The sequence below is a fragment of the Symsagittifera roscoffensis genome, chromosome 4, assembly GCF_963678635.1.
Source record: "Symsagittifera roscoffensis chromosome 4, txSymRosc1.1, whole genome shotgun sequence".
Classification (NCBI taxonomy): domain Eukaryota; kingdom Metazoa; phylum Xenacoelomorpha; order Acoela; family Convolutidae; genus Symsagittifera; species Symsagittifera roscoffensis.
In genome coordinates, this window is record NC_087065.1 from 53,373,141 (window position 1) to 53,425,689 (window position 52,549).

General features: G+C 33.8%; 1 protein-coding gene across 3 annotated transcripts; it reads right to left on the reverse strand.

The window, feature by feature from the left end:
* Positions 1-4,493: 4,493 nt before the first annotated feature.
* On the reverse strand, positions 4,494-51,250 carry LOC134845316 (PDZ domain-containing RING finger protein 4-like). Of its 3 annotated transcripts, none has more exons than XM_063862290.1 (8): positions 49,452-51,250; positions 15,009-15,154; positions 10,414-10,704; positions 9,853-10,000; positions 7,334-7,420; positions 6,709-6,771; positions 6,379-6,480; positions 4,494-5,920 (listed from the first exon to the last, which is right to left on the reverse strand). In XM_063862290.1, exons 1-8 carry the CDS (start codon positions 49,737-49,739, stop codon positions 4,676-4,678), a joined length of 2,370 nt encoding a protein of 789 aa, XP_063718360.1. In that variant the 5' UTR covers positions 49,740-51,250; the 3' UTR covers positions 4,494-4,675. The 3 variants fall into 3 exon arrangements, with proteins under 3 accessions (XP_063718360.1, XP_063718361.1, XP_063718362.1); XM_063862291.1 differs by lacking the exon at positions 49,452-51,250 and adding an exon at positions 36,732-37,869 and having other exon boundaries at positions 4,497-5,920; XM_063862292.1 differs by lacking the exon at positions 49,452-51,250 and adding an exon at positions 25,803-27,664 and having other exon boundaries at positions 4,498-5,920.
* Between the last annotated feature and the right edge of the window lie 1,299 nt (positions 51,251-52,549).

Sequence of the window (52,549 nt, forward strand, 5' to 3'; positions counted from 1 at the left end):
TGTTTTTTCAGACCAAAAAATTTCGGCTAAAATTTTTTTTTTCACTATAACATGTCATTACTGCAGTATTTCATTCTCTATGTTTTTTTTTTGTTTTTTTTTTTGCTAAATTTTTGTTATTGTTCAACTTAAATTGGTGTGGCTGGAAAGTCAAACTGTCTTGCTTTACTTTCATTTTCAGTATCTGCGTGTCATCATCTCTCGGAAAAATTATTCAGACTCGTTTTCAGACTACTTTCTGGCATTATCATCACATAATTATGTTTGCAGCAAATTAGACATCAAGACTTAAAATAAAATTGTTCAGCATTCATTCAATGTTAATTAATGTTTTAAGGCTACTGGAGCAATTTTATTTCTCAAAAAATCAATTTTATTTCTCAAAAAATAACAAAATTGGATGAAGAATTGTCTGTTTTTGTTGTTCCAATCTTCAAAAAAAAGTGGCGGTGTGGTTTTTTATCCAGGAAAATTTCAACTACTTAGCTATCCATTTTTGAACAAATTTTTATAGCATCCGGAAGTTATTATAATCTAGAGCTCAAATTTAAAAAACAATTTACCTGTGATAACTTTTCCTAAAGTTATAAGGGTTTAAAGTTGCCAATATGGCCAATTTTTGTCATAAGCGCGCGATATATTTAGTGCTATTACTGCGTAAAGAGAGAGGCTTAATCTGTCTTAGAAATTGCTCCGAATTGGTTCAGCAGGGTATTTTCCATAGTTGCCAGATTACAAAGAACAAAATCAATTACTATAATCAGCTTAATATAGTTATCGATTTCGATACATACTATACTACACTAACAACATTCAGCTTAAAATTCATAGTTTGTCAATATATCCTTAACCAAAAACTATTTAAGGCCAGTTTTTGGACAGTCGGAACACTCAGGACGATGCCCTGATACGACATGTCTTGTTGTACATATGACCAGCATTTCAATTTTGCTGGTCAAAATTATTGTCTTCATTCTAAATTTTTTGCTGGAACCGCGTCAGCGAGATGAAATCAACTGTAGGGTTCGTTTTTTTTTAACTCAAGTTTTTGTTCTCGTTTAGCAAAGTGAGCCTGGAGTGATTGTATCACTGAATAAGTTCTGATCCATGCACCATATGGCCTGTGCGTCATGTAAACTAGGTCCACGGGATTGCTTTAAGCTCCTCTTTAGTTCCTTTCTACTCCTATTTACTTTTTTATAGATATAACAAAATATATAAAATATAAATTTGAAATTGACTAGATTAACAAAAAATACTAGCCACACAATTTTCATTGATTTTAATGTACGATAAATTCAAAATAATCACAAAAGTGTTTTTTAAAAAAATGTTTTTCCACTCCATTGTATTGTTTGATCTTTATGTATTCCATGAAACATCAAATCTTAAATATTTTGTTTGTTAGTTTTAGTTCTGGCGCTTTTTGTTCCAACTTTTGAGGAAAGTGATGGAGTATTCGTGCTCGGGGTGGTTTTTTTTTTCCATACAAACTTCGACTCTTTAGCTGGTCAATTTTGACGGAAATTTTTTAAATCAGCCAAAAACTATTATTGTCGTGAGCACAAATTAAAAAAAAAAATTTCACCTGTGATAATTTTTCAAACTTATGGGTCTTAAAGATTGCCGAAGTGGAATAATTAATGCGCAACTTTTTCGTGCTGTTAACTTGTAAGCGGAGATTAAATCCGTATTAGAAGCTGTTTCAAGTTGATTTGAGGCATGCTGTTTGATTTAATTATAACTTAGATCTAGGCAATATAAATTACTTTATAGAAACTGTCATCATTTTTATACAGAGAGAACACTACTCCTTAGACTTATAGGAGAAGTCGGAATATTCAGGTTTTTGCCCTGATACGAACAGTCTTGTTGTTTCGACTTTTGTACCGAAAAAACGGAATATTTGTGCTCGGTGTGGTTTTTTTCTTCAGACAAGTTGTGACTTTTTAACTAAGAAGTTTTGACTGAAATTTTTATGTCAGCCAAAAATACATTATTGACTCGAGCTAAATTTTAAAACTTTGCGACGCTAGGCATTTTTGGAAAGCCTTGGTAGGCATTTTTCAAAATTATTGACCTATGTAAAAGTTTCTACTGATCAGAACCGTTAAAAACTGGTTCCAGTTTCAAATATTGAAAATAAACAGAATGCGAATTAATATAATGAAACGGTAACCTCTCGACTAGCATAAAGCTCGACTAATTTAAAAGTTGTTAAATAACAAATCGTATCGGCTAGCAAAATTTAGATGGCTCTTTTTCTCAGAAATACAATACAACATTCCTTATTCATTCAATTAGAGTTTATTGAGAGTAGATTGAAAAAGAGAGTAGATTGAAAATTTCAGCACCCGTACCCAACAGAAGCTGTTTTTCAAGATAGAAATTTCATATAGATTATCTAGCCTAGTTTTCTCGTATTTTCCGTGCAGTAATGATCTATTTTTTTTCTAGTTTAGAAATAAACAGTTTCTGGAAAGAAATAACCAGAAATCAGTTCACTGCTAAACCGCAACGAGATAAACACGCTTCGAGTATACACAATAACAGTAGTAATACAATTTTAACTTACACATGTTGTAACAACTGTTATGCTGCTAAAACAATACTGCTAAAAAATCCATGCTTTATTTAAACATTTCAAGAAAATTAGATTAGATACAAAGTATTTCAGGTCAGAAATAAAGAATGGTAGCCAGCAAGCAAATGAAATTCCTTAACATTTAAACAGTCATTCAGGTCACCTTGTTGGTTGACTTGTAATGGCATGAGATGAACACTGATGTCGAACAAAATATGAATTGCCTGAAAAAGCTGTAATGTAAACGATTTATTTTGAGTATAATATTTTACATTTTAACAAAAATGAATTTTTTTTTTGGTTTTTAGGCTAGTCGATACTATTTTCAATTTGAAAACTTATTGCTGGCCGAGCTATATGCTAGTTGATACACCGCCAACGAAGCCTCTCTCCCAATGGCTGGAGAAGAATGCGATTTGCTTGTATCGGCGCACTGCAACGAAAACCACCAGGCGTTTTCACAATATTTGCCTATGGAATGACAACGATGCAACAATTACCACCACGAGTGCATTTTCTGCTAATTTTGCAATCAGTTATCATGGATTTGATTACCTTGGGTTCATCTGCTTTCCTGGAAAGTTTTGATATTCTGTAGGATTTCTGATTAATCAAAAATATAAAAATGTTTATCTAATTACATTTTTTTTTAATTTGCTTCTTCAATCATGAGAGATTCCTTCATCGACAGGCATTTAAAATATATCTGAAAAACTCTACCCATTTGATAAATTTTTCCGAGTAGATTTCGAAAACTTTCTTCTTTCGAAAACTCTGAAATGACGGCTGAAAGGGCTTTAGCATGATAAACACTAGGCCCCCTACAAACTTTTCTCGGGCAAATCCAAATCGGGAAGAAAAAAAACACCCTACGCCCTGCGATTGAAGCAAAAAATTGTGAACAATTGAACTCAAAGAAAGGCTTTATTAGTTAGTAAACAAGTAATTGGTTTTGTTTTTCAGTTGATAGAAACAATTGATTTGAGTACAAGTGATGTCAGATGCAGAGATGACCCAGAGAACAGTGAATTGGAGGTGGTGACTTGTGTGGATCCTGACTACTGCTACTTCACACAAGTGGAGGTCAACGGTGAGAGCAAAAAAAAAACAAAAGAGAGGTCAATCTGATCTAACAACAGTTTTCACTAAGAGTGAAAGTCTTAGGAAACCGTTTGATCCGCCTCATTTTTTACGAGCAAAGGTGAACAGCTTAGCAGCTTCTGCGCAACACCACTTTCCCCCTCGTTCAATTTTTAACTCATTTCAAAAAATGTCCTTAGTAGATACTGCCTGATTAGAAATTCTATCATAGTTTGATTCATTTTCAAACGATTTTCTCGAACTAAATTTTTTGTTTTAAAAAAGTGTTTTTTTTTATGTAGACGAGGTAGTGGCACTTGCACGTGGATGTTCCAATAACACTTCATTCACCCGTGGAACCCAATTTTCATTCATCCTCCCGGAACCTCTGGAGGATTTCGGCGCTGGCAACGGATGCAACCAGCTCATTGACACAACTGCCGGTGGATTTAGTCAGCCTTTCTACAGCTCTCTCGGAGTGTTGGTTGAAAGCATGCAAGTGTGTTATAACCTCTGCACGGAGGAGAAATGCAACGTCGTCAGTGGCTCAGAACTCTATTTTCTCAGACTCCAATTAATTTTAGTGTCTCAGTTTATTTTCGGAGTCACTTTTATTCTTATGCACATTTAATTTCTGGTTTTTAATTCCCAACTTCGACCTTTATAATAAACTCTTTTTTTTGAGTTTCTAATAAAATCTATTCCTACCAAAACAAACCTATTTTATAGAGGAGGTTTGAAAATACTCCAATTTACTTTCTGGTCGATTGAATCAATTTATTAAAAACATTCAAAAAAAAACTGGCTTGTTCGTAGAAGCATAAAAGAGCAAAACGTGGCCCGAGTACGGAGAAAAAAACATCGAAAACCTAAACTTGAAATTAAATTTTAAATGTACAATATTAAGCCCATTTTAAAAATGGTTAGTCAATCGAGTTTATCAACAAATTAAATTCAGAATTATCAGGAATTAAGTTCACAGTTCCTTCTTTTCAGTTCAAAAAAAATTGTTCACACAGTTGTGACGGATAGTAGCGGGTGTAAAGAGCCGTCTGACATTCTACCCCCGTGCGCCAGCAGTTCTTGGATGGTCCAAAAATTGTCCAGAATTTTCTCTTTCTTCTCTTTCAGTTCCTTCTTAGACATTGTCGAGAAGACCTTGTCGTTACCTGTGTTGCCATCGTTTCCGGAACCGCTACCATTGCTTCCCAGTTTCTTGGCGTTTTGGATGTCGCGGTATAATGCGCGACTTCGTTCCATCATATAACGACGTTGCTTATGCTCCTTAGCTACCAAAAACTGTCTTTTTCTTTCTTGCTTCGTCCAGAATTTCCCCATTTTCAATTCCGAAAGCGTCTCATCGTCAGTCGTAAGAATCAACGTTTCTTCTTTGATCTTTTGCGCTCGCTGCCGAATCTGCGACGCCGATCGTCTGTGTCGGCTGTGGGACGTCACAATTGAATCTCGGTTTTTAGGTGACCTTGAGTTTTCATCTTTTATGTCCGGCATCAACCCCATCGGAACACCGTAAACCGAGTCTTCATCCTTTAATTTAATTAACTTCAAGTAACTTCTGTACTGTTTACCGTGTTGTGCGATTGAACTTGCAATTGAGGGCGAATGGCTAAGTTTACTAAGCATTTTGGGACTATTGAGGTTCGAACTACAGTACCCAGAGCTGTCGAAGCGCTCGGTCGACACGAGCAAATTCTGTTTCGACTGCGATCTACGACAACTCTGCACCGGTACGTCTCCCAGTCCCATATTCCTCGTTTGTGGTTGCAATTTACCCGCACCCAATTTTTTGACCGGGCTTGAACCCTGCTGAGTTTCTTTACTGCCCACTTGGGTGCAAATATCTTCTTTTTGAGGTTTTGTAATTCTGGAAATTTCTGGATACTCATTTACTGCAGAGTTCAGCTTGTCAATATGAGATGAGTCTGTTTTATTTTGTGGTTTGGTTACTGCAGTTGAACTTTCGTTTTTGTTGGAGACTAGACCCTTCGTGGGACTAGGGTACCTTTCGGGTACTTCGGGAGGCGTGGGTGACGGGGCATTGGTTATGTTGTTGTTCTGGGGGTGCAGTATCTTGTGCAGGTGTTGTCCCGAGGGGGAGTTGGGCACTCTGGGGGAGGGGCAGGCGCTGCTGGCGTTGCGACTGTTGTTGTTGTCGGATGACTTGGCCTCCATGATAGGGAAGAGTGAACAGGAGACGGGACTCGAGGGGTCGTCCGTGAATAAAATCTCCTCATACATCTGAACAAACATCAATGATTTTTGTTTTTTAAATATTTGTTCCACGTTTCCGCAAAATGAAAAAGAGAAAAAAAGAAAAATTTTACAAAGAATCAAGGTTCTTCTACTCAAGTTGAAGTTTATTTAATTATTCATTACAGCAAAATTTTTCTCGTATCTCGTTTTGTTGTACTTTTGATGATGTCGCATGGTGTAATATAATAAAATAAATTCCTTTTCGTGTATTTATAAATCAGTAACAAGTATCAACCCAGTTAAGTAATCTCATGTGACCTCTAAAATATCATGTGACCTCTATAATATCATGTGACCTCTTTAATATCATGTGACCTCTATAATCTCATGTGACCTCTATAATATCATGTGACCTCTATAATCTCATGTGACCTCTATAATATCATGTGACCTCTATAGTATCATGTGACCTCTATGATATCATGAGACGTTTCCTTGCTGACCTGTTGTTTGGATCTGGCAACGGTGACTTTGATATCGGCTGTCTTCACTGAGTTGAAGAGGACCAATGCCTGCTCCTTAGTCTCAATCAAACTCTCGTTGATCTAGAAAAATTTTAAAAAAAACAATAATTTATATATCTGAATATCTAACAAAAGCTAGATGTTTATATTCATTCATATATTTCATATTTTTTAAAATTTAAGTTTTTCATGCATTAAAAAATGCAAAATTAATCTAAAATTGGTAGTTGTCGAAAAAATCCTGTAAAGGGGCGGATTTTTTTTTTCTAAAATACCATAGATGAGATAGTTATCACTTGTTTCATTTACCTGTAGAATCTGGTCTCCAATCTGGAGCGATCCAGTCCTGGCTGCCACTCCATTCGGTTCCAGCTGAAAACAGATCAAAAATCAGTTGAAACTAAATGTTAAGGTAAAATGCTGAACTACTCATTTCTATTTCTAAATATTCAAATTAATTTCCTCCGAAAAAGTCAGGAGTTACTGCTAAATAAGGTAACTATTCCTGTCTGGTGTATTCACACAAGACGTCGATGTCACTCTAAAAAATTGCAAAGGGCTTATTTTTTAAATTAGACAAGTCAGCGATAAATTGCTGGTCATCTGGGCCAAAAAAAATTTTTATCGAAAAGAGTTAAGCACCGTTTTATAATATAAAAAAAGTTTCTTGCTTTTTTTCACGATGCGTTGATCTAAACATTCCAGTGTTGCAATGTAGAAAAAGCAGACATTTGTCTTGAAACATAGCAAATTATATTAAAAATCTTGTTGCCAACCTTGTCATTTATAAACTTCTTGAATATTTCAGAAGAAAGTTGAATCTTCGTTCACACCTGAGTGCAAATTAATCATACCATCAAGCTTAACCCATTTTGATTTTCGTTCACACTCAGTCATTAATGTCAAACTGTCAATCAAAATGAAAAATACTCACTGCGGAAATGAACACGCCAAAAATGTCGTCGTTTCCATGGCACAAAGTCATTCCCAATTTGTTGCCTGTCTTGGGAATGATCACATCCTGAAAAAAAAACTGACAATAAAAAGGAAACCAGAGTCTTGATAATTAGGGAAAAAAGGACGGCTGAAGTAGTTAGGCATGAACAACACTGGTTTCAGCTTCTGACAGAATAATTTAGGAAACTTATACCCCCAGAAAAAAAAATTTCAGTCCAGTTTTTATCAGCCCAATTTTTATCAGCCCAATAGACACTATAATTTTTATTTTCTTTTATTACCGCAAAAGAAATAGGAATATATATTCTAGCAATAGCTCATTTAAGGGTCTAGATTTTTTTTGGTGAAAAATTTTCAAAAAGTGTCCTAAAAAGTCATTCAGAAGTGGGGCCAAAAAGTTCGGCAAACAGCTTCTTAAGAGTATTTTTTTAGCAGAGATCGAAAAATCCAGTTGACAAAGGAAAAGGAAAGATATTTTTCCGGCCTAGATCCGCTCCTTTTTTGCAGCCTTTTCTACAGGAGTTCTCGTTGCGCCGGTAACTTTTTTGTCTCGCCGGCAGGAAATGATTGTCAATATTTACGAATGCAACGCATTTAAACATTTTGTTCATCTTAGAAATGCTTGGAAGGATATGGAATTTAAGATTCCCTAAATCGAGTTTTCCCAAAAAATTCATTATCGTTTGATTATTCCTGAGAGTTGAACCTTTGATGTCTCGTAGAGTTAAATGAAAAAGAAAGCCCTGCTTAATAATCAAACAGAGTCCAAATTAATCAAACAGCTCAAAAAATAAGCAAAAGTATGTACGTGCTCACAACATTCACTTCATTTTTTGTACCAGTTTACTCAAAAGGGTTGAATATATAAGAATATATAGTCAGAATCTGTGAAAACAATTAGCTTGAATTTTCTCACAGACAGATGCAAATATATACTTCGTATACAAAAAAAAACAAAAATGGCCTAAGATATACCAAAAAATGAAGATGGTTTTAGGCAAACAAAGTTAACAGATTAAAATTTCAGACTTTACGGATAAAATTTAGAAAAAAAAGCAAATTTATTTGAAAAAAATAGACATTTTTTGGAACACAGTGCGCTCGCAAGCTCGCTTGGGCAAATTTTTTTTTCTACAAACACCACCATTTGCCTCGTAAGAAGCACTTTATGTTACTCTAGCATAGTAAGCAAAAAACTGATCACAAATCGTGAGGTTTTTTCTAAGTATTTGCATAATTCTTAAATAAGCTTGCTTGAATCGTCTCTCACATATCCGGTGTGAGCGTTAATCGAGGTACCCGAAGTTGCACGAAAGTAACCCCACCCTACTAACAAGTTATTTCTCACCACGAGAAAACTCGTAGCAAAAAATGTTGTCCGTCTTCGTTTGTTGTCAAGTTTAAGAAGGAATAAATTTACATAAAGCAAGAAAAAATTTAACATGACTGGAAAAGATGAAGCTTTGACTATGAAGCATTGTTTTTAATTCATCTCATCTACAGTGCTGATTTAAATTCCGCCCACCCTTCCAGAAATTCTTAGATCCACCCCTGATCTCACAAATAATTTCTTGACACTATTACAACATATATTTTCATTGACTTTGAAAAATGACGAAAAAGCAGTACTTGAATTTAAAAAAATTTAAGAAACACAAAAGAACAAACTGGAACCCTATTAGATATTAAAAAACATAACAGATGCATTAAAAAATATGCTGTTTTGTAAATTCATCAGCCGTTTTTTTTCCAATCAGCATTTGTCTCGGGATGGAATCATGAAATAATGCGAAGGTTTTCGCAAATTTAGAAATTTCAAAACGTGCTCCAGAAAGAAAAACATTATAATTTTTTCATCTACTACTTGCTGCCATTTGGGCTATTTGCACTGCAACTGAATGCTCCAGGAGCAGCAAAAATCTAACCTTAGATACTGATATCTAGTTTTTGCCGCTCAAGTAGCATTTAGTTGCAATGTAAAAAAACCTAAAATTCAAAAACACACGTTTCATTTCCATGCTCCACTTCTAGCTAATGGCTGGTCGGAAGAAGACTGCTGCTAAATTCGCAAAATTCTCTACTCTGTTTTTTTTTCGCAAAATATTTGTTACTGATCTAATAGGGCTGCATTTTGTTTGTTTTTCAAGATATCTGTTAGATATCGTATTGTAGTAACTAGTAAGTCTATCACAAAAATTTCTTTTTATCTGATATTTTAATAGATTTACAAAAAAATACAGGATGTGATCGTTTTAAATTTTTCCATAATACTTTGAAATCAAGTAAAGGTGTAATACAAACTTGGATCTGAAAAATTAGTGATTGAGTTCCCATCCGCCGTTTGAGAACTGAGTACCGTATTGGTTCATTTACACTTATAATATTTCGTATCTGCATTGCTCGAATCTGTTTTTCAGTTTCTGTTTTACTTAGAAAACCTGAGGATGGTGCGGTTTTGAAGTTTTTCATTAAAAAAAACACGGTGGTTTCGTGTACCTCGTATTCGACCAGATTGAAGGGAGCGGGCAGGGGCATGATGTGGTTGTAGAGGTCTTCGTAGATGGCTTCCTCGTCCGCCAACTCCAGCTCGTCCAATTCATCCAGGGTCCCATACACGTCCTCATGACTCATCAGGTCCTTATACCTGGAAATATCAAGTAGTGTTCTTTCCGTTAAATAATAGCGCTACGAAACTACTTTTCATTTGTTCGATTAGTTCAGGACGCTTAGAAAATTGATGCTTAAAAAGCAACTTTTTTGATTTTTGAACTTCTGCTGCTGTCAAAAAATGAATGCAGATTTTTGTAAATGTTCAAAATCAACATACATAATAAATCAAAACAGATGAAGATACTCGGTTTCGATGCATTTATTCGCGTAAACCTTGAGGAAATTTTCCGAATCAAAACGATTCAAACATCAAAGATATTTTCTATTATTGTCTCCTTTTTCCTACATTTAACGGCTTTAGCTAAAAAAAACATATGGTGCTTTTCATCAGTTTTTTGAGCAAAATACTGAAGTAAACACAAAAATATTTCCAGATCAAGAACCAACCCGACGTCTCCATAATTGGATTGCTTGTGACCCTGCAATACTGAAGCATCCCTTATCCATATTTCCGCTCCACTCCCCCCTCCCGAAACAACAACCCCGCCTTCCTCAAATTGTCCATCCTCGGTCTGAATCGACACCGACTTCTTATTCGCCACAAATCGTTTCTGACACTCGGTGCACACATTTTTCGGCGGAAAGTTTGCTTCAGTTGTCGGGTCGAGGGGTGAAAGAAGGTCGTTTTCCGAGTGTTGTTCGGAAGCACTGCTGTCATTATTGCATGCATTGAGGTGGCTGAAAATATACCTTCTGTAGATACAAACATGGCAGTTGGATAATCGACATCAAAAAGATCAGACAATCTCGCTATCTACCAACTTTAGGCCGCTAACTAATTTCGAGTTTTGTTTTTGATATCAATTTACGATGACCTGAATCAATTTTACTCTCCTAGATTTAACTCTGTTGAAAAAGTTTCCTTATCATAAAACTCCATAAATGGAGTGTGGAAAAAAGCTTGTCATACATTTTCCATACAATTTTCATAAATTGTTTTAATGACGATGATTAAAACATCATTTTCCTCAATTTGACAGCCCTGGTCATCAAAAATGTATTCTTATCATACATTTTTCACATAATACAATTGCTGATAAGCATTTTTCCTGTAAAAAACGAAACTTTGAAAAAAATATAAAAAAAAGACTTTTTAGTAATCAATTTAACATGTGTTTGTTTTTCGAGTGAGAGCTGAATTAACATTTCACGTCGAAAAAAAGCTTATCAATTATGAAAATTTCATCACAAGCATTCATCCCAAAAAAAAACGTAATCCAAAATTTAAAAAACTTTTAAATCTTGTTTCCAGTCGCAAATTTTTTTTCAAACTATTTTTCCCGATACAAAACTCTTGCAAATTTGTCAATCTTTGTCTTTAACGTAGTCCAAACTCCTTTTTTCGCCCAAAAAAATAAGAATGAACAAATGAACAATTTTTTCGAGAACTCCTTTGTGTAGATTTTACAATTTTGTTTTCAAATGATGAGATAAATTTAAATTTCTCAAAAAATGCCCATAATTTTCCGGAAAAATTTTTTCACAAAAATTGATTTCAGGATGAATATCAAAAGATTTGCTTTTCAATATAAATTTGAGTGAACTCAAAAATTTAACCTAAAAAAGTGAATATCCAAAACAGTTTTCTTAATAAATTATTCCAAACTAAATTATGGAATTTTTGTATGAGAAACATTGTGGTTACTGTGGGACAAAAAAAAACAAATAGCCAGCCTCAAAAATTTTTTACCATCGCAAAAACCCAACATCCAATGACATATAATGGAATAAATTTATCATGCCAAAATTTTACAATTCTTTTTTTTACTATACAAAAATAAAAAAATTGTCGATTTTCTTCTGGTGGACCCATTGATGATGCAATTAATCCTAGTGACTAAAAGTTTTCAAGTTTTCGACTTTCAAACAAATTCCGTCTTTTGGCTCTTTTTGAAAAATTTTCTCCTAAAAAATGTTTTTTTTTGCGCAACTTTTCTTAAGCTAAGTGTATTTTGGCGCCAAAGGCGTCATTAAAATATTTTTAGTTTGCTCGTTCAAAAAATTTTGTGACATGATACCACAGGAGAACGAGGATAGTCGATTGCTGTGCAAGTAGCACAGAATGATCTGAAAATATTAATATAATTTTTTTTTTTCAAATGAGTGTGTTTTCTGGTGAGTCTTGTGATAATAGAACTATACGAATGAATATTTTTTCATTTTTTGCGCTAAAAATTTTACAAATTTTTTAAAAATTTTTTATTTGCCAAAGATGGACTAATAAAGCTGATAAACATTTTTTTCTAAGGTTTTTATTTAAACCAAGTTAACTTTTTAGTTGGTTGATCGTTTTACTCTCAAGAAATTTGTCCAAAACGTGACTAAATTTTAAATCAGCCTTTTTCGACACTGGAAACCTTTTTGAAGAATTTTCTTATGGTGGACCACATTGATGATGCGATTAGCCCTAGTGAGCAAAATGTTCAAACTCTCAAATTTCAAAAACTGCCGTATTTCGGCTTTTTTTGAAAAATTTTCTCCTAAAAACTGTTTTCTTTATGCGCTCCCTCTTAGAATAAGAGCAATTTGGCGCCAAAGGCGTCATTAAAACATTTTTGGGTTAATCGTCTAAAAAAATTTGTGAAATGATACCATAGGAGAACAGGGATAGTCCACAAGTGACACAGAATGTTCTGACAATATTCTAAGAACTTTTTTTTTTTTTACAAATTAGTGTGTTTTCTGGTGCGTCTTGTGATGATAGAAGTATATGAACGGATATAAGTTTTTTTTTACCAAAGGTGCGCTAGATGAAGCTGATAGACTAGTTTTCTTTTTGATTAAATCAAGTTAATTTTTGGTTGCTCGATCAATTTACTCGCAAAAAAAATTTGTCTAACACGACTAAATTTTAAACCAGTTTTTCTCTTCACTGGTAACTTTTTTGATGAATGTTTTTAATTTCGTTCGAATCACGACAGAAAATGCTTCCTCATTATATATCACTGCAAGCCTTAATTTGACAAGCCTTATTAGGTAGATCGAATCACGACTGAAAAGGCTTCAAAATTATGCATCGCTGCAAGCCTTATTTTGACAATTTTTTTTTGCTCGAAATTAGACCAAAAATCAAAATTTTCAAACCGATTTTTTTGACAGAAATTTTAAAAAAAATTTTAGGTCGTTCGATTATAGACTAAAAGAGCTGTAATATTATTAATAATTTGATATATTCCGATGATTACTTGTGGTACTTAATTTTGCATAGAAAGTGGAAAACAAAAAAAAAACAAAAAACACTAAAACTCACCCGAATACAAAATTTCTCCCCATGTTCATTGGTCGAAACAAAAAGACAAAGTTGGTGGGGAGAACTCAAAATCAGAGAGAAAGCAGAAGAATCAAAAATTATTTTTGATATGTTCCATATAAGATTGGAGACTTTTCAATCACGACAGCTATTTAGTAGTTATAGTTCATCACGAAAGCTTAACAAAATAAAAACAAAATCAAAGCTAGCAGAGCTTTCAAAACCATAAAACTACGTCTGTTTTCCGAGAAAATCCCATCACTTTGCATAACACTGAATTTAACTGTTAATTAATTATTGCGCAGCTCCTCTTCATTTACCGCCTCATTTATAATGGTAGGCAAAATTTTGATTCTACCTTTTGATTCCACCTCCTGATTTAACTTTTCAATTAATCGTAACTGCACTGTAGTACAATTGTTGCAATAAAATGCCAAGTATCCCGGCCATGAAAAAATCTAGATCTACTTAACAATCTCCCCCTTTCACTAAAGGGGGGAGATAGTTAAGTAGATCCAAAAATCTCCCCAATTTTATGGCCATTTTGTCAAAAAATTTAAAACAAAAAATAGGGTAGTGTTATAGAATGAAGAAAAAAATTTAGAAAAAAAGAACAAAACCACTTTTCAGAAACTGCATTGTTCACAAAATCACTCAATGGGTTTTTAATTCTATAAATTAGTGTGAATTCATGTCTCCAAATAACTTCAACTAATTGTATTTGATCGGCAAGCCATCAATCATTCAGTTGCTTGACGGACCCAAAAACTTGCAAATCAATTAATTGACGCATTTAGTTACCCCTTAATTGACTTAATATGATTTTTCAGGAACACATCCGTGATGGTAGCTGGTTTGTAGTACAGCTGGTTTAATTACTACAGTGATGATTTAAATTATCCGGACAAAACGAACAAAACTTGAAACATCAAACGCATTTTTGTCAATTTGGGTAAAAATAAGACAAAAAAGGGAAAAACAAAAGTTGCTTAAAACTTCGCAAGAATTATCATGGTCAGGAGCGGACCCCCCCCCCCCCTCAGGGTTTCGACCCACAGCCGATTTTTTGGTCGAAGTTTCGCGATTTTTTGAACGAGATTTTTGAACGCGAAAACATGCAGTTTTTTGGTCCAAATTGTCCAAAAAGCGCTTAAAACGACTTTTTTAGCCTGTTTTTTTTTTCAAAATTTTGCCTACGGCGCACAAAATTTGGCCAAAATAGGGAAAAAAAAGTGCTTGGGGAGAGTTCGAAAAATCTCAATCAAACGTTTACCCTAAAAATGAATCGTTTTGGTTTTTTTACTTGAACAAGAATTACCTTAAAATAACTGAGTTAATTGATGAAAAATTTATATAAAAAGAATTCTCTCTCACACAGCCAAACAAAGTTCCAGAATGATAAAATTTTGGAGAATTTTGTCATTCTAGAACTTTGTTCAACGGTGTGAGAGACTTCTTTTGATATAAACTTTTCATTAATTACCTCGGTAGTTTTATCATAATTCTTGATTAACCAAAAAAAGCCAAAATGACCTATTTTTCATTGCGAATTTTCAAAAATAAATTGCACCCTTATAATACCTCTGCTGAAAGTAACTTCTGTTTTTTTAATTTTTTGTCTAATCTTGACCTAATTTGAGATAAACGCGCAGAAGTTTTCAGTGTTTTCGTTCTGTCCGGTCAATTTAAATCAGCACTGTACCATTCAAAACTATAATCCTTGTAATCGAACCTGTTCGTCTGTTGGCTGTTTGCTTGAGTGTCGCTGGGTGTGTTACTGCCCCTTCGTTTGACCTTGACCGAAATGGGTTCCTCTGCCTGCATGAAGATGTGACCTGCCCTCGCCTCGTCTAGCTTGCTCACATCTTGACCGTTGATCTTGAAGTAAAAAAGTCAGTGTTCAAAACATCAATTTAGAATAAAATCTTTTAGCTTGCACTCTCTCAAATGGTCATTTTACCTATTTTGTAAATTATAGCAAGAACTTTTTGCAAAAAATATATCAGAAATTTTAAAAAAAGATATCTGGAATTTTCTGCAGCAAGCTATTAGCGAAATATTTTGGGGGTGGGGAGTGCTAAGTAGAAGAAAATCTTGTTATAACAGTTAATACAAGCAGCAGCGGCCTTAGAGGGACTGCCCTTCTCAAAAATTCTACATCCTAACGCATATTCGACACCCAATTCGGCTCCTTTTTAAACAACTTTGCGGCATTCGTTCGAGGCTGAGCAAACCTTAAATTTTTAGCAAGTTTTTAAGAAATTTTTGGCAAATATTTGATGCGGTGCAAAAAGGTTGGCCTAAATTTGGCCTTCAAGAGTTCGGAAATGTGCAAAATCAACCTATCAAAAGGTCGAAAAAATTCGACCCTCTTGAGACAAACGTGAATCCGATCCTGAAATCAAGCTACGTTTAGGCCAATCTTTTGACTGCACGAGAACCTCGGTTTTCTTAATAATGTTATGACAAAACAGGACCAAACTGTTACCGATGCAAACTGAAATGTACAATTACCCAATCCTTATAATTTAAACCAAATAGTTTCAACAATCTGAAACTTTGAACGCCGTCGAACTAAATTTTGAGTGCCGTAGGACAAAATTTTTACCGATTTGGAAAAAATTATCGCCACTGTTGGTGACTGTGGCGAAGCCTCAAAATAACTACTCAAAAAAATGGTGGCTCATGGTTAATCTAAGTTTTTGAAAAACAAAATTATGGACCTATAGTTAATCTGGGAAAGGCTTTTTACTTTTTAGAAAATCAATAGGCTTAAGTCAAAATGAAAGAACCGATAAATTGATTTGTCGTCAAAACCGAGAGCTTAAAAAATTGTTATGCAGATAAAATACTGTCTAAAACTTTTTAAACCTATCTGACAAAAAACCGTATTGATTTTTTAATGTTTTCAGAACTTTCTTAGTTTTTATTTGGGTATGAAACTTGACTACAACATTTGTGTCATAGAAAAATGGTACTTGCCAATTTTTGTAATTCGCGCAAGGAAAAACAAAACATCTGCATATGTAATTGTTTTGACTAGACAACTCCCATTTCATAAACGCTATCGGTGGAATAAGTGGAATAAACGCTATCGCTCCACATTCAGGGATTCGACCCCTTACCGACCCAAAGGGTCCCCCTTTGTACTATTTTGAGATCCCGGGTTGACGTCCATAGAAGAAAAATGCTTATCATACAGTTTCATATATGAAATCTATGGAAAAAATGCTTGTCATACAATTATCATGTATGAAAATTATAAAATAGTCATTTCGTCATAGAAAAAACAAAATTTTCAAAAATCACAAAAAAACGTGTCCAGGTAACTTTAAATAGACTTAAATAAGTATATCTATGATAGAGGGCATATTGACAATCAAAAACATAAATTTAATTTCGGTCAGAAAAATGCTTATCATAAAAATTTCATATATGAAAATTGTATATTATGCATTTTTTCATAAACAAAAATAAAAATTTGAGGAAAAAATTTTGTAATCCCTTTTTTAGCTGCAAATTTGCATTTGTGCTAAAATATAAATTTTACGAAAAAAAAATTTGCATGCAAAATTTGACATTTTTGTAGTTATAATGTAGTCCAGGATAAGTTTCTCACCCAAAAAAACCCAAAAATTAAATGAAAATGTTTTTTTTTTGTAAACACGATTATAATCTTTTGTTTCATTTGCTAAGATAAAAATAAATTTGTAAAAAAAACAGGCCTTTTTTCTCAACCATCATAATTTTCAAGCTAAAAATTATCTAGCCATATTCAAAAAGTTACTTTTTTGGTATATATTTCCATGTGAAAATGTTAAAATTAACTTTTATGGCTAAAACCACCAAATGCAGTTTCTCTGCATGGTAACTGCCAGTTACACTCTGGGTTTTCTAATGACAAAAAATCCTTGGTTAGTGTTTCGGTTGAAACACAAAATTTCGAAACAAAAAGCTTTTGAATTTTCATTTATGGAAAAAATGCTTATCATTCAATTTCATAGTATGGACAAAATGCTTATCATACAGTTTCATATATGAAAAAAATGCTGATTTTGCTATTTTCATACATACACTTTTACTCTATGAAATTGTATGAAAGAGTATGATAAGCATTTTTTTCATATATGAAAATTGTATGACAAGCATTTTTGTCAACCCGGGATATACATTTTGGTGACGGACCCTAAAAAATTTCTAAAGGCGCCATTGGCGCCAAGATATAATAATATCAGGGGGGAGCGCGAGCCAAAAAACGCGATTTTTTTGGTCAAAATTTTCTAAAAAGGTCAACATTTTCTAAAAAGATGAAAAAAAAATGCATTTTTTCGCCTGTTTTTGGCCAAAATAGGGTCTTTTTAGTGCTTTGTGAGGGCTCGAAAAATCAATTTGATCGAATGAAAAAAGATCGAGAAAATTTTCGAAAATGTTTTGAAAATCCGCCCCACCCACTCGAGCAAATCCTAGATCCGCCCCTGTCTTAGCTGGTTCACATTTTGAACCAAGTGAACCATCTCCCTCCTAAATCTATTTAGGGAGGAGGTCGTTCACTTGGTTAAAATTATTATTTTTCAGCCAATCAGAAATGGGCATATTACATCCAAGCCTTGCGGCTTAATTTTGCAATTGTATTTTAGGGGGGAGATTGTTCACTTGGTCTGTTAAAGGGGAAATTGTTCACATGAGCCCACTTTTTTGCTGGTTTTTCGGCTTGCTTATACTTTAGCTCTTTTGGCCATATAAGGTTTATTTTACAGGCCCATGATTTTTTAACCTATTTTCCCATAATGTTCAAAATAGAAAAAGGAATGAACGCAAAATACGAGTTGTTCAAGTAGATTCAAGTAGTTTGCAATAAACCTTCTTTCAAAATGAAAAATCTCCTCAGAATTTAATGAACTTTTTTAACATCATTTAATAAAAGGCCCTATAGAAACTTTAGAAACCAGGATCATAGGAGCGGAACGCCTGAAACTCCAAGAAAAACAAACAAGTTCCAAACAACAATTTTAAAAAATTTCAAAAATTTTGACGACTTTTTTTTAGGTCGACCAAACCAAATTGATTTTCTGAGTTCTCCCAAACCACTATAAAGGCCCTTACTTGACCACCCTTTCTACGCCGCAGGCAAGTTTTTGAAAAAACAGGTAAAAAAAGCAGTTTTTGGGCACTTTTTGGAAAACTTTGACAAAGAAATCGCGTTTTTTTGGCGCGCGCTCCCCCTCAAAAAATAGTATGTATTTGCGCCAAAGGCGCCTTCAGAAATTTTTTAGGGTCCGTCACCAAATATGGATATCTCAAAATAGTACAAAGGGGGACCCTTTGGGTCGGCAGCGGGTCGAATCCCTGAGGGGGGAAGCATCCCCCCCTAAATCCGCTACTACGATTACCCCTTCGATATGAACAAACTCAACGATGAAGCAAATACGAAATTTTTTTTATGATAAGGAGTTTCTCCTTTTGTAAAAAATGAGGATAATTAAAAAAAAATCAGGCAGAGACATTTACGGCTTTTAGGTCCATCCACAAACTTCATTTGAAGTGTTATGAACGTGTTATTTTTTCCTGGTTTGCAAACTCTGGTTAGGAACAAACGTTGAACGCCGTATTTCTGGTTTCTATGCAACGCACGTACCAAGCTTGCAAATCCATCATCTGCAAATGTGTCACAATAAATGGCAAATCTAGGTTCTAAAAAGATTATTTTTAATTTTTTTGTTGGAAATTTTTCTTTGGTGCGAGATTGTTCCACCTTACTTTAAGACCAAGAATTATTTATCAACGCTTGAATTGGCGCGGTGGTAATGCAACAAAATTTTAGCTCAGCTCTGAAGTTTTTTTAAAAAAATCTATTCAGACCTTTTACATTAAACCCGAAGACATTTTTTGGGAACTTTTGAGATACAGCTTCATTGCATCCTATTTGTGAGACACGCGTTTATGATACTTGATGTTGTGTGAGCAACTACACTCAAATTTACGGTGATAAAATAGCTCAGATAAGTCATTTGATTGAAACATGACTAAATGCATATTATGCAGGGTTCGAACTAGGTTCAGTCTTTCATCTTTTGCAGGCACAATCTCTAATCTAACAAAGTTTTTGTTAGATTACAATTGATCTTAATTCGCAGCTGAAAACATGTTTAAACTCATGTTTTTGTCTTTACTTTGCTTTGTTTTAAAGAGATTCAACTTGTATTGAAAGCGATTTTCATCAATACTTTTGATACTAAATTAACATTCTGACTTCTTCAACTCTCAATCAAAACAAATACTTCGATAACAAAAATTATAAACCATGCTTTTCATTTAATTTAGAGTTGTTGTTTGACCTGAAAAAACCTGAAAGCATAAAAATAGCTCAGTGCAAATATTTGTTCCGACTTTTGATGGAAACGGAAAATTTATGCTCGATGTGGTTTTTTTTGTTCACTCAATTTTCACCGATCGAAATGATGATTTCAACAAAATTTATTAAACCCTATTAAAGATGTTGACTTCTTGAGTTCAATTACAAAAAAATATTTCACCTCCGATTGTTTTTTATTAACTTTGGGGTTTGATAATTGCCAAATTCGCCATGTTCTGGGCTAAATTATACGCGCTTTAAAGAGTTTTTTCATAATGCTGAGAGCGTAACTCGAATTATTTATGCGTGGCGAATTATCCCGCACAACAAAACTGTTCCAAATTATATTGAGCCTAGCTAATTGGTCGTATTAATTTCGTACGACTCAAAATTTTACACTTTGATAAATTTTACACTTTGTCCAAAATGTATAGGTTTTCAAAATTTTCTTTTCCCAAAACTTATTCGACATGAAGTAAGGGACAGTCGGAACATTCGGGGCTTTGCATTTGCCTGATATATGAGCAGTCTTGTTTGATCAAAAATTAACTGCTGCATTACGAGGCCAGTTTGTTGTAGGCCTCTGGAATCCAGAGAAAAGTCTTTAAGCATGTCCCAAAATGAAAGGAATTCCAATTTTAGTGTTTCCATTGATTCCGTGCTCAAATTTTGTCAGCAAGTTTGTTTTGTTGCGGATTCGGCAACAAAAAAGTATAGCTAGTTGTTCTGGATTCCGAAACTGTAAAAGGATTCCGCAAAATGTAAATGGATTCCGCAAATCTGCCAATCTGTTGAGCGATTTTTAATGGTACAGTGTTTTAGTTACTTGTTCGTGGAATTCAAAACAGTACAGGTCAAAAAATTTGGCCTGTTGCGAAATCCGCTAAAATTCCCAAAACACACAGTTTGGCCTTTTATGTGTCAAAAGACTTTTAAATTTTTTGTTGATTTTTGTTTGTTTACCTTCATTTTTTACTATCGCAGGAACCATTAAGTTGCAAATTTTCACAGGGATTCTTGTAAATTAATATTTGCGGTAAACAACTCAAATTCTTGTAGATTAGAGTAATAATGACTGAGATTTTTTCCTATGTAGAATCTTTTGCAAAACAAAAAAAAACAAAAAAACTTTCTTTCCACGACTCCAAAAAATCTTATAAAACAATTTTGTTGAAAAATTATGGCTTTATTGTCCTGAAATTCATCTAAATCGGTTTTGATTCGTTTTTTAGACGAGGAAAAAAATTTACGTAAAAACGTATAAAAATTGAATTGTTTTTTTTTTAATCGGTTTTTATTCTGTGTATTATCGCTTAATAATTGATTTAAAACAATCGTAATCCATTTTTTGTCAGCGCGGGAGCAAAACTATTAAATTACTTCTAATTTTTGAATTGGTTTTGTGGTTAGTAAAAGTATATTCATTTCTGCTCTTTTCAAACACCGAAGTTTAAAAAACGTTTTCTCTTGACTGTTAGATTTTTTCGAGTTGTTGAAACACAACTCAAACACAAGAAAGAATCGATATGATTTAATATTCATTTTGTACGACGGTTTTTTGTGGTATCTGATATGCGTGGAAAATCACCCTCATACTTAAAGCCAGCAGCGAGCCGGGTGACTCTTCTACTCAATTTTGGCTGCCTAAGTTTTCCAAGGCGGCCTTTTTTTGATAATAGGTGTCATGGCCAATATACGTTAAAATTGAGTAGGGGAATGCGCGCCAAAAAACTTTTGCCCGCTTTTTGAAAAATTTTGCCTGCTCTGCAGGAGTTTTTCGCAAAATAGGTGTGCGCACTAATCTCCAAAAAATCGAAAAAATCGAAAAAAAATATCCGATTTCAAACTTGCGCTGCAACTATATGTTTTTTAGAGATTTAGCGGAGATCAGAAAATAAATTTGAACGAAACAAAAAAGTCGACATTTTTTTTAAATCAAACAGCCCTCCCACTCACTAAAAATTTTCTTGTACACGCGACTGCTTAGTACGATAAATAACCACAGGCATAGTTTATTTGAGAATAGCGTTATTAAAAATATTTAAGCAGGATCCGAGTCTTGCACCAATCGCAGGCGCTAACCCGTAGACGAAGCAGTCAAGTGAAGTGAGGGTTCTTTAAGCAAAGCTAAATTGAATTTTTTTTTGGCATGGATTTCGAATTGACAGAAATCAACCTAATGCAAAAAACCAATTCTAGTAATCGGAAGGTGGGCCTTTTTTGTATGCGTCGGTGAACTGAGCGGAAAACCGGCTGAGTTTCTGATAAACAACTCGTATTTATGGGTTAACAAGCATGCAAAACGTTTCAGCCGATTGCGTTAAGCTTTCAGCCTGGTTCAAGATTTTTTCGTCGGGCATTGTTAACGCACGCGACCCATAACTTTCAGAACCCAGTAGGGGAGTGTTTTTTAAGCAGTCAAATCATTCAGTTCAAATGTTACACCTACGCACTTATGCTAATATCGGACCATACTTAGTTGCTTGCTAATACGTTTACTAAGAACAGTCAAGTTATCGCTTATAAGTAATTTTTTTTACCGTAAAAGCTCACTATGAAGCACATGGGAAGTTGTAGATGGCTGAATAACCCTATTAGTGTGCTAAAATGTCACTTGCCAAGTGGTATTTGATGGACACTTTTGACTCAATGGACTGATTAAAGTTCTTCAAGGACAGAAGGAAAAGAGATAAAATTGAATAAAATTGAAGGGGAGAGGAGAGTTAAAACTGAGATAAAGCCACTTGAGATTAAATTGGAAAATTGGTTTAATTTATGTCACATTTGGTGTTGGCTGGGACAAGGGGCTGTCAACCCTAGCCACTTTATTATTGGTAAAAAGAGATTCGGTTTCCGTTCAGGAATTCATTAAGGCTAGGGTACATACAAATTTACAGTCATTTTAACACAAATTATATCGGCGCTAAGTATTTTGACCGAGAAATTTCAGGTATTTTGAATGATATTGAGAAAAAAATTCTGAAGTTTTTTTTTTTCATTTTTTGGCGATAGACTTGGGCAGGAAAATTGGTGACTCATTTGAGGCACTGGGAAAAAAATCAACAATAGTCTGGACTTATTTACTCTAATGGGCTATGGTGGTTCAATTTGGGCTTAGGTATTTCAGAGAAGAATCCCAGTTTTCAATAGATCGAATTACTGCTGACCGAATGAAAAGCTGATCTAATTCAAATCTATCATTCCATTTTCAAAAAAAAGGGACTTTACGAAAATTATTCAATAGCTTAAATACGGTTCGAATTATACTTTGAGAGTTCTAAAAATGCATAATGCAAACTTTTCTTAGTTTCGTCTGTTGGTTGTTCTGTCGGTTTATCGAACGAAACATGGAAAGTATGCAACATCGTGTAGGATGCGGTGCCTCAAAGGTTGGCTCTTTAGGATAATGTTATCAACTTCCTAATCAGCGGGGAGGGGGACTTGAAAAGGGAACCAGGACAGGAAAGAGAGTATGAATGGAGACACTGGGGAAGTATAGTAATTGGGCCGATGGAAATTGCAATTAGCCATTTATGGTCCCGTCGGGAGTGTGAAGAAAAAAAATGGGAGGTGCTTTGTTGGCATACATATGATTAGCTCCGCATTAAAATGATAAACTCTTTTCTTTTGAAAAAACTGTTCGGAAAATTTATTACAAAAAAAAAGTTTTTATATTATATATGAACATATATATAAATTAAAACCAGTTATTAGCAAAAATCCACTCAATGATTTGCTCCCCTGCCGAAATTTTTGTATTTTAGTAAGACATCCATTTTTGGCTGGCCGACCCTAAAAACTTTCCAAAGGCTGGCCGACCCTGAAAACTTTCTTTTATGTACTAAGTTTGAGGGGGTGCGCGCGCCGAAAAAACTCAAATTTTTGGTCAAAATAGGGTCTTCTAAAAAAAGGTCGACAAAACTTTCCAATTGTTTTTGAAAACGTTCCTTTATCGAGTTTTCAAAAAAGTTCTCTGATAGGGCACGAGAAAGAGGTCGGAAGAGAGACTTAGAAAAAAATTGACAGCTTATTAAAATATTTTCTACAAAAAACCGCGTCAATTTATTTGGTTTTAGTTGTGTCGTTTTAATATCATAAGTACTTTGTAAAGCAAAATATACTTTATGAGATCGTTTTTGCTAGCCAATCAGATAATTTATCAAAATGTTCTTAGCTGAATAAATCACGATTGGGGCACGATTAAATGAGTTAACTTCTATGTTGTGTTTTTAGGTACCTGCATGTTCATGGAAAAACACACCCGAATTTAAAACAACAAGACTGCTTATCACGATGAATTCTTGAGTTTTGCACTTAAACATTTGTTTTTCACAACTACCTTTTGTAGGAAAGACTGATAATGGATGTTTTTTTTTTTTAAAAGGAAAAACTGTTAAATCATTTTTTAAGAAAAAAACTTTCACCCTACATGCTATTTCAGGTAAGCATTGATTAATTGAGCATTTTCTTACGCCCTTCATCAATCATTTAGCTAGTTTACTTCAATTTAAAAGATTTTTGCGCCAGATTAGATTACTGCTTCATTAGAGCAACTAAAACTATGATAAACCACTTTCGACATGCTGGTTTTTTTCAAACCTGCATAACCCTACAAAAACTATGCAGATAAAAAATTTTCAATTTTCAGAACATCTACATCTCTTTGATGATCTTAAAAAACTTCGCCAAAAATAATAACCGATAAAAGATTTCATCAGATATTTATGAACACCGTCAAAAATTTATGTTTTAAAAATCGAAGTGCTATGAAGAGACAATTACACCGAGCTTAATAATTCAATAGTTTTTTAAATAAAATAAGAATGGAACTAATTTTAAAATCAAGACTAATCGCATATCAGGTCAGACTGTGGCTGTGCCGACTACTTCAATGCTAATTTAAAAATTGTTGGCTGAAAATTGGTTAAATATTTAGAATAAAAACAAAAACTGATGTTTTTTCCTTCCAAATTTATTTTAAAATTTTATAAACCCTACACACTGTCCATTAATCACCCTACACGCTACATAAAGTACATAGGGACGTTTTTAGCGTCTCGAATTTTTTTTATTAAACCAAATGACTTGCTCCAAATCCATATAAAAATATTTAACTTGCTGCTTATGCATGTTCCTTGAACTCAATTAATCTGGCGTTAGTTGTTCCAAAAAGGCTTAGTAAAAGAATTTCAAACACCCAAAATTAAGCACAAAATGATCAGAGGTTATACTTTTTTACAGATGAGCTCCGGAAAACATATTGTTCAGATGGTTGAAAATTTTCCTTCAAAATCCTTTAGCGAGCCAAAACTTAACTGAATAAACAACAATTATAAGCAAAAAATTTTTGCACTTTCTCCGGAAGAGGGAACAACAAGACTGCTGAAATATCAGAGCAAAGCTCTGAATGATCCAACTGCGCGGTAAACGGTCTCAAATAAATAAATTAAAATTTTGGTATGGAAATTTTAATAAATTATATTTTTGAACTGTTTACTTTTTTTCCCACAGCAGCTAAAAAAACGGTTCATGTAAACTTTGAGTCGTACACGGAATCAGAATGAGCTATCATTTTGCCTCAAAATATTTTAGAACAATTTTTAGCAAGGTGTGAAATTGCGGTAAAAATTCAGCATCCAAGATAACATTTTAAATTGCGAATAAATTAGGCCAGAGCATTACCAAATTTCCAATTATCAGACCCCCTAGAACTTTAAACAGGGGCATTTGGTGATGGGGCAGACGTCCTTTCCTCCTCAGGCATTTGAAACCCTCGTCACCCACAGGGTCTCCCTGTGTTACAACATCAATTTTCGACCGAGCGATCCCAAAGTTTTTGTCAGGACGCCATTGGTGCCAATATGCACAACTCTTGAAGAGGTAGCACGGGTCGAATAATTTTTAGGCCAAAATTTCAAAAAAGTGCCCAAAAATAGCATTTCAACCTGTTTTTTTTCCTCAAAAATTCGCCTACGGCAAATAAATTTTGTTTAAACAGAGTCATTGTGGTTTTTTCGAGGGCTCGGAAAATCAATTTGGCCGAACTAAAAAAAATCATGAAGATTCGCCAAATTTTGAAGATTCGCCAAAATTTGTCTGTATGAAAAAACCACCCCAAGCTTATACATGCCTTCTTTTCTTCGGTCGGATCAATAAAAACAAATAACTTCTTACTTCAAGAATGATGAAATCCATGAAAATTGTTGCACGGTTTGACTGTGAAGCTAGTGGTCTGAATAATTGATAAACCACAGTCCTCAGCTCGCATCAATATCAACAAAAAAGAGGCTGATTTGAACAACTGAATTTGATGATCAAAAATAAAAGTGGCTTTGAAGTTCAGCTAGGCGTAAAATATGGTTACTTTTATTTCCCAACTAGTCCTGTGGTATAGGCTTGGAATACCAAGCGAGCAATTTTCGAAATTCGGGGCAAGTCGCTTGAAAATAATTAAATGAAATAAATTTCCACACTTCAGCAATTGGGAAAGTTTATGTGGCGAAAAAATGGCAGAGTTGAAAGTTGAATTATATGCAAAATATGTTCTCTTTCTTGTTCTTCATTCTACTTTTTTCCAGCCCGCCAGGGTAATTTTGAGGGCAGACTTTGATTTGAATTTGATTATTTGGGCTAAATGGTCAACTAAACCAGACGTGTTTCTATTCGTTTCTTGCCCTGATGACTTTTTGATGCCTGGGGTCTAAATTTCAAATTTCTATCAGAAAATACAAGCAGAGAAATCAATTTATGATGCCAGCTCAAATTCAAGTCGATCTGAGAAGACTACACGACTACCTGGGGGATGAAAATATGGGAGGAAATTGGAAAAACTCGCAGAGGAAGTGAAATTTGAGAATTTCGGCTGGAAATGTCAAAAAAATCAGAGAAGATGGCTAAAAGGAGATTTGAAAGCGCATTAACAGGCGGGTTTACGCGGAATTAGATAGAAAATGAGCATCAACTAAGCTGGGCAAAACCTCAGCGGGCAAAAATGAAAATTGAATTGGAAAGTGAATGAAGAATTGATCGAATTAGACGTTTTTGCTACCCTCGGTGTCATGAAGTCCCATTAAATTGGAACACAAATGGCAGATAAATAAACAAACAGTCAACATAAACCTTTCAAAACGTCTCGGAGCATGCCGAAAAAACGCCAATTAAAATTTAATTCCAAGATCTGGAAATGCAAAATAAATAATTGGATCTTCAAAAATGTCTGCTGATTTTTTTAGTTGACTCGCTTTGTTAATGGATACGTAAGATAACTGTCTACAAAATGCATTTAAAACGGCTGCAGACGTCTTTAAACACGCACTTCAGCGTCCGAGTTAAATAATGAATATTGACAAGGTAGGGATTGGTGTGGTGGTCCGTAAGAATAAGGGGAAATGTATTCACATGTACTCATATACCAGCAGATTCAGTCTGGTAAAAAAGCGATGGACAGTAGTAAATTGAGTATGACGAAAAGATCCAATCATAAAATTAACCAATCAGAATAGGTTTTTAATAGAAAAACTGAAAAGTGAAAAATATTATGCTACATTGCTGCATGAATGAGAATTTGATTGATCAAAATTGGAGTCAAGTATTTTGTATAAATACTGAGAGAAAAATCCAAAAGGGAAAATATATTTAGCAGATTTTGGCATATATATTTTGGAAACAAAATAGGTTCATTGAAGTGGCAAAAGCTCTGATTTCTAATTGCTGACACTTTGCAATCCAAAACGATAGATGGACATGATCAAAAAAAAGAATCGGCTGAAAATGTTGAGTGAAAATTAAAAGTTGAGTGTTATTTCGACCACTGTAAAATGAACATGCCAATCAAGTGTGTTTTTAATTTCAGTTGTTAAAATTTGAAGATTGAACCACCACAAGGAACAGATCAGTTTGAAATAAATTAAACCTGAAAACAAATGTTAATCGTTCAGAAATACCAGATTTGGTTCAGCAATTTAGACCAATTCCGCTAAGAAAGGCTTGAGTATTGATCGATTGAGAAGTTGTAGAAAGATAGATACCCCGATGTTTCAGGTTTCAGCTTTACAAATTGGATCCAAAGACTGTTTTAGCTTTTAACTAGTTAATAATTCCCTCGATTTGAACCAACAGACAACTTAGAACATTTGTGTAAATTGAAATTGAAACTGACTCGAAACTTTTCAAAACATGGGTTGTGAAAACTAATGATTTCAACCCAGGTGACGGTCTTAGATCTAATTTAACAGGCTGAACGATCCTCCTGGCGACATAAATCCGATGTATTGACCAGAGCACGAAACTGTTTCAATTAAAAAGACATTCATAGTAGAAAATTAGTAGTACAAACTCATAGCTTTTGACCCCTATACTTTAGAGGCATATACTGGATCTTTTGTGCAGTTTTGTAGATAAATAAATGTCAAACTTTTGTGCTCAAGCGGCGCAACACGACTGAAAAATTTTAACAAAAGCTTCTGAAACACAGAAATTTTCCAGGAAAAATACAATTTTTTAGTATTTTTCATCGCTAAACCCCCCTTTTGAAAAATAATAATGCCCTGATTTTAAAATCCAAAAAATAAACACTTTTTTAGCGTTTTTTTTTGTCGATGCGACCAAAATTACAAATTTAAAAATTAACATTCATGTTTGAAATTCAGTTTTAGATAGTCCTTTGCAGTAATTCTTTTCAAACAATCAGACAGAAGTGTTTTGATCCAAATAAAAGATTATCAAAGATTGAAATTGGAAAACAAAAGAACCAAGGCATGGAGTTTTGAATATTGCCATTCAGTCAATTTCAAAAAAGTGCTCAAAATTAGCATTTCAACCTGTTTTTTTCTCGAAAATTCGCCTACGGCAAATAAATTTTGTCTAAACAGTCATTTTGGTATTTTTTGAGGGCTCGGAAAATAAGTTTGGCCAAACTAAAAAGATCATGAATATAATGAAGATTCGCCAAAATTGGTCTGTACCACAAAACCAACCCAAGCTTATACAATCCTTCTTTTCTTCGAAAGTTGGATCAAGAAAAACATATAACTTCTTACTTCAAGTTGATGAACCCCTTTTGAAAATTTATAAAGCCCTTTTTTTTAAATCCAAATAACCCCTGGTTTCTTTTCTGTCGATGCGACCCAAATTACAATTTGAAAAATTTGCATTTAAGTTTGAAATCAGTTTTAGATAGTCCTTTGCAGTAATTCATTTCAATCAATCAGACAGAAATATTTTGATCCAAATTAAAGAATATCAAAGATTGAAATTGGAAAACAAAAGAACCAAGTCATGGAGTTTTGAATATTGCCATTCAGTCAATTTTAAAATAACCTGTAATCGTAATTATTGTGATTTCCAGAATTGAGTTTTTTTGGTGATTATTGATTTTTTTTGCGGTTAGAAATTGCACGTGGAATCACTATTGTAGCCGAAATCGGTCAGGCTGTGGTAGACACAAGGCTAGATGTTATCTGAGAGCTCATCCTCACAGACATGACAAGGGATCAAATACACGATCTCACAGTGAACAATCTCACAGTTATCTACGTTAGCGAACACAACATTTTTTTTAAATCAACTAACGCGCAGCCTAAGTGGCGGATTAATTTGGTTCGGAAACGAATTCGTATTGAGCTGATGCAATCAAATTAAATCCAAATTTCGTTGATAAGCGGAAAATTGTCTTTTTTATAATTTCCGTCAACAATGCGTGTGAGAAAAACGTCTAAAAATATTTTAAATTAAGCAAGAATTTTTTTCTTCAGCAAAGCTACTTCACACACAAGAAAACTTGGTCAGAATATTCAGTTTTTGCCTTCATATTATCAATTTTTTTCAATTTTTTTTCTTTTCAGTTCTTTTTGAGTCAAACCGTGCAATAACTGACCTAAAAATTGAAAATTTTACCGGGCGCTAGAGCACATTGCGGTGAGTCGAAAAAATAATAGTCGCTTATAAGGTGAATCTGGCTATATTTTGCCACAAATAAACTCAACATCTAGGCTTTAATTCAAAATAATAGAAAAAAAAAACACCGGCAAAGGTTGCGAAAATATCAAAACGTTTATATTTTTAATGCAAAAACAAATATAAGTACGTCTCAGAAATTGAACTAGCTAACAGATCAAAAAATTGCAACAAGAAAAACGATAGGAAAGGAAGAGTAAGATACCAGCAGCAAAAACAAGATAATCAAAAGCACCGAAGCTTTCAGGTTTATCAATTTATTATGTGCATTAAAAAAATTTAGTTGCCAAGGAGGAGATTAGTTTAGTAACTGAATTCAACTGAATGCTTTCGGCAGGTTTTACAGTCTTTAGACAAAAGCAAAAAGTGCCTTAAAGCGGCGCAGAAAATTTTTCAAAAAATACGGTCCTTGTACTATTTTAGGAGAGCTCGAAAAATATGATTGGTCAACCTAAAAAAAAGGTCGATAAAATTTTCAAAAATTTTCGAAAAACCCCCTCCCCTAAAAAATTTTGTGCTCACGCCACTGATTGGCTATTATAAGTATTACTATGATAGTCTTCTTTGATTATTGTATTTCTGCCTGACATTAGGATTTACTGCATTGCATTGTAAGTAGGGCAGTCAGGTTTCAAAATAAATAAATTCAACTTTTTCAACTTTTTTGTAAACATTTTTCTTGTGTCTCTTTACTTCGCATGTAATTTACGAGTCAAATATGATCAATAAATTGTTTTTCTTGCTCTTCGCATTTCATTATAAATGAATTTTTGATTAGTTAATATACATTTTGTTTTTAAACGTTTCAATTTTTTGTTCACGTTTTTTGATGATTTCGTAGTTTTCGGAGCACTTTTTGAATCACTGTAAAACAAAATAAACTATCTCATAAATTTTCTGATTGTTTGATCTTTTTTATCATATTGTATATCATTTTTCTTTTACCCAATTCTGAGTTTCAATTCAATACACTTACTAGATTTCCAGCAGTTTTCTCCGTTGAATAAACGCTCTTATTCCAAATTTCTTTATAAAATGATGAAGTAGTTGTACTCAAGTAAGAGACAGAATATTTGTATTCAGAGTGCTTTTTCCTAGAACAACTTCGAATTTTTAAGAAGCAAATTTTGACTGAATTTTTTCGAAAAACATTGTTGATTTAAGCTGAAATAAAAGAAAGCTAAGATATTTTTCGATATATTGTTAGGTTTTGAGATTAGCCAATTTGACCAGTTTAGGATAATTAAATTGCATTTTTGAGCTCTTAAAGCGTCAGCGGCAATTAAAAGTGTTCCAAAATGCATTGATGCAAGCTATTTGCTCTTATCAATACTCAAAATATATATCTTTGTATTTAACAAAGCATGATTATTTAAAAAAAAAAATGAAAAAGTTGATATTTTTTTTCCAAATAAATTATCAATTTTGACAACAATACTATCGATTAAAAGTACTAGTCGATTAAGGCTTCGCCCTGATACGTTTTTTTTTCTCCAGACATCTCGACTTTCAAACTAGGAATCTTTTTGACGGGTGGCAATTTGTTACTAGGGATTCTAGGGGGTGGGTGATAGTTATAAATATCTAACTTTTCTAAAGGTGCTTCGGGTGCCAACAGGTCTTAATTTTGAGATAGATACTTGGATTTGAATGAACCTAAAATTACTCAATTTTATTTTTTTGTTGCTTATGTTTTTTTCCTTTTTCGCAAAATAATTTTTTATTCTAACTGCCCTTGCTTTTTCAGATTTTTAATTTTTTTAAAAATATGTTTTTGAAGGTTCTTTACGGTATTTAGGCTATTTCAGTGCTTCAAAGATCACTGACTGAAAATAATCAACTAGTGTAAACTTGACCATTCTTAAAAAAAAACATTTATATTTATTGATAAGGTTTATCAGTGTTGATAACTCTGGATGAACAGTTTCTCTCAGTATGAACACAAAATATTAATGGTTTGGAAAAGAGACTACTTTAATTAATATAATTAATTCGACTTTCGTTTTGGAAGTAACGGAATAATTGCGCTCGGGGCGTTTTTTTTTCCGACAAACTTCAGCTTTTTAACCAGTCATTTTTGACAAATTTTTTTTATTATTCAAAAAGTATATTTGTCGTGAACTTAGATTCGAAAACTTATTTCACCTGTGATTGTTTTTTTTACAATAATATGGGGATTTAAAGATTGGCATTTTGGCCAATTTGGGACAATTAACGCGCAATATATTTCGCGGTAAAAATGCGTCAGCGGAATCTTAATCCGTCTTAGAAATCTTTCTAAAATGGTTGAAGGAAGCTGAATTGCTAAAATCTATTTGTTAGCAAAAGTGAATTCTATCAAATTGTTTTCTTTATGGAATTTGGGGGGATTATTTTTTTAAAAAGGTCGAATTAAATTTTTTTTATTACTTACACTTTAATTTTTTCGTCTTGCTACTGCTCCATAGACCTTAAAAGCAGCCGGTACATTCAGAGTTGTTACCCTGGTACGAAAAATTTTGTTCAGCTGGTTGTCTAGACAAAAACTGTTTGATAACTTTTCTAGACGGATCAAAATCTACGAAGTTAGCTAAACGATAACAACTTGCAATTTTAACTTTTCTTTGAAAAGCTTAAGATAATTGTCCCTTTATCCTATGGATTTTTGTCACATCAGCAGTATTTATAAATTTCCAAGCTCCTGAACAGTATCACCCGCTGAGCTCAAATTTCAAGCAAAACTTCAGCGGTGATTTGTTTTAGTTACAGTAGAGGCGGCCTGAAAGCTGTCAGTTTGGCCAAAATAGTATTGATAAAAAGCGCTTTTATTGAAATTTTCTTAATTCATACGTGACAAAAAACCGGCTCAAAAATTATCGAGACAAACCAGTTTTAAATCTGGCGTAACAGGGCGCTAGTCTAATGTTTTTTCAAATTTTTAAAAAATCATTAGACTGTATTATAAAAACACAGTATAATGTTTTTTTATATGAAACTATTATAAAAAATAATATTAAAAAAACTTGCTTTATAAAAAAACTATCAAAAGCACACTAGTGTACTGCAATTACAACTAATGGTTTTTTTCGTTGGAGGGGGTTGTTTTTATTTAAAAAATAAATAAAACAATAAGGTTTTATTTCTCTCTAAGTTTTTTTATTTGAATATTTCCGTTTGTAAAAGAGGCACAAATATTTCGTCAAGTTAAAAAGAGGCAAAAACTTGCATGCGTTACCCGGTTCACATTTTTCAGTAAGCACTTAACATGGCGCGCGGGGAAATGAAACGAAGAAATATAATTTTTTCATCATTTGATCAATTTTCAACGAAAAAAATATCATTGACTTCAAATGACAATCAGAACAAAAATTTTTTAAACAATTTTCGTTCTAAAACATACACTCTTGTTAACTATCATTTTTTTGTACAATTCGACTGACATCAGATGAAAATATTGATTGTAATTGTGAAACTTTTCTTTTGCCCATGTTAGCCTTAGAACTAAAAAAATGAGTTCAGTTCTTTTGAATCAAAAAGTCCAACGCCGTAAAATTATTTTTGAGGATTGTGAACCAATCGAAGATACTTTTTATTTGACATATTTATTACAAATCGGTAAAAAAATTCTTGCTAGTTAAGTATAGAAAAATAAATTATATCTACTGTTTGTTAGCCTATAATGCTATTCGTAAAAGCCGGCAAAAAAATCGGTTACGGATATTATTAACAATTCGCACCTATGGTAGTTTGTCTGAAATATCAACCCGTACAAAGAAATAATTCGACAATTGAGCATAAGCAAAAACTTGTGATATTGCTGGCTCTAATAAGTTTCGTTTGTGAAACTGAATCTTTCACTTCAAATGGTATAAAAATTGACTTATCACAATTTTCCGAAGCAAATCCTTTCACCAACACAAAACTTTAGAGACATTAGGTTGTTTTTTTTCGAAAACGTTAGTGTTGGCGTTCAATTTGTGCATGAAGCAGTTTTTAACATTAGCTTTCATTTCTTCAAAATCGAAAAAACATCAACCAAATCAAAAATTTGTTGTTGTGCTTTCTTAACAATAGGCACAGTCATTCTTAGAAAACGCATTTCGAATCATTTTCAGAATATTTAGTTTTTTGTTTTGATAGTCTTTTCGTGTGAAAGAAAAAACGGAGAAATGTTAATTGGGTTTCAGCGAATTGGGAAACTGAAATTGGCTTCAGAATTTAAGATAAAAAGCTTGAAAGAAAATTTTAATTCAATAACTAACATTAAAGCAGCATGCCAATGATATATTTGAAAAATATTTATCATTTTATGTTTTAGTCCAATCAAATCATAACAGGTTTAAATTTGTTACTATCATTTGAACTTTGGCTTATTTTTTTCTATGTTGATCTGGGTGGGAGAAACATTTGTTCTTTTCCATCTATGTACCTTATCACTAAATTTGCATGATTATTTTGAATTTTTTTCTAATTTTCTCATTTCCTTATAGAGCTGTTACATATATATATATATATATATATATATATATATATATATATATATATATATATATATGTATATATATATATAAAACAGCTCTATAAGAATATGAGAACAATAGAAAAAAATTCAAAATAGTGTTACTTTGCTTGGTGTAGTTTTTGAAACTGGAACTCGAAATTTGGAATCTCATGTCCTTCCCACTCAGTCACGGACGCTTCACGCTCACTAAATACTAGCTACAAAAAGCAGAGAGCAAGTGAATGAAATGTTTTATGCTACAGATTGTAATTAAAGCAAGCGTTCCATCAATTGAACTTTTTAAATTGTGAGTTGGAAAGAAAAAATGAAATTTTAGTGATTCACGACGCTCGCTAGCTTAATAGTTACAAAAACTAGCGAATAGTTTGAATCGATTTTTTTACGAAGGTTCAAAACCAAAACATGTTTTATTTGTATATTTTTTTTAAATGCAAAAAACGCGTTCGTTCTAAAAATTAAATATTCCGAGAATTTTTTGTTTGTATTTTCGGAACAATCTTTAAAACTATAAATAAAAAAAGAAATGCTTCCATTGAGTCAATATGAAGTTGATCTGTAATTTGAGGAGATTTTCTTATTGAATTTCCTCACAATCCGACTGACTTTTTTAATGTTAAACCCACACAAATTTGTGGCACTAATCTAAAAACAAAAATTCAAGATACTTTTGAAATTAAATCTTCACAAGATGTCAATTTCATCAATTGGGAAACAAAACTTGAAACAAAACTTTTAACGGAAGATAAAAACGTTTCGGACTGTTCATGATTTTATTAAGTAATAAAATTAATTTTTGATAGTTAACATAACAAAGTGACAGTTTTATTCAAAAAAAAATAATTGCGTCAATTATGATGGAAGCAACGGAATGGTTTTTTAAAGTCACGAAATATTGAAATATCGAAAACCTAAGAATCAATCGTAATTGCAACGAAACTCCGATTGATTGTTAGCTGGAAATTTATATTACCTAAACACCACAATCCAACGCAGGAAATAGGACAATAGGCAATGTTTTCCGGCTAAAATTTGAACTATCTGGAATTATTTGTGCTTGTTAGGAGAACCACAAAAAACGTTTTTACGGAGGGATATAGAATGCTTCTAGCAAAGAAACCTTAGTAGAAAAAGGTTGCTCGCAATAATTTGACTATTTTTCAAGATCGAGGGAACAGCTTTTGATAACTGGTCCTTGATAATTTTAAAAATTGATAGAATTTTGAGAAAACGTAAATTTTTAAGTGTTTTTCTGGTTTATGTAGAAAAAAATACCACTTCACACTTTATCAAATGAGCAAAGTGGTATTTTTATCGTCTGTTAACATGTTATTAATATAAACAGGCTAGCCTAAAGTCAACGCGAAACGATTTCTGAAGTTAATCCGTCACTTTTGTATCAATTGTTGTCCAAAATAGATCAAATTAGCGATTTGCAACACAATAGCAAATTTACAAAAAAAATACACAAACAACAAATTCAAAGGGAAAAAAACACACCGAGAGTAAATATTCTATCAATTTTTTGAAAGTTGAAACATAAAAGCTCGCACGAATTTGATTTGGCAAAACATTGCTCGCTGATGCTTCAACGCTAATGTCTAATTGAAAAACATTAATCATAGTTCTCATAAAAGGTCACATTGAGTCAAAATTACCAATTTCAAACCCCAAAATCAACAAAAAAATTTAAGGGTATATTGAATAATTAATTTTTAAACATGAATTTCACTTAAGGGAAAAAACTTGTTCAAGAAAAGTTTTCTCTTGGTTAACATTCAATAAATGGTTGAAGAATAATTACGTCGAGCAGAATAATCCACTTTTTAATGAATTGCTTGCGTTTGAAAATCTAGCGCCGGAACTTGAGAAGCAACTAGGACTGTATTTTGAAAAAATACCAAATTAATGTTTATTTTTTGTTGCTGCAATTCTACTGGCTGCAATATAGTTTCACAACCGGCAAAAAACTGAAGTAGTTTGAGCAAAATAATAGATATCTTGATTGCTTGTTCAACTGAGTCAAATCATTTTAGAGGCTCCTTTCAGGGACTCAACCTCCTGTCGACCCACAAGGTCCCACTTTGTAGTTTAATGAGATATCTATTTTTGGCTGACTAACCCCAAAAGTTTTCTCAAGGCATCTTTGGTGCCAATATGTACTAACTTTGAGGGGGAGCGCGCGCCGAAAAAAAAAGGATTTTTTAGTTAAAATTTTTCAAAAAAAGCCCAAAAATTTCTTTTTTTGTTTTTTTTACTTCAGAAAAAAGCCTACGGCACGGAAATTTTATGGTCTTTATAAGGATTTGAGAGAGCTTCGGCAATCAATTTTGACTTCAAATCAATCAACAAAATTTCCAAATTTTTTTAAAAAGTTGCCCAACTCCTCGAGAAAATCCTAACTCCGCCCCTGACAGCAGTAGGTCATCGGTTGTTATTTTGAAGTTTTTCAAGAATGTTGCGAGAGTCATTCAAAGAATATCTATAACTTTAATCTTAAAATTTCTTGCAAGATGAATGAACCCATTCAAAGTTCTTGCAAGAGAAGCATCATATTGCACGATAACCCTCATATGTAAGAATTCAGCAAAATAAACATCCTTTATCTGCAAGAAAAAGGCTTCTAAGTGCAAACCAATTAAAATTTTTACCTTGACCATATTGTGAATGGTTCTTATTCTGATGGACCCTGTAACACTCTGCATCGTGAAATAATATAACCCAGAATTAAGACAGCAGAATCGACTTTAAGTAAAGTTGAAAAAATCAACAGCTCTTAGTGGCTTTTAGGAATATCCGAGTTTTTTTACGACGTAAATGTGAATTATTTAGTTAAGTTCACGCGCTTAGTTATCCGCCCTTTTCACAGCGGGATTGTGTGTTTCGAGGATAAAATTACAGCTCGTACAGGGAAATTTTGACATAGCCAATTAGTTATACAGTTGTTGATTACTTTTTTCGACATTTTAGATGTCACGGGTGCTAAGTTAGGTTAGTAAGAAAGTAACAAAATGATAACAAGAGATTTCGAATTTAAACAATCACGATTTTTTTGCTGTAATTACATTTGCAAAGCCGATCATTTTTTTTCAAATGCGATTGCAGAGCTATGAGAGGGGAATGCTTATTTGTAAGCTTCGAGGCGGTTGGGCAAGGATTTAAACCAAATTAGGGATTAAGGATTATGATTAGGTATTTGGTATTTCCCTCTAATAATGTCACAAAAACATTGAACAAAATCCCATTGGGGGGATTTTTTTTTGTCTGAGCGGTAAATACAGGTAGATAATTAATGGAACATACTATAATGCAGAAGAGAAAAGTACTTGTGTAAAGTACAAGCCACTTGAACTAGATTTATTCGGAGGCTTGAAGGGAAATATTGCTTTTTTAACATTCGCTTTTCTCCTTTTCACCTCAGGAAATAAATATTAATCAAATATCAAATACAGGTAAACATGGAAACAATTTCTTTTTGTCAGTTGTAGACGGTTGTATACATAGAATTAAGTCGCGTTGAAACATTTTGAAAAGCGCAAGCAGTTTTTTGAAAGGCAATTAGGATGTTATAGAGAATAAATTATAAGCTGACAAATGTCAAAATTTGAGTTTGTTCAACCTTAACTTCTCTCAACGACCATAAAAATAAACGAGCCGTCCCAGAAAACTAGCAAGGTGTCGATAAAATTGAGGCAAACAGAGATAAGCTTCAAAAATAAGCTGAATTATGCTAATAATTGAAAATTTTCAACCACGTTTTTGACTATTATAACGTTCATTCATTTTCGTGCAATTCGGTCATTTGCACTAATTGATTTAAGTTTAGGAAGAAAAAGCAGCAGCTGAAAAATATTTAAACCCGGAATCGCAAGTGGAATTGAAAAAAAAGTTTTAAGAACTGATACCGATTTTGAAAGAACTTGTAGGCTAATAAAAACAACGAAACAGAAGAGAAAAAAAGAAAGGCAGCAAACCATAAAATAAATTTCACTTGAATGGGCAAAGCAAAAATTATATTCAAAAAGTTCAATGTTCGACAAAGTGTGGCTTGAAACTGATGAAAATTGACTAGAAATGGAAGATTAATTAAGTTAGACAAAGTTAGTTCAATCTAATTTCCTGCATTGGTTTCAAAAACGGGTTTTTAAGGTTCCGTTTTACACCTCTGACACGTGGGCTTAATCGCGTGCAAGGCGAAGGCCAGAAGATGTCTCGAAATTGTAGCTGAAAAATAGGCGGGCGGACAATTTAATTATCCTGCGAGACATTTTTCTGGTTTTCAATTCGGTAAAATTGCATTGTGAAAGGCAGAGACAAAGACGGAATTTGAGAGTTAGCGGATCAAAAAGTAATTAGAGAAGCCGTCAAATTCCGTTTTATGATACTCTCGCAAACGTGGCCCGGGGGGAGTGGGCGAGGGGCAAGAATTGACAAGCGGGTTCTAAGTGGGACTAGAAGGGACGGGTTAATGGGCGCGTAGCATAGTCTCCCGCAGAATGGGTTCCAGGGGGACATTAAATGAATAGGGCGGTACAATAGCCGGCGTGATAAAATAATTCAATCAACCGGTTTCGTTTCACTTTGATATAACTTCGCTTCAAATTTTGCCCATGGATTTTTTTTATAACTGTAAGCAATTTCATCGCTTTAATTTCTCAATGGAATTTAGGACGGTCCCTTAGATTGATTGAGATATTAGAAGGAATTTAATGGAAGTTTTTATGAAATGAAGAAGAAAAATCTGGAGTTGAAAAAATCAATTGAAAATGAGATAATTCTCAGGTCGAATTCTTTCGGTCGACTACGACGATGAACGCAGACAGAGCAAAATTGAATAGCTTCTGCTTCAGAGAAATGCTCATATATGGATTTGACTTTAATTACCCAGTCGGCGATGGTATTAGAGGGCTTTTTGTGAAATAATTGAAAATTTCAGATCGATTTCAAGACAGACACTAGCCACATGTGTTCTTTCCTCGTATTGAATTAAAATTAACCCGGAAAAGTAAAATAAATGAGGCTGAAAAAATAAGAATTAAATATCGAAAATGGCTCGGAGCAGATTCGAAGCAGGAATAATGGAAAAGATGCTTCAAATATCTTGAATGGAGAATACTTAAAGCGTGATACCATTTTCTTCTCTTATGCGTGGTAAAAAGCCGATTGTTTTTTGTTCAGACCATTATGAAAGGCCGAAAAATTCAAGACTGAGATCAAAAATTTTAATTAATTTGAACGTTTGAATCTTTTTTTATATTACAAATTTTCTTCAATTGCAACAAATGTTTTGGAGAATGAACAAGTTTTGTTAAAAACCTCGGATGTCCGTAATAATAACAGACAAAAAAAAACGATTTCTGCTTGGTTTCAATTCAAAAGAATTTATACTGAAGATTCGGCTGAAAATTTGTGAGCATATTGAAAAATGTAAGGATAATGTTATCTGCATTCTTGCTTTTCATCTCACCCAACCCCCGCCTAACCATTTTTGAATTTGCTTTTATTCCAATTGTTTTTCTCCTTTTCACCCTGTCCTCGAATACCATCAAACATTTCAATTTGGCTGCAAAATGCTGTTTAATTTCCTTGTGTACCCACACAAAAAGTCATAAAAGGTCTATTTTCCCATCAAAGAATGGTTTAAATATAATTCAATCGACTAATCATTAGCCGTTCAGGAAAAAAAGACTGCTGTTTTTCTCCGCTGTTTTTGGATTAAATATGAAGGAAATGTGTGAAAACGGATATGAGCACATTAAAGTCTCAGTGAAATCTGCGCCGTTAAGCGATCGATCGATCAAACATCAAACAAGTTAATTTTTGATTGATTGACTGAAAAAAATTTAAATGGCGTAACTTTAAAATAAACAATTTCAGATTATATCTCGTTTTAAACTAAAAGGGAGAAGTTTTATCTGTTTAACTATATAATTTTCATTTTAAAAAGGAACAATAGCAACTTTTTAAGTTGACAAAACGACATTTCAAATATACAAAATTTCCATTAGAGCTAAATAAAAATGAGATTAAAAGATTTTCCAGGTCAAAAAAGTTAAGATGCTGCGTTTGAAGATGACAGACAATTTTAGGGTTGTTATAGCCTCCAAAGCCACCATGTGAAAAATGACAGGTTATCAATCATCTAAAATAATGGAAGCATGTCTCATTTTGTACCATATCGATTCATGTAGATACCTTAATATATTTAAGCGTGTGTTTTTACACTGACACCAGTACCATTTTCACTGTTGATTCAGGATCGATTTGTATTGAAAAAACACAACTAGCTATTTGACAACTGAGCAACGAATATAAGACGGTTTTCACCAGGATTGCTTAAGATACAGTACTCAAATTTTGCTATTTGGAAAACTAAACTATAAACAAAAATCCCAAAAATAAAAAAAGAATTGTAATCTCGTCTCATTTTTTTAAACAATTTAACCAAAATTCGACAAAGATGAAATTTTGTACAGAAAGCTTTCGTAAGCATCACAAAGAGTTCGAATTTTCAAAAAAAAGCAATCTCGTCTATCCGATTGCGTAAAAATAACACAAAACCCAATGATTTTTCTGTATTCGATATAAAATAACAGATATAATTCAAAGCTTACAGGCAGTGTAGAAATTGAACGTTTTTGGACAAAGACAATAGTTATTAATATTGCACAAAGCCATGAATTAAGAGAACTTAAATGGTTCCAACTTAGTTTACCGTATGTTACTTGGCTTGAGTCTTTCTCCATTTGGTTGAGAGAAAATGTTTTGTAATTTTGATGTGCAATAAATTACCTTGGCGAAAATGTGCGCTTTTAATTATAAATCATCATGAAAGAAAAGTACCTTTTTTAAAAACACTTTTTGAGTGCTGGATATAACAGAAAACGGTGTGAATCAATTTATTTGTTCTCTCATGAAAAAATTTGGCTGTTGGCAGAACGAGCCCACCTTTGATAAAAAAAAACTATTTTTTTATTTTGTAGAAAATGGTGAAGAAATAAGTACTTCATTTTGATATATCATACAACCGAGTCTAAGAATTATTAGTCTTCACCTGATTTTGCGTGGGAAAAAAACAAAGATAGTTGGTTACTGCGCTATGTTCCGACCATGGTCTTTTGGGGAAAAAAAAGCAGATTGGAAAACATTTCTTGTCATTTTTTCAAAAAAAAAGCCAAGAAAAAATACAAAAACATAAAATGGCGTTTAAAAAGCAATTTCACTTGAGTAAAATTATTATTAGCTACAAAAAATAGTGCAAAATGTCTGAAATAACTATAAATTAGCCTGTTCGATTGCTTGATTGGCTCGAAATTAGACCGAAAATCAAAAATTTCAAACAAGTTTTTTCGACACTGAGAAAATGTTTTTCAAAATTTTCAACGTAAGAATCTTGACTGAACGGGCCTAAATATGATCTATCTCTCAAATTGTTCTGATGATTACTTGTGGTTCCTGATTTTGCATGAAAAAAACGCTAAAATACGCCCGACTACAAAATTATTCCCGCATGTTTCAAATGGTCTGAACAAAAAAGAAAAAGTTTAAAACACAACCAATTACACAATTCCTCCCCATTTTTTAAATATTAGGAACCAAAACCCCCCAAATTAAACGTTGTTTTCCAGTGTTTCGAAAAAAAATAACGAAAAAGAAACATTAATAAATGCCGAAATATTTATGAAATGTTTCATTTAAAAAATAGTTCTTAAATTTTTTGCCAAAGTCACAGATTGTTCCGGATGTCTCTTTTTTTTATTAGCAAACATCTTAACTTGAACGGATGCAATCAGCGATTGCCATGTTGTTTTATTCGCAAACTGAGAAAATTGAAATATGATCGAAAAATATTTGAAATTTGAATCACAAAGAAAATAATTAAAACTAAGAGGTTCCAATTTCTACTTTTGTCTCTAATTTTTGTGTGCAGAAAATCCATCCGGTTTCAAATGAATTTCAAGTTCCTTTTGGGAAACAATTAAGGAACAAAATAAGGTTTCACAAATAACAGAGTAGCCAGTTTCTCTGCAAGTTGTGGCAAAAGAGTTATTTTGATTGTGAAAAAAAACGAAAAAATATTTTCACAGATTTCTATTAGTTTTCACCGTCTTTTGCGTGAGGGTAGCGACTTAACAGTAGTTTATAAAAAAAGGAGGAACCAGCCCAGAAATTTTGGAAGGTATTCAATGTTTTAATTTGATAATTTGGTACACACCATCTGACAGTTTTTTTTGGTATTTGCTTTATCTATATATTTTTTTCGTAGAACTCCAATTTTTTGACTAATTGATTTTAAAAAGCTAATTTGTAGTTGAAGTTTGTTTCCTTATCATTCAAATTGTTTGGACGAATACCGTTTAGAAAAAAATCAGATAAGACATCGCAAATCACAAAACAAAAGGTATCAAAGCCATGAAAGACTCTATAGGCTATAGCAACCTCAAGCAAAAAAACAGGCTTTTGAAAAGAAAACACTCGAACGAATTGTTTGGAATAATTGCTCGTTTATGCATAACACATAATCTCGAAACCCAATTCAAAAAAAAATTCGATTTTAGCAATATGAAGCCGACATTTTTTTGATAATGTTTTATCAGCTCAATTTCTGTATCTTCTTTTACGGATTGATATCAAAATTTTTCCAAAAATTTGATATATAGCGGAAAACCACAAAACAGCTGTTATTGTAGGTCATTGAAAAAGCAAAACTGTTTTTTGAACATTTCACTCTCTAGGCAAAATAGCGATCTATAAATCTTCTCTGAAGAAAAAAGTTGTAAACACGACCGGTTTGCTAAATATTTTTTGAATCATGAAAATTTACGCTGTAAAATCAGTTTTTTGACAATAACTACAAAATTCTACTAAACCAAATTCATTTTCTCACAACAAGTTACTCAATTAAAGCAACACTTCAACTGAACATCTTTTTAGGTGGATTAACCCAAAAACAAACTTTACAATTTCTGGATCTAATCAACTCAATGATTTAAAGCAGTGCATCATCGATAAACTAGAATTTCCTCAACATCAATTCAGATTAGTAGCAGAAAAAATACTTTTGCAAATTGAAACGACTGAGATGCAAAAAGTATGGCGTAAGAATTGAAGTTCAAATTCATAATAAAAAGGGGCAGAGAGCCATTCAGCCGATTTCAAATACAGAATATTCAGCCACAAAATCAGGCAATTCAGAAAGCCAATTCGGGCAATTTAGATTAGAGAGACTAGATAAAGGGAAAAATTAAAATTTTTCTGGTTTGAATAGAGCCAAACGGTTTTCAACACTTTGACAAAAGAATTGTGGAACAAAAAATAACAAATTTCAAAGATCAAAACAAACTTGCTATACATAAAGTTGTACGATAGATGTACATTAAAAGTAAAATATTTTAAACCGTTCTTCGAATGGTCTCGATTGTAATTTTTTGCCTTTTGCACAATTTTCTTGTTTTGCTAATCTTTGAAACGTGTGATAAACTTGAGGAGGGGTGGATGCTTTGTCGGCTCCTCCTCCGAGCGCCCGATGGAAAACTTTCCAACCGGCAACTATTTACTCGACTTGCACCAATATAGGTGTCATGGAAATAATCGGATAGACTCTTAAGCTTTTCTGAAGGATCCTTTTTTATAGCGCCTCACATGAGAACGTTACATCGTCAACAGGAACGAATGCCAAGCAAATCATTTTTTTGGCAATACTGCCTGGCCCACGTGGAAAAAACAAAATTGTGAATCTGTATCAGGCTACATTTTCCTAATGGCGTTACAAACAACGACTTTGAAACCGATGACTAATTTTTCCAAACTGTTCAAGTAAGCCTAAATTGTTTCCTTATGTGCCTTGAGTCCTGTTGGGCATTAGAGCGTAGATCAAGCATATAATGTGTTTTCGGTCACGCCAAGAATGGTTTAAAATTTCCTAGAATACTGAAAACATGCCACTGAAAACGTTCCATAGCGATGACAGATTTCGGACTGAGAAAGAAAATTGTGCGCAGATAATGTTGCAAATAGCAAAGTTTGATGATCCATCTTACCAAAATCAAAATATAGGAATGTATCACCGATGTGTGTGAGTTTGAGAGGTTCAGGAATTTCGTCAACGCACTCAAAAAAATTTTGGTTTTGGCATTGGTTATAAAGCTTCCTGCCTGATTGGAATTAAATTTCGAAGAGATGTTGAGTAACTCATAATTGTCGGCGCTGCAAAAGAAGACAAGTCAATGTGGGCGTTGAAGACAATATGTGACAATCTGTCGGGGAACGTTGCCAGTTTTTGTGGCTATTCTCGAACTTCGATAGAAAACTTTCTAGTTTAAATTTTTGAGGTGCTCGGTAAATGAGGTTTCTCGGTTTTCAAACTGACTTCTTACTGTTTGTTCAAATAACCCACTGCTCTGCAATTTCCGAATGTACTTAGCCATTTGTTCAGACTGTTCTTAACTTGGTTTTTTACACTGTCTATAACCGTCAAGACAAAGATGCTTTTTTCCGCGTTCAGATAATATGAGTTCAAATTTATACGTCATATTTTGCTAAAAGTGAATGAGAATAATTCGGATACCAATCAGTCAATTGTTCAAGCTAGTTACTAATGAAAATTATTAAATGTTAATTGTGTATATAGACCAACTAATTGCAAAATGTAAGCGTTAAATGGGTTACTGGTTTCTGGTTGAACAATATTTCAATAGCATTTAGTTTATCTTCTGAAGAAGTTTAGGTTGTAATTTAGTTCCAAGCAAGTACCCAAAATACCCTGATAGGCGGTTGCACCGTCTGACGCCTAAGGCATGATAAGATTATCAGCGTAAATGTAGGCCAGTACGTGGTAGGGGTGGTCAACCTTTTAATTGATATACTTTTGACCGCCTGTAAAATTCTCAGTTTTGGATCTACTTTCATGTAAATAGTTTACTTTTTAGGTATAGCAAAGTTTTTTGTTGTGTTCAATTTCTAGTCAGCCACTATTTTATATGGAAATGAAATTATTTAGAATTACAATAGAAGCATAATTATTTGTTTAAATTTGTATTACGCTTAGGCACTTTTGGTTCTGTTAATTTTATTTGTTTGATGTGCATTTGAAAAGAGTAATTTATGAGTCATCTAATTAAAATTTTGATTTTTTGCACGCACGTTTCAAACCTATAAAACTTTCTGAACGGTTTCTGGCGGATTGGTCTCACTTATTTTGACTGAATTGTCTGAATTTGAATTTGGCTGAATCGTCTGTTACTGAATTGTTTGAATATGTTAACAAGAAAGTAGCGAAATCTTTGACGTCCAGTAGTAATATGGATAAACATGACCAAAAAATATATATATATATAAATTGATTTTTTTTCCACAAAAACACACTTGATTAAAGTGCAAAGGCTGGCTTAGGTGGTCATAAACGCTCATCAAAACTACTGTTTTTAAGGGCTGCATCCTTAGAATTCTATAGAGAAAACGCTTGCAAAACAAACTTTGAAAGTTTTTTTAAAAGTCTTTCTTTGCTAGGGCTTTTAGTTTCATCAAGGAAGTCTGGTGATGACACCAGACTTAGTTTCATTAAGGAAATCTGGTTATGATTTTTCCCGCAAAGAGTTCTGGTTTTACAAAGTTGACAAATCATGTTAGCGTTATCTTCAAAAGAAACATAACCACTTTTTTTAATACATCAATACATTGGTTTACTATTAGTTTATCAGTAAAAAACTTGATTTTCAAAACAACCATGAAACAATTGGTAATATATATATTTTTTCTACATAACTATAAAACAAAGCGACCTCAAAATTAGCCAAATGATGGAAGTCTATGGAGTTTAACTAAAAAATACATTGCTTCTTACATTTTCGAGGTCAATAATTTTGTTTTCACTTTTTTTTTATTAATATTGAACACAATAAAACAATTTTTTGATAGCCATAATTAGTTTGCGATAACTTGGATTCAATTTAAAGCCCATTCTCGGGCCTTCTACCTTCAAATCTTCAAGGGCTGGAACAACGCTGCCCTAAAACTGAATACCAGCAAATTTAACACCGTACATTTTAATACTTAACTATTTCTCTAAGAAACGGTTTAAATCCACAACAAAATGAATCTTATTTTTTAAGTTAACAACAAATTTATTGCTGTATGAAATTCTTATCCTAAATCCTGTCACACCAAAATTCATCTTGCAGTTAATGCACGCATCACATTGAAAATTTGGTATATCTCAGTTTTACATGCTGAATTGAGGCTTCTCAAAAAACTCAAGACTCTTATCGACAAGTTCGTAACTTATTTTCAATTAGATAATTCAGTAAACCAACATGATTATTGAAGAATATTGCTTGTGCTAATTTATAATAAATCTGACACATATAAAAATCCGTCATTTTATGCTTTAATCAAGTGATAAAAAACGCATACATCAAACACAATTATGATTGAGTCTTCTGTCGGATTCACAGTTTCATCTAAAAACAAACTATTTCTTATAACGTCCGGCCACGAGTTTTATTTCAAGCAAAAAAAATAAGTTTACCGAAAACTGGATTAGCTCAAAAACCTAAAAAAATAAATATCGAGCATCTGCCATTATAGAAAATTACGAATTGATCGAGAAGTGGAGAGCACAACATGACATTTCAGCGGGAAAACTAAATGCCCGAAATGTCATCAATTATTTAAATGATCTGATCGAGAGATTTACACCGACTATCGCAGTTGCCAGTGCAGTTTGGCAAGTAACGAATGATTTGGCCACTCATTTTGCCCTCACAACTGAAGACAAAATAAAAGTTCCATTGGCTAACCAGAAAGGTGATTTTTCAGAACAAAAAAATTCGCTCGTGATCATTTGATCCACTGTCATACCGGATAAATTTTCCCAAAATTTTGGGGATCTCGAACTCTGTGCGCACATGAAAGCAGCTGTGTGAAAATATGCCACCTATCCAGTTGTGTAAAATTGAGAGATCCCTGAAACGTTGGGAAAATTTATCCGGTATGACAGTGAATCAAATGATCACGAGCGAATCAATTTATGCGGTGATTCCAAAAAGCTGGGAGTTTTGGAAAAATCACTTTTCTGGTTAGCCAATGGAACTTTTAAAATTACTCGAAAAATGTTCTATCAGCAACAAAAAGTAGGGAGTGAAAGTGTATGTTAGTTGATTCGACTGGGAACCTTGAATGCTGTCAAATTTTGTATATTTTAAAGTTGCTCGTGTAAAATATATGCCTTTAAAAGGTCTCACTGTTGAAACCCACATCATTTTTTTCTACTTAAAAGCATTGTTGTCCAGAAACTTTAAAAACACAAATTCGTTTTTGTTTTTAGTTTCCAAACTCAGTAATAAACCTGCTGGCTAATAACAACCCGCGCCGAGGTTCTCAATTCATGTTTTAACTTCCGACTTCCAAAATGAATAGTGCGGATTGGAGACGGAGGTTTGGGTCGAGCTTAACTTCGAAAGATACCGCCAAAGGTATCTGGAACCTGTATCATGGTCAAAACATGTCCAAATATAGTCCAGCACGGTCGAAACAAAACACGAAAGCGGTCGAAACATTTCACGCGTCCCGCGGTAATACAAATCCAAAAACGAGAATTTCTGTCAAAAACCACCAAATTTTTAACGTTTTCAACTGGAATTGAAAACCAGAGTCTCATTTTTTAAGGGTTCAAACGTTCATCTTTACACAGCATTTAAATTGCGAATAACGCTAATAACTTCATTTTGAAAGAAAATCATCCTGATATGGTGCCCGAAAAGCATAGATTATAATATCCATTTTTGGATAACTCGTGTTAAATAGAAAGTCGAAACATACTCGATTTTGGTCGGGATGGTCGAAACAAATTTCAATTGTGTCGAGCAAAGTCGAGCACTGCTTCCTTCAGCTGAGACGTACAAAACATATCTTGTCGAGCACATTTTCAATTGGGTCGAGCAAAGTCGAGTACTGCTTCCTTCAGTTGAAACGTACAAAACATATCTTGTCGACCACATTTTCAAGTGGGTCGAGCAAAGTCGAGCACTGCTTCCTTCAGCTGAGATGTACAAAACATATCTTGTCGAGCACATGTTCAATTGGGTCGAGCAAAGTCGAGCACTGCTTCCTTCAGTTGAAACGTACAAAACATATCTTGTCGAGCACATTTTCAATTGGGTCGAGCAAAGTCGAGTACTGCTTCCTTCAGTTGAAACGTACAAAACATATCTTGTCGACCACATTTTCAAGTGGGTCGAGCAAAGTCGAGCACTGCTTCCTTCAGCTGAGACGTACAAAACATATCTTGTCGAGCACATGTTCAATTGGGTCGAGCAAAGTCGAGCACTGCTTCCTTCAGTTGAAACGTACAAAACATATCTTGTCGAGCACATTTTCAATTGGGTCGAGCAAAGTCGAGTACTGCTTCCTTCAGTTGAAACGTACAAAACATATCTTGTCGACCACATTTTCAAGTGGGTCGAGCAAAATCGAGCACTGCTTCCTTCAGCTGAGACGTACAAAACATATCTTGTCGAGCACATGTTCAATTGGGTCGAGCAAAGTCGAGCACTGCTTCCTTCAGTTGAAACGTACAAAACATATCTTTTTGAGCACATTTTTTTCAGTCGAGAAAGTCGGAACATATCCGATATCGGTCGAGACCAGGGGCGGATCTAAAATTTTCTCGAGGGGGGCGGATTTTCAAAAAATTTTCGAAAATTTTGACGACTTTTTTTTTAGGTCGACCAAATTGATTTTACGAGCTCTCCTAAAGCAGTAAACAGATGCTGTTTTGGCCAAATTTTGTGCGCCGCAGGCAAATTGTTGAAAAACAGGTCAAAGAAGCCGTTTTTGGGCACTTTTTGGAAAATGTTGACAAAAAATTGCATTTTTTTGGCGCGCGCTCACCCTCAAAAATTGTATAAATTGGCGCCTTTAGAAAAATTTTAGGGTCGTTCGACCAAAAACGGATTTCTTAAGAAGTACCAAAGGGGGACATTTTGGATTGGCAGGGGGTCGAATGGCTGAGGGAGAAGGGCGTCCGCCCCCCCCCCCCCCTACCTAAATCCGCCCCTGGTCGAGACAGTCGAATTGTACCCAGTTTCGATCGATACAGTCGAAACGTACCGAGTTTCCGTCGAGGCAGTGGAAAAAAAAAGTGAGCACTTCGACCCGGGAACCTGTAGCTCAAAATGTTATTCATAGTCTCAGAGATGATTCGATCGCTATTTTTGTCCACAAGATGACAATTCCTTGACCACTGTACTAAAACTAAAATTAACACAGGGTACAACGATTTAAGTGTCCTCCGACATTCCTTCTTTTCAGATAAAGGGGAAGTTAGGCAATCCGACAAATTGTTGATTTAGAAAGAAAAAATGAATTCTGACCTCGTTGATGAACATGGCAGTGTCGATATTCTCCAGCTGTTTTTGCTCGAGTTGTTCATGCAAATCTGCAATCTGCAACATCATCGACCTCTCGCGACGGTAGTAAGTCACCACCTCATTACGTAACTCCGACTCAAGCGCCTCCACACGGATCCGCATCGTCTCCATCGCATTACGTAATGCCTCCACACAGTTGTGTGGACTTGAGTTGAAAGCCGGCAAGCAGCAATTCGGACAAAAGTCTTCATTGAACTTCGAAAAACGATCGGACTTCTTTTTCTGCGCCATGACCGGAAGTTCCCAAGAAAAAGTAAATTTATTGACTCTTGAGAATTGAATTGACCTTTTAACAAATAATGGCTAATTTTAACGATACAGTAAAATGTTTCAAACTATAAGAACAGTTTAGTTTTATCAATTTTGATTTACAACACTATTAAATCTAATTTTCTTTGCAATAAGTCATTTTACCGGGCCACCTGATGACATTTTAGGTTAAACTTCATCGTAATTATAAACTTTTCTGATTTTATAACTCGTAAATTTTAATGATGATCAGGATCATAATACAATTTATCAACCGAGAAAATAAATATCAAAATCAGCCGATCAAATTTTTGCAGAGGCAGTTAAAATAATATATGAAGCATATCAAAAGACGTTCAGTTTGAGTTCAAGGGTTGTACCAGTTTAATATTTTGAATTAAAGAGAAATTTGATTGAGAATAATTGATTCCCATCAATTTCAATTTTGACAGACTGATAGTAACAAATTTACATGAGAAATTCGATGATGGCAATTACCAAATCCTCTAGAAGTTAAAGTAAATCTTCAAATGGCAAATTTGATGGGGAGTTTTCAGCTAGGGTAAAATAAGTGGAGTCTGGCTATCACAATATGGGGTGGGGCAAATTTGATTATATAATATTGCAATTTCAAACCAATGATATCAATAATTTATAAAATGTTGACTGAATGCGTTTGTCAATCGTCTCTGGCTAATAGCTGGTTATGGACTATACTCTTATCAATTATTCAAACTCAGGGCTAAATGGTAGCGGAAACTCTTTTGTAAAAAAATTGAGAATGTTATCAAATTGGCTAATTTTGGAAATTTTAATATCGTTGGCGAATTAAATTAAACAACTCGATCTGTAAAGTGTTGGAATATTGAAGGACTAGAATTAATTTGAGAACTACTTCGGCTAAAAATGACACCTTTTGAGAATTTTATTGTTGCTTCAATTAACTTTTCCCTGAAAAGACGCCGCTGTTTAAACTAAAGAATGAAAAAATTTCACACTCGCGCTGAAGTGTCAATTTGTTTAATAATCTCGAAATTTATATTTTCCGAATATTGTCCGACTCTAGCTGGGAAAAGTGGTGGACTGGTATTAATGGAAAACAGACCTGGTTATTTAGCTAATCCACTTTTCAAAGTGAAGGTCCTTTCATCGGATTTAGGAGAAAATGACGGGGCTCCTAAAATTGTCTGTTCCCTTTTCATAGGTTGATGAATACTATTAGCACTTCAAAGGAAGCTCTCACAAATTAAATTATTAAAAGAATTCGTTATAATTGAAAACACCGACCACTAAAGCTAGGTGCAGAAAATCAAACATTAAGTGATAAAATGGCTTTATTTTGGAATATTTTGGCTGAACTTGCGAATAATTGGCAAGGAGCGAATTGGGCTTAATGTATTTTCAGGGATTTAGATAAGCTTACATATATTATGATCGGTACTTTTCGAAATAACTCAGCAATTTTGTTTCAAACACTTTAAGTCTACCGGGGACCCATGACGAAAAGCTTCTAAGCTTCTTTTGAATCCATGTCTTAGTTTTGGTAGACTTAAACTTTTAACAACCTTTTCCAAATCAAAACAATGCTTGAGTCTTTGGACAAACATATAAAGTTACTCATATTCGTTCCCTATAAGCTGGTCCTACTTAAAACAGCCGCGGGTTCCAAATCTCCGACGAATTCCGGCGTTTTTTCCCGCTAGATTGTTTCCCGCTTGACTGTTTTGACTGAACACCAAAGGGAGCGCCGCCAATTTACTGAGGCAAATGGAAAATGTTAAATTTTTCCAGAGGCAAGAAACGGCTGCTTCTGGATTTCGTTTCCTGTCAACATGCCTTCAAGACGCTCGCATAATTTCTGACTTTATGGCTGAGCCGGATTAAATATGCCTCCAAACTCCTCAAGCTTCATGAAGTATGACCGAATTCTGAGCAAGCCGAATTTATGAAGAACTACATTAGATCATCTTAAAAAACTTTAATTCATTTTAATTCTTCATTTTATAGAAACCAAAACTATCTAAATTTTTTGAAACGATAAATTGCGCTGGTGTTGCAGGAATTCTGTGTATAAAAAGGGATTTTCGGCTAAGAGAAAAAGCCTTCAAATCGGATACTTTTGGACCCGTTTGCTTAATTGAACCTTGTTTGTCTTGAGATTAATTGTAACACGAGAGGGTTTTGAAGAGATCTCTGGAACATCTGATTCCGGTGATCGACTCGCGGGATACTTTTCTTTGAAGTTACCGAACTGTACTTGGTTCTCAATGATTAGTTTTGATTCCAGCTCTGTTTTAATCTCACCTAATGTTTGGACTGCCCTATTTTAAGACTTTTCAACTCCTAGTTAAATTTTTACGAGTGCATTACTTGAAATAGCACCACAAAATTGACCATAAAATGAACTTGGCTCACAATTTGTGAGATATCAATCGGACGTACGATTTTATGGTAATTGTTTTGACTCGATGTAAGAAAGCTCACACAAAAGAAATTAAGATTCAGCTAAAAAAAACTCAGTGTTACCAGAAAAACAGGCCAAAAAGGCGTTTTTAGGTAGTTTTTGGACAATTTTGACCAAAAAAAAATGCGTTTTTTCGGCGCGCGCTCCCCTTCAAAATTAGTTTATTTTGGCGCCGAATGCACCTTTAGAAAATTTGAGGGCTGATCAGCCGAAAATAGATGTCATGAAATAGCATCAAGGGGTTGGTGATGGGGTCGAATCCACGAGGGAAGGAAGCATCTGCCCCCCCTCCCCCCCCCAACCCCCCCCCCCCCCCCAAATCCACCCT

Bases quoted from the DNA above. Each gene is read 5' to 3' on its own strand.
- LOC134845316 (XM_063862290.1), bottom strand. From the start codon at position 49,739: ATGGCGCAGAAAAAGAAGTCCGATCGTTTTTCGAAGTTCAATGAAGAC. The intron at 7,421-9,852 runs GTACACGAAACC...TTTTTTTTTCAG, and splicing joins TCAATCTGGTCGAATACGAG to GATGTGATCATTCCCAAGAC. The intron at 5,921-6,378 runs GTCAGCAAGGAA...ATGTTTGTTCAG, and splicing joins TTGCCAGATCCAAACAACAG to ATGTATGAGGAGATTTTATT.